The 72,089-nt window shown below is 37.3% G+C and overlaps 1 protein-coding gene across 1 annotated transcript; it reads left to right on the top strand.

Moving 5' to 3' along the window:
- The first annotated feature begins 11,599 nt into the window (after positions 1–11,599).
- Positions 11,600–68,865, top strand: GPR139 (G protein-coupled receptor 139). Its single transcript, XM_074280938.1, has 2 exons — positions 11,600–11,801; positions 64,486–68,865. Exons 1-2 carry the CDS (start codon positions 11,681–11,683, stop codon positions 65,418–65,420), a joined length of 1,056 nt encoding a protein of 351 aa, XP_074137039.1. The 5' UTR covers positions 11,600–11,680; the 3' UTR covers positions 65,421–68,865.
- The last annotated feature ends 3,224 nt before the right edge of the window (positions 68,866–72,089 follow it).

The following is a 72,089-nucleotide window of genomic DNA, read 5'->3' as shown; positions in this document are numbered from 1 at the left end:
TATTTAGGGGGGAAATTATAATAGTATTCAAGAATTAAAGGACTATGACCTGAAAGAAGGATTCCACTTGTTTGTCCTAGTCCTAGAGGAAAGAACTAGGAATAAACAGTTGTAAAAAGTAAATATTTTAATTCCATATAAGGAAGAACTTCCTAATATTTAGAATTTTCCACATGGACTGGGTGGTTTTCAGATGTAATAGATTCCACAACACTGGACATATTAAAATAGAATCTGGATGAAATTTTCTTTAAAGAGGATCCCTGTTTAATTTCAGGGTAACTTCTGAGGTATCCACTAATTCTGAGACTTTCTGTGTAATCCATGGCCTGAGAAGGACCCTGTTCTAATAATGGCTCAAACAAAAGCTCAAGAAGAGTAAGATCATTCTTGGGGAGATCCAGATGTCAAAGAAATAATCAAGTTGTTGTTGTTGTTTTATATTCTCTGACTCATTGTGGTCCTATCCTAAATTCCAGAGAAAACTTTCTTGTATAGAATTTAGATTTGTTCAGTTGTTTTCACATGTCCAATGGAGTTTCCTTAGCAAAGATACTAGCGTGGTTTCCCATTTACTTCTCCAGCTCATTTTATAAATGAGGAAACTGAGACTAAACTAAGTGAATTGCTAAGGGTCACTCATCTAGTAAATGTGTGAGACCAAATCTGAACTCAGAAAAGTGGGTTTTCTTGACTCTAGAGCTAGCAGTCTATATATTGGTCACCTAGATGCCTTTAGGTTGGCTCATGTCTAAAATCTCTGCAAAAAGAATTAGCAGCATTCTTTCTTTAAAAAAAAAAAAGTGACCCAATGTATAAAATAGTAGATATCAGATAGAGGATAACTATTTATTTCCTCTTTCACAAAGGAAATGCTTACAACACAAAAGACTTACAATACAAAAGTGCACATTGACAAATACTTAGTTTGTGAAATAGCAAACCTCTATATTCTCCTGGGAAGAAAGGAAATTTTTCCCAGGGGACTATGGAATTGCTAAACAAATTTCATTTTCTTGCTATTTTTTCTGTCCAAGCAACAAATCCAGATCTTGTTCTTCTAGCTAGTAAAAACTTAGCTTTTCTTAATTTTTTCAATTGCAGAAGGGTCCTATTAATGACCATCTCCTCTAGAAATGCTTGTAGTTGTGAGGTTATTTCCAGATCTAGAAATGTGTCTCTCAGAGCAGCAATCTACTAACTTGGACTCAGATAAATATACACAAATGTATTTGAGAATTACTCTCAGGCTCATTTAAGCAAGTTTTTGCTTTCTTTCATAGACAATCTTAACTAGTTCTGAAGACAGAGAAGGGGGAAAATTCTGCTCCCTTTCCTTTCAGGAAGTCTAAGGGGAGCTGGCAGAGCCTCCAGAAACACTCTCAAAAGAGAAAGGTAGAGACTTTGTTCTTTCCTCTGAAAGCAGCTCTTCCTGATTCATTCATCCCCCAATCAGCCAACCCCAAACACAGAGCTATAATACAAAAGGAATGAGAAACTACTGATAATGTACCCTTTTTGGCAAAGGGGTCAGAATCTGTGGGGGTCACATGTGACTTCCTTCTGGAAAGGAGTAGGATAGATCACCAATCCCCACACAAGCTCCATGGAACTGTCCCCCCCTACAAGTGATTCTGTGGAGACATTTGACAACAGTTTCGACCATTCTTATTGTTCTTTAAAAAGTTGTCACAGTCTCAACAAATAAGAAACACCTAATTTTTCCAGAATATGAGTGAGCATCAGGTTTAGGAAAACACATACTGATTGTGAATTCCTCATTTAAATTCTCAGTACCTGTAAGCAAACTCTAAAAATCTAAATTTCACAAGAGTAGCTGATGAACTTTGGTGGAAGTAGTTCCTCACTGGGAATTCTCTACAATAATTAAATCCGTCTACATCCCCAAAAATGTTTTCAAAGACTCAAATTAGTAAATTTTAGAAAGGAAACTTCCCACAATTGATTAAGATATATCTGAATAGAATTTTTTTGTGTACAAGCATGTTCTGTATTTGAAAAACATGAATTAATTCATTATGCTAATTGAATAAGCATCCAGTAAAACATACATAGTACTTATTAAGTGCTAAGTACTTGCCAGGCCTTGGGGAATAGACAACAATAGATTAGTCTGCCCCCAAAGAGCTTATATTCTGTTGGAGAAGAATATTGTGAGCATAGCTAAGTAATTTTTTTTAATTCCCTAAGTACAAAATAATTTCAGGACTATCCCCTAAGGATAATAAAAACTGAGTATACCCTTTGATCCACAATAACACTACTAGATCGCTATTCCAAGGAGACCATAAAAAAGCAGAAGGAGCTACATGTGCAAAAATATTTATAGTAGTTTTTTGGTGGTGGTAAAGAATTGGAAATTAAGGGAATGCATATCAACTGAGGAATGGCTGATCAAGTTATAGTATATGAATTAAATGGCATACTATTGTGTTATAAGAAATAGATTTCAGAAAAACTTGAAAAGACTTACATGAAGTTATATGGAGTGAAATGAGCAGAAAAAAGATGTCGAGCACAGTAACAGCAACACTGTGTGATGATCAACTATGACTGCTTTAGCTCTTCTCAGAAATACAATGAACCAAGACAATTCCAAAGCCTGGTTTTGAAAAATGCTATCCACATCCAGAAAAAGAACTGGTGAAGTTTGAATGCAGATTAAAAATACTTTTTTCACTTTCTTTATGTTGTGTGTGTGTTTTCCCTTCTGCAAACTGTAATTGTTTTGCAAAGTATTTCTTCTTTCACAATGTGAGTTAGGACGAAGGAAAATACAAAGTAACTTCAGGGAAAGGGACATTAGTAACCCAGGGGAAGGGAGGATTATGAAAGAATCAGAGAATGCGTTTACTTTTTACAAAGATGATAAACTTTTAAAACAGAAAGAAAAGTAAACAAAAGCCCCATGTCTGGAAGAAAAGGTTTCAGATTTCTAAGAGGACTCCAAGGGGTGAAAAGAAATACAGAAATATCTCAATAAATGCTTAGTCTGGAGGAAGGAAGTGTAACAGCATGACATCCATCCTGATCCTCCTTGTGCTCAATCAGGCCATAACCTCAATCCTAGAGTCCTGGTGCATGCTCCACATGGCAACTACCTCTGCCTTTGCTCCAATGATGGCTGCCTCCGCCTGCAATTTGTTTTAGTTGCATGGGATTTCTAAGCCTCCCCTTCTAAAATTCTATGTATCTTCTGTGTCTTGTTCGAAGTTCCCCGGGCTCTTATCTGGCTTCTGAATATTGCTCCCCTATTTGACTGCACTGAGTCTCTGGAGGCTCCATCACTTGCAACATCAGGTCAGCTACAATACTACTATGTTCTTTTGAGAAGGCACAAGGACCTTCAGAATAGCAGGAGCCTCCCTTACGAGCTAAGTTCTAAAGCCTATCATCTCCTAAACAGGAGAGGAGGGAGCAGTCATTCCAGCAAGCCTTTCCTTTCTACAACTTTCCATGGTCCAGGTAGGATTCTTCTCCCAAAAGATCTCTCACCCTAACTTGGTGACTATCTAATCAGTCGGTAATCATTTATTACTGTATGAAAGACATTATTCTAAGCAAAAACAATCAAAAGAAAAAGGCACACACAATCTAAAGGGAAAATAACAAGCAAACAAATATGTACCATTAAGCTATATACAGGATAAATAAAAAAAAAATTAAGAGAGGAAAGACATTAGAATTAAGAAGAATGGAGAAGGCTTTCTATAAAAGATGGGATTTTTGTTGAGACTTGAAAGAAGTCAGAGAAGGAAATGGGCAGAGATGGGGAGGGAGTATTCCAAGCATAGGGGATAGTCAGTGAAAGTGTCCAGTGTCACTGGACCAAAGATCACATATTGAAGACAAATCTGGAAAGATAGGAGCAGGTTAGGTTAGAAAGGGCTTTGAATGTCAAATATATCCTAGAGACAGTAGGAAGTCACTGATATCATTGCATAAGGTTTGAGATAACCATACTTTAGGAAAATCTCTTCAAACTCCACCAGTTCTTTTTCTGGAAGATGGATTGCACAGGGAGAGAGACTTGAGGCAGGCTGACCCATCAGCAAGCAGATTATTGCAGTGATTAAGACATGAGATGATGAAGAGTTGCACCAGTGTCAGAGAAAGAAAGAAGAATATACCACGGATATTACAAAGGTGAAATCCAAAGATTTCAGCAATAGCTTAGATGGGGAGATAGGGAAAGGAAGAAGTGAGAGATAATGAGGAATACAGAATGATTTCTAGATTACAAACTAGAGGGACTGGGAGATGGTAATGTCTTCTACAGCAATGAGAACAATGTGGGAAAGAGGGAAAGGGTTAGGGAGAAAGTACACTTTCCAAATACTCCTCTTTGTTGGGTAGTCCATAGTAATCAATAATCACCCAATAATCACCAAACAGCTCTGGGGTTTTATGTCGCCTAGTTTTATTTTATCTTTTTTTAAATTCTAAGTTTCACCTGATGGTCCATGCAAATAAGTGAGTTGGGGGAAATGGAATAGAGTCAATCCATGCCCTGGGGGACAAGTTCATTTTCTCCAGGTTATTCAGCTATTTTTACTGGTCTTTTCAAATAGAAACAATCCAATCAACACCTCATATCCTTCCCAGTGAACAAAAAAGCCTCCTTTTTATATCATTTACAACAAAATGATACATTCAAATTTGAAAGGGAGCTCACCTTGCAAATGAAGTTTAAGGGATGCATCTTTGATCTTTGCATCTCATTATTTCTATTTCTTGCCAGTGTCTGAAAGGGACAGTTTTTTATACACATACACATAGTATACACGTATGCATACATGTGTGCATATATATACACATATGTATTGTGTGTCTATATAATCTTGTTGTATTTTAACATGCCTACAAAGGAAACCAGGACGTGCAGTAGAGAAGCACCTGTGTTCATTAGTTCAAATCCAGCCTCAGACAGTTACTAACTGTATGACCTTGGCCAAGTCACAACCCTATTTGCCTCAGTTTCCTCATCTGTGACATGAACTGGAGAAGGAAATGGCCAAACCATTTCAGTATCTTTGCCAAGAAAACCTCAAATAGGGTCATAAAGAGTCAGGCATGACTAAATGAATGAACAACAAAAATGTATATCTATGTATATATTGTTTATGTCTGTGATGTGTATAAATACATTATAATATAGATTTTTCTCTCTGTATACATATATATGCATGTGTGAATATATACACACATATATATGTACATGTATAATTTGCTAAAACACTATTGCTGATTTGCTGTGTACCTTCTCTAACTCATGCCCCGAGGCTCTGATGATTGATAGAACTCACTACATCTCAGTGACCTCAGATTCCCAACCAGACCATCTACTTCCATACTCACAAAGCCTTTCCACCTCTTGGACTGAGAACAGAAATCAAATCAGTCTTTTAAATTACTTCATTAAATACCATATTGCTGAACTCAATAATCTAACAACTTTACCTTACCCTTCCCTATCTATCCTTCATTCCCTTACCTGTGTTGCTTCCCCCATTAGAATGTAAGCTCCTTAAGATCAGAGACTATGCCGTTAGGATTTGTGTTCACAACACTTATTATTCCTAGCACAGAGTAAGGATTTAATATGTTGTTTTTTTGTTTTTTGTGGGTTTTCCCCAAAAATCGTTGTCTTTATCTTTTCACAGAGAATACTTTATTTATTTATCTTATATCCTTATACTATATATGTGTGTGTTTATGTCTGCATGTGTCTGTATATGTATACACACACACACACACACACACACACACACACACACACACGGATGCTTATTTCTCCTTTAGCCCTCCTAGTAACTTTTGGAAACTGGGCTTTGAGATGGAAACCCCTTGTTCATCTGAGTGGACTAATTCTACCCCAGTACTTTAGTGCCATCCCCAGGAAGGCAACATTCAAACCCAGACACTCAGAATATGACAAGACTTGTCAACCAAGCCAGCTCCTCTCTACCCCTGGACCAAGCACATTGGTACACATTGTGCTTCCCTGCTAAATTTGCCTTATCTATGCATTGATGAGTCATGTTTTTCTGTGTATTTCTATGTTTTATCCCTGCAGGGAGGATTCTAATAAGTACCTTTCCTTTTACAGTCCTTAATACTACATTTCTCCCTTTTGGCCACATTTCAGTAACTTTTAAAGAAAATTGAACTTTTTTGTCAGTTGAGCACAAAAGTTAAAAATATAAGAAAACCCAAAAGATAGGCAGAATGTTCTCATGGGTGACTGGCTGCAAACAGTATCTTAAACCATCATCTCAAATTCTGTTGTGTCACTATATTGTTCATTGCTCAGATACAATACATTCAGAATTGTACGGAACATGTGAGAGAAATGGGTCCTTCCCCCAGGTACTTAGATTGCAAGCAAAATTGACAAGAGCTATCTAGCATTAGGATGGAAGCAAATAGAGCACAGAGCTTAGAGTCAGGAAGACTCAGATTCCTGAATTCAAATCTCTTATTTAACACTGAAAAAGGACCTATACCCAAAGTTAAATTATTTTAGTGAATGAATTCATTAAACTTAGTGAATTTAGTAAATTAATTTAGTGAATTAATTTAGTGAATGAAAAATATTTAGTGAATTTAGTGTATGTTGTGTTTGCGTGAGTGTGTCAGCTCCACATTAACCAGGCTAACAAGAAGTAGAAAAATCCACTAATGACCATCTTTCATTTGAGATTTCCTCCCCTTTTCAAGAACCCACTGGTATGCTATAAAAGGTAGCCACAGAGAGATGCCAGGCTACCCAGGTCCTTGGAATCAGTCTGAATACCCATGTAACCCCTACAGGGAAGGATTCATCCCTAGTACTGGCATCTGAAAGAGAGGAGTAGAATGAGAGGGGCAAAACAAGAACAAGAGAGAAAAGGAAAATATTCCCAGCCTTGATGCGAGAATTTAAGAGAAGAGGCAGTGATACTCAGCTTCATTCAGACCTGAACAGAGGTCTACAGCTCATATGCCCTGGGCAGCTCCAAAGGTTTAAAAAAAAAAAAAAAAAAAAAGATCATCACAGGGAATCCTGTATCTCCAAGAGCAACTTGCTCTCCTGTCTTCGCTTGTCATCTGAGTCATGTGCATTGTGAAGGTCCAGAGGGAAATGGGATTATCAGAGCAGAAGATAGGTTATTGATCTATAGAAAAGGGGCAGGGAGAGATTTTTACTGACAAAGAGCTCAAGCCTGTTCATTTTTTTTTCTTGAATTGAATAAAGTCTATCCTATACCTAATGTCATTATTAGCTTGAGTGCTTATCCAAGATCTAAAGGACTTTGCTGGGAGAGATATGTCAGATTCTAACATTTCCAAGAAAAATTCTGTGTGTTGAGCAAAACTGCAAAGGTGAGCCCAATCTATTATTCCAGGGTCCAAGCCAATAGGCATAAGGCTTGTACATGGACTGCCTTACTATAAATAAGTTCAATTTCCAATTAGAATATAGTAGAAAGTTTTGGTGTTTTGTGCAAGTTCTCCATAGAACTAATCAAATTCTATTTCACCCATACTTAGCATTTCTTCTGTTCCCTTGGAACAATCTAGCTTTTACCCAATGAGCTCTGTAGTAAATTTTAATCTTTTCTACTTTTTCATTAAAAGAAACAGCTAGGTGGCTAGTGGATAGAAAATTAGATTCACATACTCTCAGACTATTGCTAACTATATGATTCTTACCAAATCACTTTACTTCTGTCTGCCTCAGTTTCCTCTTCTATAAAATATATATAGTAATAGCACTTACCTCCCAGGATTGTTATGAGGATAAAATGAAGGCAAATTATTGACCTCTAGAAGAACATTTTTATTTAAAATTCATTTCTTTTAAAATGAGATAATATTTATAAAGTACTTTGCAAACCTTAAAGCAGTAAATAAATACTAGCTATTCCCATTATTATAAGGAATGGGAAAACACAGAGTGAAACTACATCTCCAGAAAACTTTGTCTAATAGCCTGGTATCATGGAAACATAACCTGGTTTTCTGTTTGATGAGTATCCCCTCTCCTCACCTGGCAGAATGATAATGGGGAGAAATAATTTTCTGAGATAGGTTATTTCTGAAGCCCTGAATATTGTTGTTCCATCATTTCAACTATATTCTTCACTTCATAACCCCTATTTGATGTTTTCTTGGAAAAGATATCAAAGTGGTTTATCATTTTCTTTTCCAACTCATTTTACAGAAGAAGAACCTGAGGTAAACAGGGTTAAGTGATTTGCCCAGGATCACACAGCTAATAAGTGCTTGAGGCCAGATTTAAAATCAGGATAAGTCTTCTTGACTTCAGGATGGGCAATCTAACCACTGTGTCACTTAGCTGCCCAACTCTGGACACAACATGTATTAATCCAGAATTCTATGAATACACCTAAGAATCTTTTAGAAAATAGTTACTATAAGTTATTCTAGGTTAAAGCTATAAAAATAGACTAATAAATGTAATCAACAAACCAGCTATGCTGTTGTTTGAGGATACTGATAAAGCCATGGCCCTTTGTCCTGTACTTGTCCTACTTAATCAAAACCAAACAGAAGCTTATGCAGGATAAAAAAAATTAGTAATTGCAGTGTCAGTTAAAAGCTAATGTGGAAAATAAAAACTTTAAATATAAAGCTTTAACTATAAAAGTTATTTAGGTAACTATAGTTATAGAAATGAGTTGTTGTTGCTGCTGTTGTGCCCAAACAAATAAAAAGTAAGTTCTGATAGCCTTCTTTTTAAGATGTGACATGCAAATTTGTTCATGACTCTACAATCATAGCCACTGATTCTGGAAACAGAGGATGCAAGTTCAGAATCCACTAATTTCCAGTGTGACTGTGGGTTTATTTTTACCTCCCGGGACCTCAGTTTTCTCAGGCTTACCCTTTCAGCTCTACAATCATAAACCTATGATCCTGAGATCTTAAGGACCAGATACTCTCTGCTTTGGACTGAAGTCCAGCTCCAAAGGGATATGACAATGATTGTGAAGGAATATGGAAGGCTAAGATGATCATATCCCAGATACTTCCTGGAAGTTTTTCCTCCCATTCAGCTAACCATGCTCCTTGGACTCAATTTATTACTGAGTACAGTAAAGACAGAAGAGCCAGTCTTTGAGAAATTTGCTTAATGAGATAAAATCTTTATTTCCTGGAGGTCTTTCCTCCCATTCAGCCAACCATTCACCATACCACTAGGTACAGCAGGGCAGGAAAGCCAGAAATAAAAGACTGATGTTGAAATACACTAGGCTAGATGATTTTTATTGTATTTCCTACCATCTAATATAATGAGATTCTGTGATGAATGAAAGAGGGAGGGCTGAACAGGTACCAATGATGTACTTTATTTCATTAAAGAAGTGTTTTCCCTCCATCTAAATCTTACTGCAGATGAGTAAAATATCTGAATTCTTTGCCACAGACTCTGCACCCAACAGTCTTGGTGCAGCAGCAATCTCAGCAGGAACCGTGAGCCTGAATAGAAAGATTCAATCCAAAAGAGGATCAAATCCAAAGAAGACTAAGACACAGAAAAGGGATGGGAGCAATTGGAAAATATATTTTTTTCATTATAAAGTTTAAGAAGAAAAGATATTTAGTAGTAAAAGTTTTGCAGATTGCTCAAATCAATCACCATGAGCCAAATAGAAATTAAATCAATGTTAAGGATGAAAAAAACCCAAGATCTGACAGAGGGAAACAATTTGCCCAAAATCATTCATTCAAGTCTCGATTGCAGAAGTAGGACTTACACTTGGGTTTTCCTGATTCCTGGTGCAGTTCTTTTTCTACTAAACTAGATTGCCTCCTTTTCCTGGAGGAATTGTACAATTTCACTGAATCTATAACTCGCATTTAACTGGTAATTTATAATTTAAAAGAAACTTACATGATCTCACTCAATTTTTATTAAAACCTTGTGAAATGGCATTATTGTCCATATTTTGCAGATGAGCAAACTGAGGCTCAGAAAGAAACTTCCCCAGTGTCTGACATATAGATAGCAAAAATTGGAGACGGGATTCAAATCCAGCTCTTCTGTTTCTAAATCTAATGCTCTGTCTATATAACTCCAAGATAAGCCATTTTCATCTTGATATCTATCCATCTATTAATTAATTTCAACCTCATCAAGGACAGCCCTCCCCAAGAGTACCCTCCATCCTGGACTGTCTCATATTCCACTGGAGCTGACTCTGGTGCTAATCTGATAAATTTCAAATATTTTTAGGACCAGCCTTTCCATGGACGACTAAAGTAGTGACTCAAATTGTAAGACTTAGGCCGTGAAACAAGCCAGGAGGAGCAGGGAGAGGGCAGTCTGTGGGGTTGAACTCTGTAGATGGCCACCTGCTCCACTTACAAGTAGGGCCAACACTGAACTATTGTCTCAACCCCAAGCCACTTTAAGCTTTCTCCTTTTATGCTCTGGAGCTCAGAGATAGGGTTCTTACCTGTACTTTCTGATGTACAGTAACAGAAGCAGTTCCAACAAGATATCTTATTTTCTCTCTGTATGTGTCTCTCTGTGTCTCTCTTTGTCTCTCTGTCTCTCTTTCCCCCTCCCCTCTCCCCATCCCTAAGGTAACAGTTCAATGCTCCAAAAGCTTATTTCTTTTCCCAAATCAGGCAGACTCAGTGTCTCTGGTCCAGTCCTATAGGGAAGGCTCCCGGAGGTGGATGTATTGAGGGGAATAAGCAATAGCTCGGCATTCATTATCTCCTAAGTCTCCTAGAAGGTTTCCTATTAACCTTTTGGCCCCTTCCTGCTCCCCTACCCGCAGGCAGCCTCTGCTATGGTTTTGTCCTTGCCAAGTGTGGATCAAAGCCTGAGGAAGTGGCAGCATCTCCTGGATAGCTTTAGGCCTAGTCTGGATGGGAAGAGGGGAAAGAATGGAGGGGGGAGGAGATTAGCCAGTCTGGATGCACAATGGACTGGGGAAAGAAGGGGGAAGAGGAAGGCAAATTGAGGACACGAGGTGTACAGCTCACACTGCCACCTGAGCCTATGCTGGAAATTACAGGTCATGTCCACATCCAGCCCCTGGGGGGGGGGGGGGGGCGAGGGGCACCTTGTCCTTACACTCAGCCCTCCTCCTCCGCCGTGGCCCATCCCCCCCCTTGTCAACTCCAGCCGGCTGCTCTTTGAGTGAAATAGCTCCCCCATTCTTCTCCGGACGGGCTGGGGCTAGGAAGACACATTTCGGAATCTCTCCCCAAGTGCCTCCTCCACCAGCACTGCCAGCTCCCAAAGCAGGAGTAGCACGGTTTTGGAGAGGAGAGGAATAACAGGGATACTCAGCCTTCTCCTTTACTGTGCCCCCCAGGCCCCGCAGCGATCCTGTGCCCCTGGGGACACTTGGGGAGTAGGATAGGAGCAGGAGGATCCAGTGGGGACTCCAGAGCGCAGCAGGTGCTGCCGGGCGGGTGAGGGAGGCACGGGGCGGGGGGGGGAAGGAGCGGGGACTCGCTGGAGAGGGGCGGGGGTAGGGGGTAGAAGGAGGACCTGCGGGGAAGGAGGCGCTGAAGAGCCACAGCCGCCGCCGCCGCCGCCGCTGCACTGGCTGCTCGGAGGCTGGAAGCCGGAGCCCGGCTGGGAGGCGGCTAGGACGCGCTCCCCGGCGCCCGGGAGCCCTCCCCAGATCCCATGGAGCACACACACTTCCACCTCGCCAACAGCTCGCTCCTCTCACACCACCGCTATGCCTGCGGCTTGGGTTTCCTGCCGGTGGTCTACTACAGCCTGCTGCTCTGCCTTGGCTTGCCAGGTAAGGGGCGTGAGCGGGTGTGTCTGTGTGTGAGATGGGAGACGAGGTAAGTCTGTCTGTCCGTCTGTGCCGGCGTCTGCGTGCCTGTGTTTGGCTCCCCGAGGGGACTGTCAAGGGAGACGGGAGAGGGCTGCGGGGCCAGGAGACAACCGAGTCCCGCCCCTCCCCTCCATCCCGAGCTCTCACCAACCCCCCATCCCACCCAGCCCCGCTGACCCTAGCAAAAAGTTTATGCCCAAAGGGCGACGCAGGGATTTCCGTTGGGAAAGAAAGTTGATACCCGAGAAGCACCTGGGATGTGCCTGCAGCTGGAGCTCTGCTCTCAGCGCATAGTAGACCGCGGCTTTGGCAAAGGGCAAGGGAGAGATGCAAAGGTGTCCGACCCCCCGTCCTCCGCCTCCTTCCAGTCCAGGTTGGGGTAGTCAGTTTCCTGCGCCCCCTGGTTGCCCCCCCAACCCCCGAGAGGCTGTTCTGACTTGACCCCAAGATCAAGTCCGAGATCAAGAAGGAGGCACTACTGATCTTGCGCTCTGAGGAGAGAAAGAGAGCTAGGATGGAGAAGCGCGCTTTCTCTCTATCCGTCCCTTTGTAATCCACAACCACTGTCCCCCAGGGAGTGGGGGGTCTGAAGAATAGCTGAGGAGGGGGCTGGGAACGGGGGGGAGGGGATGGATCCCTGGGATCCGTGCCTTAGAAATGGTGATGAGAGAGCGCGGGCGCGCGCGCACACACACACACACACACACACACACACACACACACACACACACCACGACAGCCTCCCGGATGACAGTCTCCTTGAGCACCGTCCTTGCCCCGTAGCTTCGCTTTTCTTTCTAATCTCCTGTTCTAGGAGGCGACGCTGCGCAGATAATTCTTTTGCCCCAAACCTTTCCATCTTCTAAAGTAGAGCTGAAATTCGTACGGAATACCTGAAGGGATGAAAGGAGTGTGGGGTGTCTTTCTTGTGTTTGGATCCGTTATGTGAGAGTCCGCTGCACTTTGGACGCCTCCTTTGAGAGATTCCTCTCACGAACCTCAAAAATCAGGGATTTCAGAATCTCTCCCCATCGTCCCCTTCTTCACATACACATACACACTTTAGCCACAGATCAATACTTTACAACCGGGGGGGAGGGAAAGGGGGGGGAGAGAGAGAGAGAGAGAGAGAGAGAGAGAGAGAGAGAGAGAGAGAGAGAGAGAGAGAGAGAGAGAGAGAGAGAGAGAGAGAGAGAGAGAGAGAGAGAGAGAGAGAGAGAGAGATTCCGAACGGAGAGTATGTAAAGCTACGAAACCCAGCTACCCTGGATAGAATGTAAACTCCTTGGGGATAGGAACAATTCTAGTTCGGACTTTGTATCCCCAACTCCTAACATAATATCCGGCACACCGCAGATGCTTAATAAATGCTTGTTGATTGTTAATTGATTGATTCTTGAGATTACTCTCCATTTAAACAGCACCCGAAGTCTCCATCAGTCACCACTATTATTTGTTTTTGTCTAGTTTCCTTTTGTTCCACTAAAATGGGTAGCCATTTAAAAAAATATTCATTTCCAAAGGTCTTCATTTTCTCCAATCTAAATGAAACCCCACAACATGGTTATTAAGAAATAAACACTCCTCCTGCCTTAGAAGAAAAAAAAAAAGGCAAATTATTGCCTGACCGGACACATGAGAACATATATTGAAATTATCACACTTGTTCAGCAGACAGATATTTTTTTCTCCTGGGCTTTCCTTGTTACTTCCTGGTGCACCCTTTGATGACTGAGTTCTCCAGGGGTAATAGATGCCAGAGGGAAAACAGAAAACTCTAATCCCCTGTTTCTTCACAAAGTATATATTGTCAGGACAGAGTAATAGTCTACTAGCCTTAGGATTTTCTCCCTCAGGATGGTAGGCTAGCCTTGATCACCTTTCCCCCCACCTTTCTCCTCTAGCTACATCATCTCTAGAGGCTGAAGGGGCAGAATGTCATCCCAAGGTGATGGCGCCAAAATGGGGACTAGGTGAAAGAATGCTGGACAGCTCAGACCTTCAGAGTCTGAATCTGTTGTCAATTACTGAAGCTTCAAAATCAAGGACTTGCTCAGACAGAAATAGGAGGTAAGGGGACCATGAAGTGAGAGCATTGCTTCCCCTCCAAATGGGAATCAGCCTAGTGCAGAGTCTGAAAGAAATCAGATAAAAGAATGAGTAAAAATGAGGCATTTGGAAGAAAAGAAAAATTTGATATCTTCCCCTTCTCTTTTACATCTTATTTTGTAGAGTGATTGATATGTGGGCAGGGGAACTCTGAAGATATCTACTCCAGTCTGGCTATGTAAAGCAAAGTAGAGGAAAGTAGATATAACCAGATGGAAAAGGGGGTGGGCAAAGGGAATGGGGACAGGGCACGTGCAAATCTCATGGTCCAATGATTTTTGAAAATTGCTTGCAAGGCTGGTTCAAGGGTCATGTCTCCGTCTAAGAGAGAAAGTAGTTGGTTTTAGTTGTTTTTTTTTTTGGGGGGGGGGTTGCACTGGCTACAATTTTTAAAGCCACAAGGATACACAAGCAATATACATGGGCACTGGAGTTAACGGAAAAGGCAGGTGGTTATTAGAAGCTGAGTGAGGAATCTAACTCCACCCATCAGCCAGGGAAGCGCTTATAGAGGCAGAGGCAGAGGCAGAGAAAAAGTACTTAGCTCAGCATATTACTCCTATTACTGAGAGTTTCACTGTAATGCCCTTCCTCCCCCCAATTAGAGAACTCTCATTATTCCGCAGTTGACAGGAACACACAGTTAAGCTGGGTGTGAAGTAACAGACCACAGGGTTTGATGATATTGTTGAAAACTGAGATTTTAATTGAATTACTGTTCCCAGCAGTGGGCTCACCCAAAGTGTTCCAAATTAGCATTGCACGGTGGGTAGGAAATGTTTATGGGAATTTGGAGTTGAATGTGGAGTGAGCATGAGCTATGCCACAGGGGAGGGTAAGCAGGATGGTAATTGGAAAGAAAGGGCAGTTCTCTCCCAAAACTGTCCAACATCCTAAAACAAGGCAGGAAGGGACACATAGTTGAAAAATGTCTTGATATAATACATAGGATACTGGGCTTGTCAGGAAGACTACTTGTGTGACCCTGAGCAACCCTGTATGACATCTTCATTGTGCCTCAGTTTACACATCTGTAAAATGAAGAGTTCGGACTTAATGGCCTTTAAAATTTTCTTTGCCTAGAAAACTCTATGGACAATATTGTCGTGCTGTTGTCCATAGAGTCATTAACAATGGGACTCACTTGAATGACTCAATAACAACAACAAAGATTCCCTGGGCTCTATGATACCAGCCATATGGTCATAAGATTTAAAGTTGGAAGAAACCTTAGAAGTCAGCTAGTCTAACTCCCTTACTTTACACACAAAGCAATTGAGGCTCAGAGTGACTTATCCAAACTCACACAAATAGCAGATAGCAGAGTCAGGATGTGAACCTTTTCAACAATGGCAAGTTGCTTCTGATGTCATAACCACCTTGCTAACAAGAAATCTTACAAACTAATCCAACTCCTTTAGACTGACTTCATGGGAGAACATCTTTCTATTCTGCCAACTGGTCCACACTGGAGTTCTACATATATTTCTTCTCCTCTTTCCAGCTTTTTTAGATAATTTTAAGTTGTCAATCTATACCAAATAGAGGGGAAGTCATCATGAATTGGCTACATAGGTGAAGCCTGAAAAAGAAAGGAAAAAATGGATGAAGGGAAGTGAAAAAAGTATGTTAAATTAGAGAAAAGGAAAGGAAGACTCCCAATAAAGAAGGGACAGCAAGAAATTAGGCTGACATTATTTTTTTTATTTTAAATTAAATATTTATATTGAAATAAAATAAAATTTAAAATTTAAATAAATTAAACTCTCCACGGAGATAGAAGCAACCATTTATTGTTTTATTAGTTGTTTTTACACAAATTGTAATTGTGAAACTCACGATGGGGCCACAATCAGTATTTATGGGCAATGGAGTTATTTAATAATAAAAGGTAGGGGCTGGTAGGAGGTATTAGAAGACATAACCTTGTATGCTTAAAGACATATGTAAGTTTTGGCCAGTAGAAACCAATTGAAAAGGTTTTCAAGTATGGAGCTGAGGAATGGGATATTTCTAGGATCAAAGGTTGAGAGCTCCAAGACACACCCCACTGATTTGTGACTTGTTCAAGGTCACTAAGATAGTAATCATCCAAAGCTAGATTTGAACCCAACTCCTCTGAGAGTTAGCATTCTTTATATTGTACTAGGAAGTTTGCAAAGTATTTTATATATGTTGGTTCACCTGAGCCTCAAAACAATCCTGGGAGGAAGGTACCACAGATATTATCTCCATTTTACAGGTAAGTCAACTAAGATAAGGAAGAAAGGAAGGAAGGAAGGAAGGAAGGAAGGAAGGAAGGAAGGAAGGAAGGAAGGAAGGAAGGAAGGAAGGAAGGAAGGAAGGAAGGAAGGAAGGAAGGAAGGAAGGAAAAAAGGAAGGAAAAAAGGAAGGAAAAAAGGAAGGAAGGAAGGAAGGAAGGAAAAAAGGAAGGAAGGAAGGAAGGAAGGAAGGAAGGAAGGAAGGAAGGAAGGAAAGGAGAGAAGAAAGGGAAGGCGGGAGGGAGGGAAGAAAGAAGGAAGATGGAGAGAAGGAAAGAAGGGAAGGAGGAGAAAGGAAGGTAGGAGAAGGAAAAAGAAAAGAGAGAAAGGAGGGAAGAAAGGAGGAAAGGAAGGAAGAAAGGGAAGGGAGAGGGAAAGAAGGAAGAGAAGAATGGAAAGAATGGAATTATTAAATGCCTACTATGCTCCAAGCACTGTGCTAAGCATTACAAATTTTAACTCACTTGGTCTTTGCAAAGAAGTGGGAGGTGGGTATCATTATTATCTCTACTTTACTTGAGTCAGAAAGAGGTTAAATGATTTGCCTGTGCTCAATACCACTAATAAGAGTTTGCAGCCAGATTTGAACTCTGTTTTTTCTGTCTTGAGGCCCAGCATGCTATCCACTAAACCACCAAATCCCATGACCACAGAGCTTATAAATATCAGAGATAATACTTGATCTCAGGTCTTTCCAGTTTCAAATCCAGAAAACCAGACACAATGTAGATGTCATCCAAAGGCTAGTATAGCTACATTCAAAGAGATTCAACATAAGATTCTTTGGGTCAAATTAGCATTCGAAGCCCTTCCATTTCCACAGTTGCTGAGGAACTATGATTTCTACCTATATAGAGAAGAAAACATAGAACCTTGAATAGCTAAAACATTTATAAAAAAATACCTAATTTATCCTCTGACATTTTTCACTAAAACCAGATCCTTGTCTTATTTGGATACTTGTTTATTTGGACACTTTATTGAACTGCATGCAAATATCATATGCCAAAACTCTATATCCACTGTTTGCTGCTTCAACTTGTAAAGCTGTTTTTGGTCTCATATCACGAATAGATTCTACTAATAGCAAGAACCTCCCTTCAACAGGGTTTGCAACATACCTCCTTATAAAGCTGTCTTACAGGTGAGTTGTGTAGGAGACAGAACATTGGGCACCTGGTGCCTAGTCATAGCCCTGACGCTGTATTTATGTGAGTGAACTTGGCTAAATTACTTTACCTCCCTGAGCACGGAAGTGTAAAATGAGAAAATCAGATTATAGAGGCAGCATAGCAAAGTAGAAAGAGGCTCTGGAGTCAAAGAATTTGGCCTTGGGTCCAAATCCCATCTGTGACACTTAGTACTTTTGTAAATTTGAGCAAATCACTTCCCTTTGCTCAGCCTCTGTTTCCTTATTTTGAAGATGAGGTTGGACTACACAGCTTCTGAAGTCTTTTTCTACCTCTATAACTGTGATCCTATGATGATCTTTGGATTGTTTTCAGCATTGATATCTAATAATCTTATGCTTTGTTTCAATTGCCTTTTATATTGAGCTGTTGCAGACCCTATTCTAGCAATATTCCAAATATTAGGGAAATGGCACATGAGCTTACTGTTCCTCAACCTCAGATAGTTGTATCTGCTTCAGCAAAACATTTGGAAATACTCAAATGTTGTTTAACCTCAGATAAAATTACAAAATGCATCTGCAGATTAAAACTGGTAAATCTGATCTCTAAACTGATAGGCCATTAGTAAAGAAAGAAAGGTAGCAGCTACTCTTCCACTTTGGCATATTCCTTCCCATATTGCCTTGGAAATAGGGGGAGCAGGGAGTTTAATATTAGCATTGCCAATTGTCCTATACCCTAAAATATAGATGATGTTGATACAGAAGACACTATAGAGAATATCCCAAAATACCAATAGGTTAAAAATGGCTGGTATGTCCAAATGACGAATTAAATTGAGCCAAGTTCATGGGGATAGGGGTGGGAAAATTAAAAAATAAAAAAAAATCTGAAATATGTGTCTAAGAAAGAAATATAAATTATAGTTCTGATTCAGTGAACTGGAATATCCAGGAAATCTTAAATACCATGAAAGATCTTAGGGTAAGCTTTGACTGGACTATGTCTCAGATATGAGTTTGCAAAGTGTTTAGATTGGGACATAGCAGGGGTGGGGAGGCAGGGAAGAGTCGTTTTGCTTCTCAGTAAGATCATGAAATAATAGAACTGTAATGAATATTTTAGGTTATCTATTTCAATGCTTTCATTTTCCATAGAATGAAACTGAGGGGATGTGACATATAGGCAGCAAAACCATGACTAAAACCCAATTCCCATTCCTAATTTTACAGCTAAGATTTATATCTAGGATCCCAACATACGCCCATAATGTTCCTTCTTTTTCTCATCACTGCCACCATTTTGATCCTCTAGAAGGCTTGTTCTATATTAGAGATTCTTAACCGTTGTTTGCATGTTTCATGGACCCTTTGGCAGTCTGTGAAACCTATATACCTCCTTCTCAGTGTAATTGTTGCCTAAATAATTAATGGAAATGCTAAATTTCAGTTAAAAGCTACTGAAAACAATTTTACTCATCCAAATTCTTAGGCCCTCTGAAAAATAGCTATTGATTTATTTATTTATTATTTTAGCAAGGATACTTCTTTGTGTCAATACAAATAAATGTAGGAAGGGCTAGGAACTATACTTTTAAGTAGGCCAAGGTAGAAGTGGAATGGGGGTTGGAGGTACTTGGTAAAAAGTACTAAGTTTTTAAAGAGAAAATAATGGTGTATTTAGAATTACCTATAAGTTTCACTTTTCTAGAAAGTAATTCATAGTTTTTTTTTTTCTATCAAGAACAGGGTCCATCATGAATTTAGTGTTTTTAAAAATCACAAAGCCATTGAATTTTACAAATGGAAGAAACGTTAATGTAGTCTGACACTCCCCATTTACATGTTTCAAACAAAGAACCTCAAAAATGTAAAGTGACTTGCCTGAAATCATCCATCAAAGCCAGATATCCTGACTCTAAAATTTTTAAAAGATGGAAGAAAGAATGAGTTATTAATAATATAGTTAATATTTATATAGTACTTTAATGTTTACAAGGAGATATATGAATATGTTTGTATATATATACATATATATATGATATATACTTATATATCTACAGATGATAGAGAGATATAAAATCTGATCCACAATAACTTTAGGTAGTAGATGATACTATTATTATCCCCATTTTATAGGAGGGAACTGAAGCAGATGGAGATTTGAGTGTTTTTCCCAGGGTCATCTTAGGCAGGATCTTCCAATTCTTCTTTAACGCCAAATCCAGCACTTTAACTGTTATATCAACCAAATGCCATATTTACCATAGTAATTTAGAGCTGAAGAGGACCTTAGTGATTATGTCCATCTCATTTTACAGATGATGCAATATAGGTCAAGTGATTTACCCAACTAGATAATGGCAGAGTTAGGACTAGACATGAGGTCTCTCACTCCAAGTCCAGTGCTTTATCAACTGCAATACATTTTAATTTTAAATTTTTTAATTACCTTGCTCCTACCCACTGGAGTCTCAATATGCTTGATATATTATAGGCCAGTAGAATGGGAGAAACATCTGGCCCTGACCTTTATGGACATAAACCAAATTAATCCCTAGTTTGGAGGGAGGAGACAGGCTGAAGCTCTGAAGCAAGAAGACCTAAATATCAGGGGTTAACTTTTCTTCTGGTTTGCCAAAGTGTTGTTTATTGGCAGGGTCAGGAGAATAACTTATTGCTAAATCCATTTCTTTTCAATCTAATCTAATGTGAAAGGCAAGTTATCAGTTAAATTGTTTTGAACAGAGGGAATCACACACATACATCACATCACAGCACAGCACAGTCTAGAGATGGCTAATGGCTAGATTCCAGTTGTTACTATGCACTCTTTTGCCTTATTAGCACAACTCCATGGAAAGAAATTCAAGAAACATCACCTGCCCTAATAAAAAAGATGAATAGCATCCCTCGAAGGTGTTAAAATAGGGCAGTAGTTGAAAAAAAACACAAGTAAAATGTATTGGGTGATACAGGGAATAGACTTTGGCACACAAATAATGAAGAATTTAGTCCCTGATTTGCTTATTATAAAAAGACATTATTTATTAACCTAGTTGACCTTTATCATACCTGTGTACTTGCCAAGACACATCTGGAGGGAGGGGGAGGATGCTCCCATCCATCACTCTAATCTTCATTTCTTTAAACATATTCGTCAAGCAATGAGATTAATCTGATAAACATACCTAAGTACACGTGTCCATAGTTGAGTGTTGATTCTTTCTAAATGGTCCCATTGGAAAGGGAATGGACCTTTTCCAACAACGACACCATTGTTTTAAATCCCTCTCTGGGAATTACCTTCAGAACAAATCAACCAGTTACAAAAGTAAATGAGTCTATTTGTAATAAAGTCTAATTACTTTGGTCAAACTTGTTAAGAGAGAGAGAGAGAGAGAGAGAGAGAGAGAGAGAGAGAGAGAGAGAGAGAGAGAGAGAGAGAGAAGAGAGAGACAGAGAAACAGAGACAGAGAGACCGACCAGATCTGGCTTAACCATTTAAAATATTCATTACATTTGGCCCTCAATAAATTGAGATTGTTTCTCAAAGTCACCAACAGAGGACGAAGAACTTGTCATCATCAAGGACATTTACAATTAGATAACATATACAATCAAACACAATAATATATAAAAAGTATTTTCAACATATGCAAAATATTGTTGCTATTAGTAATGATGACAATAAGTTTAAAAAATATAATATAACAGAGTCTGAAGGAAATTTCCACTGGGAAACTCAGAACGTTTTGGATGTAATGAAAATAGCATAGGAGACCTGCTTTCCAATTCTAGCTCTGGTATTAACTGACTACATGACCTTGGGTAAGTAATTTAAATGGCAAAAGTCTCAGTTTCTTTATTTGTATAACAACAAGGTTTCTTAGATGTTCTCTATAGTCTCTTAGCTCTAAAAATCAAGAACTCTGTGTGTGTTTATTTTAAAAACCAGTAACAATTCCCATTTTAGAAATAGTTCCATTTTAGAAAACAACAGTAACATTACTATATCACCAAACCTCATATATTATGCACAGAAGCACTCCCATCACACCCCCCATCTTTCCACAGCATTTCACCCTCTCCTCTTTCTCCCTCCCATCTTTGCCCTCCAGGCAAAAGGTTGGCAAAAGGAAATGAGAGAATCCAGGATGTCCTCCTACCAAGGACTCCTTTTTGATGGGGAAGTTAGAAGGCAATATTTTAGGGGACATTAGGAGAAAGCCTGGGGCAAAAAGAAAATTCTCATCCTGGTACTATCAGTGGATGGCTCCCGCTGATGACCGAGCTGTCATTTTTTTCAGTCTAGGCAACTGAAAAAAGGGCTGAGCCTCCCTGCAATATCACTGCACAGTGAAGGAAGATGAGAAATGTCACCTTCATGGCCATTATTTGATAAATGAAAGGCATTTAGTCTGGTCAGCTTGACTGAGAAAATGGACCACAGCAACATTACAATACCAGTGACCCTTGGCAGTCTATAAAGGAGATAGAAAGTTATATCCTCATGGCTATAGAACAGAGGGATATAATTAGGAGAGAGACCCGGAGAAGAAACTTAATATCATATCAAGGGAGTCAAGGGTGCTATATTCCTTCATCAGAATTTCCTTACCACTCTAATATTTTATAGATCTATTCAGAACAGAGCTCAAGATTCTGCATAACTGTTGGCCAAGTGAGGAGCTTGCCAGCAGAGGACTAGAGAAGAGAAGTATGAGTAAAATTGTTATCACAAGAGCATCATTTATGGTCTGAAAGCTTGATTCTCTCATAATTCAATAGATGCCATTTTCTAAATACATAGTTGTGATTGTCTACAATATACCTAACTTGTTACTGCCTGAAGGCAGGAAGCTAGACTAGGTTCATTCTGTCTGAATTCTTTGCTTAGTGAAAATTGGATGGAAATCCTTTCAAAATATAAGAGAAACATTTTCACATTTCCCCAAATTTGATCAGAATTTTTTAAAGACAGTACCACTCATCACTTCCATCCTGAACAAAGCAATCAGTTATAAAAATAAAGGAGTCTATTTGTAATTCAGTCTAATTACTTTGGTCAAACTTGTTTAAAAAAATAGACTAGATCTGGCTTAACCATTTAACTTACTCGTTACATATGGCCCTCAATAAATTTCGATTATTTCCCAAAGTCACCAACAAAGAATGAGGAACTTATGATCAAGGGCATTCATAATTAGATAACATATACAATCAAATGCAATAATATATAAAAAGCCATTTTTCAAAGACAGTACCATTCTTCACTCCTAAAAATGAACTTAAATCTTCAGAACAAATCAACCAGCTACAAAAATAAATAAGTCTGTTTGGAATAAAGTTTAATTACTTTGGTCAAACATTAAAAAAAATGCAAAACAGACAAGATCTGAATTAACCATCTAACTTTTTCTCTACATTTGACCTTCAATAATATAGTGGACAGAGTACTGACCTCAGGATCAGTAAAATGTGGATTTAAATATTGTCCTTAATACAAACTTACTGTGTGACTGGGCATTTAATTTCTCAGTGACCCAGGCAACTTTTTAAACAGTTAACAGTTGCTAGAGGGAATTCTTCAATAAGAATTCTCTATAATATATCAATAATATATAAGGTCCAGTCTAAAATGAACCTTAAAACCCCATAGTTATCAGTCTCAGGATTGTCATGAAAACAGGGAGAAATGTATATAAAAAGTTTTGTAAAACTTGAATCAATATATATCAATTATTATAATTTGCACTGTTTCATTTTTGTCCCACCAACTTCCTTCCATCTGCCCCAGTACCTTTTTTTCAGTTATAATAGTGGGATTTTAAGGGTTTGTTGCATAAAGCAAAAAATTACCTGCTCTATTATTGCAGGAAGGGAAAAGTAGGATTCTTACTCCCTCTCCTTTGGCTCCCACCATTGATGAATAAGTGTTTTTGATCATCTTTAGATGCTCCCCTTTTCCTTTCATTGAATGTGTTCTACTCCTTAATTACTCCCATCCTGCCAGTGGTGGACAGGGTTGGGCTGAGGCAAGTATCTGTGAGCTTAGCAAGAGGGAACAAAGGGGAAAAGGATATATGACTACAATGCCCATTCTGCCCTCTCCCCTCAGAAATAATTTTACTATTTTCAACTTTCATTTTGGCTTGAAAGGAAAAAAGATTAGACTCCGGCTTGTTCTGCTTGGAAAATTATAAACTATGAAATCAGTTAGATTCTCTCTCATGATCTCCAGGTCCCTCAGTCACAATTACAACAGAAAGGAACCGTGCCTTTGTTCTTTTCTCTCTCACCAAATACCTTGCCTTGAACACATCTACTTGATTACTTCCTACTCACAAATTATGCAGCACGCAAACTAGGAGTTATGATCAGTCACTTTATCCAAACAAGCATCAGAAGTCATTAAACAAATTTGTAAATAGACTTTAAAGGCCAGGAAAACTTTGGATTTACCATCTGCCCTGTCAGACATGTGAGGTGGAGGATATAGAGGAGACACAAAAACTTTGCTGCTATCATTCTTTCCAGAGGAAAGTCCCCTCAATTGATCTATACACTCCACACTCCCCATTTTGAGGTAAGACTATTGCAACAGACCTCAGCTGAAGAAGTCATCAGGTGTACTGATCATCACCTCCCATTCTTCTCACACTTTGTTCACTTAAATCAGATTTTCCATTTACATTCCTCAAATACGTCTGAACTCCCTCAATTATCCCCGTGTCCCACTCTTCATCCAGCTTCTCCTAAAATTTCTCCTTCTGCTCAAGTGCTTCCTTAGCATGTACTTTCTCCATCCTGTATCCAGGTGCTGAAGACTTTTTTCTGACCACAGAAAATAAGCCTGCATTGCCCTATGATACAAGAAAGGAAGAACATTTTCTGATGGCTGTTTTGCCTCATTTCTTTTTCAATTAACAAATTATTTTCCTTCTTCTGACTATCTTCTCAGAGTAGTATTGGGGAGGTTGGGGGATGGGTTTGAAAAAAATCTTTATATCAAATATGCATATCCAAACAAAACAAATTCCTGCATTGGCCATGTCCCCCAAATGGGTGTCTTATTCTGCACCCTGAGTCCATCATTTCTCTGTGAGGGAGTAAGTAGTATACTTCACAACTGATCCTTTTATTCTGCACCAGGCCACAGAGAGGAGAAAAAAATTGGAGGTTATAGGAATAAGAGAAGATTTGGGGGTCTTAAAAGCCATTTGAATAGCACCTGATTTTTTCATCTTCCAAGAGGAAGTATAGATATTGTCATTCAAAATCTGCGTCTTGTTCCTAGAGGCCTGCCTCATTTCTTTGCTAATATCTCTACTGATACAGGCAGTCAAGCAACAAGCATTTATTAGCAATTACTACATGCCAGGAACTATGCTAAGCCATGGGAATATAAATACAAACAAAAAGAATGACAGTTCCTGCCCTCAAGGATAAAATGGCACACATAAAAGGGAACGAAAAGGAGAAAAGGGAAATAGAGAGAATACAACCATGAGAGGGAAAGGTATTGAAATTTATAGAATTAAAACATAGCTGAGGTGATGAAACACTGCCAGTGATCCCCCAAATGAAGAGCTGAAAGAAAGTCACCAATAAGAGAAGGGGGAGCAGCATAGTGGAGAGACTTTCCAGGTAAGACTTCAAAGGATGAAGTTCCAGAAGGAGAAGGCAGCTGAGTCATGTTATTAATATTCACAAAATCAGAAACCCAGGCAAGAAGCTCCTGCACCATAGTCATTTAAGTTTTGATTGCCTGGCCATTCGATAAGACAATTTCCTTCACTTCTGTGTAGTTCATTAAGCAGAGGAAGGAAAGCCAACTACTTCTCAAGAATGCTGTAAGGCAGATTCCTGCTTCAAATATGGATTGATTCAGATGACCTCTGGGGCTTTTCCAACTCCCAAGATTTTATGATTGGACCTTATTGGGCTACATTGGACCCTAAAATACATTGGAAAATACATTTAAAATAAATGACAGGAAGAGATCTCTATTTCAGAAGATTTGGGTTTTTCCTGCCTCTGTGCCACTATTTAGAAAGTCACTTTTCTCTAATCTTTAGCTTCTTATCTATAAAATAAAGTGAAAGGTTAGATTCAATAATATCTAAGTTTTCTTCTAGCACCAACAATCTATGATTGAATGATTAACATCTAGGCCATTATTAAATACAATAGAATTTAAAACACATAGATTATGGGAGGAAAGATAGACAGGAAGGAATAAAAATAATACTGTTCTTAAAAAGTCTATTTGCCTTCTTGTCATGAAGGTCAATATGAATATATTGAATTTCAGAATTGTAAAATGTCTGTATTGATGTATTTTTATATCACCAATAGTTTTCAAGATCTTTCTCCTTCCCCTTCCCAGAGAGCCATCTCATACAACAAAATATATTTTAAAGGAAAAAAAAGATGAAGAAGAAATAAGCATAATTAAAGAAGTCTGAAAATAGGTGCGATGTCCAACAATTGTGGACCATGTCTGCAAAGGGATGAGGTGGGAGTGCTTTCTCATATTTCTTCTTTCAACCATGTTTGTTCATTATAATTTTGCAACATTCACTTTTGATTTTGTTTGGGTGGTTATTATTTCTGTTTACATTGCTGTAGTCATTGTGTATATGATTTTCTTGGCTCTGTTTACTTCACAGTTTCAGGATAAGCCTTCATCCCACAGCCTTAAATCTCTCTAGATGAAGTAATCCTATATCAGGTTTCCTGCTCTATGAGTTAGAGTTTCAGATTAACATTCTGCAAGGAGACAGGAGATATTCAGATTGAGTGCCTCATTAATGAAACAGAAGCTTTGGAAAGTCTGATCACTACAAAGATGTGGGAATACATACATTTGTATCATATACCACAAATTCTATTATAAGAAACCATTCTCCACAGATTGTTAGAGTTTATCCCTAAAGAACTATATTGGTCTTACTCTTTGGTTAACTTCTCCAAGAGCAATCCAATAATGGTACCAGAATTTAAGATGGGATATCTCAGTAGGGCTTTTAAAATTTTTTTCCACTCATGACTTTTTGCCTGAAAAATTATTACATGGCCATAGATATATAGGTATATAAAATAGGTATACACATCAAGTATTTACTGATAATAAATCTTAATTTGAGATTCAGTTACAAGATTTCACTACCAGCAACAATCCACATTTTAAGAAGCTGGGGAATAAAGTGAGGTGAAGGACCAGGGCTATTCTGAGAAGGGAAGACTTTAAATTTCATTGCACCTCTTCAAAACAGGTGACAAATAGTCTCGATCAACAATCAAGTTTTCCAGGTTGATCCAATCAATCAACACTTATTAAGCACCTACTCTGTATTCGAGGCACTGTGCTAAACAACTCCAGGGAGCCATAAAGTATTTGTGAAGTGAACACTTTCAGGACCGGTCTGTGATTGTAGATGGAGAAAAAGACAAGCACTATTTTCAGTCCTTTATCACTATCCCAAGTTATGGATTGTAAGCTATCTCTTTTTCTGCCAGGGCTGACAAAGCAGGCATGTCTTGCTAAGTGCCTAAGATGGACCCTTTCCCTCATCTGTTCTCCTGAATAACATATAAATTTCCTAGAAAGACAAGACTTCTTCTTGTCTTGGGTCCCCATTGCTTTGCCAGCAATGACTGGAATTAATAGCTTCAGAATAACAACGGCAGTCGGGGACCCCAAAGGATGCAACTGGAATTGTAGATTTCCCATATCTGATCTGGACCTTTGGCTTTGCCCGCTAAAGGAAATGGAGAGAAGCAAACAGTGAAACGTAGATTCAAAGACAAATACACAGACTCGGAGGATCAAACATAGAGACACAAAGACACCTGCCTATCACCTTAAAGAAAGGCTTGAGTAAATCTATGCAGCCTTGCTAGGAAAGGCAGGGTACAGAAGGGCCAATGTGGGATGGGTAAAGTGAAAAGAGAGTGCGACCTGAGTGAGAGAAAAGGGATTTGAAGAATAAATGGGAATCAATCAGTAAACACACATTTATTAAGTGTCAGACACTGTTAGGAGCTGGAATACAAATAAAAGTCAAATAAAGTCCTTGTCCTCAGGAGTTTACAATCTAAAGAAGGAATACAAAAGGAAGCTGGAAAATGGGAAGGAGAAGAAGACCCATGGAGGAATGATGATGATGACCTTAAGTGTGAAACTGGAGAGAAAATAAGGGGCTGACTTGGATACCCTGCTTAAATAGAAGTCCAAAGAGTAATTCTCAGTTCTCTAATTCTAGGTGAAAAAGGAGGCAAGGAACCTCCTACTCATCTAGACCTGAAGAGGGAGCCCACAGGCTACATATACATAATATATGTATATATACACATAAATACCCCCCCACACACACACATATACAATTGTTATGGTGCCAAAAGGAAAGAAGAATCAGCATAGCAGGGAATCACATGCATTGAAAAGCATGCCCCTCCCTTTACAGGTAATATGTCTTGTGACTGGTAAAAGTACTGAGGACCCATGGTACCCACCAGAGGGAGGATCACTTGATGTCCTCAAGAAGAGAGTTGTTTTGATTATTGAGGGTTTTATGCATAAATCCTTTTGTGCTTTCTATTAGAGTAAATACAGCTTCTCCCTTACTTAATACCCTGTTGTTGCAGGGAAACTGAGGATTTATTTCCAGAGGGATACAAACCACGTTCTGTTGGTCTCAATAGAAACCCTGAGTGGAACAGAAGCTAAAGAGATTTTATGAAAGACACCTGGCCCCACCAAAGTTTGTACCAAAGTTTATAGTGTCAGGGGGTTGTGCTTCAATTCACACATGGATTGCACTGTGCTTACTAAAAAAAATCGTTTCCCTCTGAAGAAAAAATAGTGTTAATTAAATCACTTTGCTGTGATCTAGCATAGAGATGCTTAAGAGGAGATAATAAAGTCCTAAGCATGGCTTACTAGATAAGACGCTGTATTTGTAGTCTAAAGGTTCCAATCTCAACTTAGAACTATTCTACTTGTGTGACCCTGAACAAGTCCCTTATTCTTTACTTGCCAAATGAAGCTGTTTCTTTTTCTAAAACTTCATGCTGCCTCTCCTGAGTGTTTAGTCAATTAAATGTATTCCTTCAGCCAGGTGTCTTATGAATGCAGATAAATAACATTTTCCTCCCATGAATGCAGAGAGCCCAAGTTGGTTTCTGTGGCAGCAATAGGGCAGACTAAGCAAATTAGGGTCATAATCAGCAATCACTGACCAGCAGTCACTGAGGACTTCTTGTTGCTGTTTCCATTTGCAACAAGGCTTAAGTTTGCTGATGGAGAGGGAGTTGCCATGGCAAGAAATCTTGTCCCATGCTCAGGTTCTCGATCTGGGTGATTGAAATTTCTATGCCAAATATTAAGGTTAAATAAAGGGAAAGCTCAGTGCCACCTCTGAATCAAGCCAGTTTGTTTGTTTTTGTGGATGTCTGTGTTTGTGTCTCACAATCCTGCAGAAGTCAGTGCTACATGCGCGTCATTCCTTCTGTGCACGTACAGACTCAGAACACTCTCTCTGTCCTTGTAAATTGTGTTTTCCTTTAGTCTCAACAATCTCTGCCTTTATGGGTACTTTGATTGGCTATCTTGTCTCCTTTGATTGATGGCTCTCTTGTTGTCCCCATTTCCCTCTCCTGAAGTACATTATTTGATTATTTAAAATTGTTTTAAAGTAAGACCAGGTAAACAAATTTCCTCTTCTCTTCCTCCTTAACCTATAAAAGTGAAAGTGAAATTGAGTTCACTTGTTTTTAAAGTTCTAGGTCTGTAGTAACCTAGCATTTCCAATGGGGGTTGAAGGGGAGGAGGGATTCTTCCTAAAGCAAACCTAAATTTCCCATTCATTTCCATAGGTAGTCTAACTGAAGTCAAATGGTCAGTTTCACTGTGCACAGCAGCTTTCTAGAAAGCCTGCCTACTTATGTATTCAATTCCTTCTTGTGACTTAATAAGAGAGTATTAAATGACAAGTCATTTAACTTTTTTAAAAATACATTTAGCAATACTCTCTAAATTCCTGCTCCCTCCTTTTCCTTCTTTCCTTCCTTCCTTCCTTCCTTCTTTCCTTCCTTCCTTCTTTCCTTCTTCCTTCCTTCCTTCCTTCCTTCCTTCTTTCCTTCCTTCCTTCCTTCTTTCCTTCTTTCCTTCCTTCCTTCCTTCTTTCCTTCTTTCCTTCCTTCCTTCCTTCCTTCCTTACTTCCTTTCTTCTTTCTTTCCTTCCTTCCTTCCATTCCTCCTTCCATTCCTCTGACCTTCTCCTCCCTTCCCTTTCTTATTCCCCCTTTCTCTCTCCCTTTATCTATATCCTTCTCTGCCTTCCCTCCCCTCTATCCACATAGGGCATCATACCCTTATCTCCAAATGCTCTTAAAAGCTTTCTTTTTTCTTTTGGATCTCTAAATCCTCCCAAGATATCTTGGAGTTTATTGACTAAATTTCTTTCTTGAAGACAATGCCTTAAATCAAAACCACTCTGGTTCTCATCGATTGTCCAATAGATCCCAGGCCAAGACCCATTTGGTCATTTTTGGGTCCTGGTAGACTCAGACTGAATGTAAATAGCAATCATTCCTTCTCTGGCCAAAAACCCTGAGGGTCTCTTCTTCCCAGATTTATTTATTTTGATTATTTTTTACTAGGTGAAAGAAGAGATTCTTTGCTTCAGTTGCTACCTAGCTTTAATAATTGAATGGATAAAGCTTCAGTCAAGCTGACTCTTGTTGAAGACCTTAGCTTAGAAGGGCCAAGGTCTCCCATTGCATCCAGGGTCATCTCTTGGTCTGTCTCTGGCCACTGTACCCAGGTGGCTCTGGGGGGGAAAGTGAGGCAGGTGACCTTGCACAGCCCTCCCTCATTTAAATCCAATTAATTTGGCATCACTTCCCTGATGCCATGGTTCTCTTTGACAATGAAGAACAAACAATATAAGTTGCTGCACAGATGTCAATATATATTAGTAAAGGAAAACTCAGCAAATCAAAGTTCTGTCTTTCCCCCTTCCATTCAAAACTACAAAGCAGATCTGAGAGGGTGGAAAGATTAGGAAGAGAAGAACTAATATAAGAATTTATATCAGAGTTTCTCCAAATAATAAGTCCTGGAAATTTACTGAAATCTTCATAAATAGTTCATTGACTATTTATTATAACCTTAGGCAAGCTATATTACATGTCTCAGCCTCAGTTTCTCCATTTATTAAAAAAGGAGAATAATAAGACCTACCTCCCAAGGCTTTTGTAAGACTCACATGAGATAATCAATGTAAAATCCTTTGCAAATTTTAAAGTGCTATGTAAATGTTTCCTATTATTATTTGATTGTGAAGCTAAGGGTTAGAGATGGATAAAATGTTGGTTGATTGTTGTCTTTCATACTTGAAGAGGATCAAAATGACATCACTTTGTAGAGTCAAGTTACCGTGTGTCCCACGAGCTCAGACTGCTCTGCCACAGGTCAGACACAAGTAGTCCCTATGAACATTTGGGGTGGACTTTCTAACTTTGCTCTTCTTGAGTTTCTTCTGAACTAATTCAATTCTGCTTTGCTCATAGCATCTTTCTGATGAGGGCACGCCATGCTGGGTGGTAAAGGTTAGAGATGGTTAAAATGTTAGAAAGATATAATATTCCCAAATGAAAACAGAGCTTCTTTAAAATCACAGTAAAAGTCAGTGGTCATGGACACACCTTCAACAGTCACAGGTTCTGCCCCCAGACTTGCAACTTTGATTTATGTGTCTTCTTTGAACACTATAAGCCTCATGGATAGGATCTGCCTCCTTTTCCCAATGACAGTGATACATGAAGTGAAAGGGAAAATGTATTCTCTAACAGCTCTAAAAAATGAACACAACAAAAAATTTAGAGCTAATGTTGTTAGAAGCTGCTCTACTCCTCCCCTTCCTCATGATGCTTGCAGACTTTAGGATTGTTATTGCTTTTTTTTAAATTGCCAAATGCTAATAAACCATTTCCATAATAATTATGCCTCCTTGACCTGAATGTCATTCTGTTGTCTGCATTCACTGTATGAACAAAAACAATTTCTCCTACTGAAGAAAATTGCCACATTGCTGTCTCTGAATAACAGGGTTTGACTACTCTCTTCTTGGTATGCAAGTTGTGTGGAGGTGACATTGTCTGACCACTGATGTTGCAGTCATTTGACCCAAGTGGCTTTTCAGTTCTATATATTCTACGAGAACTCAAGTTATAATGTTGGAGAGAAATAAAAGATCCCTTGGCACTCACCTTTGGAGAGTTTGGGTGTTTATGTGATAAGAAATTTTCCGACAACATTTAACAGCTTCTTGGGGATTTTTTCCTCATCAATAAAAGGAGAATGATAAGGTACAGTGTGAAAGATGGTTCTCACTAATTCTCCTTATAACTATAGCCTCTGTGTTCTGAGAATAGGATGGAGAGAAGGCATTTTGTCATGGCAGTTAGAAATATACCACAAAGGAAGGAGGAAGGAAGGAAACAAACATTTTTGAAGCACTTACTATATTCCAGGCACTGTATAAAGCACTTTATAAATACTTTCTCACTTGATCTTCACAAAAACCCTAGAAGGTAAATACTATTATTTTATACTTGAGGACAGAATTGCCCTGTTTCACATAGCTAGAAAATGACTTGAGACTGGATTTGAACTCACATTTTCCTGACTCCTTGCTGTCTAGCAGAAAGGACACAAGAGAAGGGAAGGTTAAATAAAATGAAGGTCATTGCACTTCACTGACTATTATCAGAAAAACTCAGGATTCAAATCCTCCCTCTGATGCTTACTAATTGTATGTTCTTAGCAAGACACTTACATACTGGTCTCAATTTCCTTCTCAGGAAAATAAAAAAGGGAAAATTAAATAAATTGGTCTCTGAGGTCCCCTCCCTCCCTAGATTTTTGAAAGTATAACTATTTATCAGAATAATAGTATTATTAGTAAATATCAGTTTGTTTGGTATAGTGAAAAGTGACCTAGACTTGGAGTTAGAAGATCATAAGTCAAATTTTGATTTTGCCACTTAATGTGTGTTTGGAGCATGTGGTTTCATCTCTCCAAATCTTATCTTACCTGTGAAATAGGTAAATGCCTGACTCAGGATAATTATGAGAAAAGCATTTTATAAACTGGAAGGTATTATGGAAACCTGAGTTAGTATTGAGTAAATTACCACCAGCAGGCTTTCTATTTTCATTGAGAGCGCAGCAGGAAATAGGTTTAAACCACAGCAGGAGAGATTTAAGTTTGACATAAGGAAGAGTTTCCCAATTCTATGCAGTGAGAGACACCAGAATATTTCCCAAGGATAGTGGAGAGAATGTTTCTCTGGAGATTTTGAAAACTTTTTTCCTTCCAATTAAACAGCATTTATTTCATCTCTCTCCTATCGCCACTCCCTCCATTGAAAAAAGAAGACAAACAAAACTGTGGTGACAAATATACATAGTCCAGCAAAATAAATTCCCTCATTGACCACATCCAAGAGTATTTTTCTCATTCTGCACCCTAAATCCATCATCTCTGACAGGAAGAGAAGATCATGCTTCATCATCACTCCTCTGGAAGCATAGTCAGTTAGGTATCTCAGATTTTTCAAGTACTTTTTCTTTACAATTTGTTATTTGAAAAAAATGGATCTCCATGTTTCCTGCCCTGTCAATTAGTGGGTGTTCTCAAAAACCCCATGGAAGCCAGCAGAGTTGGGGATTAAGCTGGAATGAGCTACCACTGCCCACTGCTTCCACCAGTTGCAAGTCAGTCCAGGAGCAGACTACAACCAACACCTTTTTTAGAGAGAAGAATTATTCAGTGATTCTCCTAAGAGATGAGTGTGCTTCCAAGTGGGGCACATGAATACAAAAATCAGAGCAAGTTTTTTATCCCTTCCTTCAAGGTTTGGGTTGATCTAAATTACAATCTAAATTATAATTGGTCAGGTTTACAATCCGATATATGATTGGTTGGATTTATAATCTTCTTTATCTGTCCATTCCATATGTCAGAAAATGGCAGCTGCCTCCTTCCTAGGGATGTATCAATTAATATATATGGGGATTATTAAGCATGCATACTTGCATAAAGCTTGTGTCCTGTCATTGATTCTAGTCAGTTTGAGCTGGTTTAGGCCTGGGTCCCCTTCTCAGGAACCTTGTGATTTAGGCAGTTTCTTGGCTCACATGGTGATTGATTGGAGATATCTTAACAATATACTTTACCCTCCCCCCACATCCAGTTTTGCAATGTTTGTGGAAACCTAACTCTCAGCATTCCTTACAGTGGGGAAGAAGGAAAGGAAGGAAGAGAATTTTGAAATGAAAATAAAAAGAAACAAAATGGATAGATGAATGAATGGATGGATGATAGAATAATAAATGAATGGATAACTAAATGAGATGAATGAATGAATGAATGAATGCATTGATAAATGGGTAGATGAATAGATAAATCGATAGATTAAATAAATAGGTGAATAAATGGGTAGGTGAACAAATGGATAGATGAGTAAATAAACAGATAGATGAATGAATGGCTAAACAGATAAATCCATGTAGAAATTGATAGATCAATAGGTAGATAGAAAGATAGATGGATGAATATGAAGTTTTATTTCTTATCATTTAGACCAATCTTACCTTCAGGCAGGGAAGTAAATAACAACCTTTTCCTAACCTTACAATCCTCACTCTTGAGTTTCTTCCTATTTGTCCAATTTCTCTTTAGTCTTCTTTGCTGGATCTTCATCCATATCCTCCCCTAAAATATGGGTATCCCCCAGGGCTTTGTTCTGGTCTGTTTCTCATTCCTCATTCTCTTTCAGTGTTATTAGTTCCCATGGGTTCAATTATTATCTCTATACAAACAATTTTCATATCTACATAGCTGAATTATATATCCACATCAGTAGCTATCTATTAGATGTTTCCCACTGGATGTCCCATGGGTACCTCAAATTCATCATATTCAAAAACTTATGATCTTTCCACAAAAATCTATTTTTATTCCCAGTTTTCTTGTTTCTGTTGAAGGCACCATACCCCTGTACCATCATTCTATCATTCGCCGAGATTCATAGCCTCTGAATCATTTTTACTTTTATTTTGGCCCCTTCCTACTGTGGTCCACAAGTTTACCACTTTTTATCAACCCTATATTTATCACATATTTCATTTCTGTTTTGCAATAGCCTCCTAACTGGTCTCTTCTCTCCACATTATGTCCCAGCCTCTTATCAGGCATCTAGGGGGTACAGTACAGAACGTGTTAGATTTGGAATCAGGAAGACTTGAATTAAAAACCTATCTCAACCACTTACTACCTTTGTTATTCTGAGCAAGTAATCTGGATATAATCTCTCTCTTATCTTTGAAATGATGCAAATAATAACATCTATTTTATAGGATTCTTGTGAAGACCAAATGAGAAAGCACTAGTAAAGTGCTTTGCAAACCTTAAAATGCTATATAATTGCTAGCCATTTCTCCAGTGCCAAAGTGACTTTTTCCTGAAGCATAATTCTGGCCAGGTTAACTTCCCTTCTTAAGACCCTCCAGGTATGTTTCAATCTGGGAACCTTTAAGGTTTATTACATATCATTCCCCTTAATGGTTTAGCCAAACTGATCTTGGTTTTCCTTAGTCCTGATTTTATACCTTGGCTGTACCCCATAAATGGAATGCATTCTTTTAACATCTATGGCTCTCTTCCTTAAAATTCCAACTCAACAGTCTCCTCCGATAAAAGGCTTTTTTTGATCCTACCCAGCTACTAGGGCCTCCTTAAAATTAATTTTGCATTTACTTATATTTAAACATATTTTTCTCCCTGTAGAATGTCATAAGATCTATGATCTACTCCTAAAAGGGAGCTCAGAGGCCATCTAGTCCCAAGTCATTCCTTATCCAGATGAAGAAACTGAAACCAAGAGAAGCTAAATAATTTGCCTAAGGTCCCACAGATAGTAAGTGTCAGAGGCAAAATTTGAATCTATCTTTATAGATAGTGTTCTTTCCACTACACCATGCTGGATTCCTAAGTTTATTATGGGCAGAAACTCTTTCCTTTTTGTCTTTGTCTCTCTGGCAGGTACCACGGTGCTTGGCACAGAGTAGGTGCTTAATTGTGCTTGTGGACTTGTTGGTTGCTAAGAACATTAATTTATCTTTACACAATTTTTAAAAATTGGTCACCCAAATATCTTGGAGTTGGATGGATCTCAAACTACTATTTTAGAGAAGAGAGAAGTTAGACCCATAAAGAACGAGTGATTTGTCCAAGATCACAAATAGTAAATGGCCCTGCATATTCAAATTTGTCATCTAATTTCTCCAATGTTTTTTCCATAATTCAGAACATTCAATTATCAAAATCCTTATGGAATTTGATATACTACCAACCTGTAACATCTACACACAAATACACAAACATGCCAAGAATTATCACCAAAACAAAGCAGGTGGAGCTGTTCTTTCCTTCTAGAATATTTCCTACAACAAGGTTGCATTTTACTTTTATCACTTCTTTACCTGTTCAAAGATGACTTTGTTATCTACTTTATCTTGATGTTTTACTTTGATATTTTGAGAGATTTACAATGATAAGATCTGGTTTCAAATTCTAGCTTTGCTACTTGTGGCTACTTGAACTTAATCATGTAATCTCTCCAAGGCCCAGTTTCCTCATATATAAAATGAAGGGATTGGGCTAATATACCTTCTAGATTTAAATCTGTGATTCTATGATCTCATAGATTTGTGATCTCTGTCTCTCTGTCTCTGTCTGTCTCTGTCTTTTTGTCTGTCTGTCTCTGTCTCTGTCTCTTTCTCTCTGTCTCTATATTTTTCTGTCTCTCTGTGTCACTGTCTTTTTCTGTGCCTCTGTCTCTATATCTCTGTATCTCAATCTATCTCTTTTCTTCTCCGTGTCTCTTTCTCTGTCTCTTTCTCTCTATCTCTGTGTCTCTCTGTCTCTGTCTCTGTCTTTCTCTACTTCTATATAGACCCCACCTCCTCTTGATTCTTCATCCTTTGCTAATTTGTCAGTATCTTTCCCTATAACCACCATAAAAACCTACCCAACATGCTAGAAACCTTCTTCTGGATCTCTTAATTATTTACTAATTAATTAACTAAACTAATTGGTTACTAATGTAGTATCCACTCAGTCAGTCTAGCTTTGGTCCCTATTCTATTGATTGGCCAGTAAATCAATAAGTTAGGAAGCATCTATCATGTGCCCACATTATGCTGGGTTCTTGAAGGAAGGAAACATTTATTAAATTCCTAGTGTATATCAAATAGTGTGCTAAGCATTTTACAAATATTATCTCATTTGATTCTCATAAGTATGTTAAGAGGTAGGTGATATTATTGTAACACTCATCTTATAGTTGAGGAAACTGAGGAAGATAGAGACTGTGCCTTGCTCAGGTCACAGAGCTTACTAGTAAACCTTTGTAGACCAGATTCATCTTCCTGACAGGTAATTAATTACCTGTTACCAGGGATACAAATAAAAAATACAAAAATACCTTCTCATAGGGAGCTTAAATTCTATTAGAGAAGACATGTAGGTATATAAATATGTGAAAAATTAAGATAAGGTAGTCAGAATATTGTTAAGGAGAGAGAGTACTAACAACTGGATGATGGAGAAAAATTTCATATAGAAGGTGATGTTTTAGCAGTGACTCAAAAGAAGTAAGATGTTTCGTGTGGTGAAGCTTGGAGGCCATGCATTCCCAAGCTTTGGGGATGGCCAGTGCAAAAAATGGAAATCCAATGCTGTGTGTAAGAAACAAAAGAAAGATCACTCATGGCTCTCTTCTACAATGAGATGATTCAAAGCAGTCCCCATTGTTTAGTGATGAAGAGAATCATCTACACCTAGAGAGAGGACTGTGGGAACTGAGTATGGACCACAACATTGCATTCTCACTCTCTCTGTTGATGTTTGGTGCATTTTGTTTTCTTTCCCAGTTTTTTTTCCCTTCTTGATCCAATTTTTCTTATGCAGCAAGATAATTATATAAATATGTATACATATATTGAATTTAACATACATTTTATTGGACTATCTGCCATCTGGGGAGGGGGTGGGGGAAAGAAGGGAAAAGTTGGTACAGAAGGTTTTGCAAGGGTCAATGTTAAAAAATTGCCCATGCATATTTTTGTACATAAAAAGCTTTAATTAAAAAAAAATGAAAGGTCACTTTAGTTGGATCAAAACATCTAAGAAGAGAAATAAAAAATAGTAAAGCTCCAGAAATAGTTTCAGTTTAGATTATAGAGAGCTTTAAAAGCCAAACAGAAGAGTTTATATTAGAGGCCATAAGGAACCACTGGAGTAAGAGCATTATTGAGTTATTGAATGTTATTGAGTAAAAGAGTGATGTGGTCACATTTGCATTTCAAGAAGATAACTTTGGGAGCTGTACTGGGAATGGATTTTAATTGATATAGACTTAAAACATGGAGACCAATTAGGAGGTCATTGTAATAATTTAAGAAAAAGGCAATATGTGCCTAAATTAGGATGGTGGTTATATAAATGGAGAGAAGATACATGGGAGAAATGCAAGAAGCCATTACATAGAAATTAAAGATTAGAAGGGAAAGATTGAGAGGCCAATATGTTTGAGAAGAAGAGAGAGATGGGATCAAGTGTACATGTAGAGGGATTAGCTTTGACAAGAAGGGCTACTTCATTATAGTGAATGAAGGAAAGACAAGAGCATGGGTAATAATGCTGAAAGGCTAAGAGAAGAGGGAGCTCATGGCCAATGGCCTTAATCTTTAAAGTAAACTTAAGAGGTGAAGTCCTCACTTGAGAAAGTTTAGGGAGAGGAAAATATAGAAGATTTGAGTTAAGAAAAGAATGTCTGGAATAGCCTCTAAAAAGAGTGAGAGAGAGTCTCAAGAAAGAACAAAAAGACTGACTCACTTCAATAAATTCCCTTAAATGTTTATTTCAATCAACAAAAATCTATTTTCTTTCTTTCTCATCTTCCCTATTTAAGAGAAAAAGAAAACCCTTGTTAAAATATGCATAATCAAAAAAAATAAATTCCCAAATAGAAACTATGTCTAGGAGATGAGAGGTACATTTCATCTTCATTTCTTGATTAATCTTTAAGTTGATCAAAGTTTTAAAATATTTTTATTAAAACATTTTAAAGTTTTTAAATTTTCTGTATTATAATTATTGTCTAAATTATTTTCCTAACTCTACTCATTCTTTTCAAGTTTAATATGTATAATATATACAATATTGTATATATTTGCATTTAATATATACTTGTAAATGTATAATATATATTATATATGTATTTGTATTTAATATATACTTATATATATATGTAAAATTGACGAGTTAGTATGTGCATATGTGTATATACACACACATACATTTATAGACAAATTCAATGGACTACCTGTCCAATCGTATGTCATAGTCTCCATTTTTTCCCAAATAGTTTTTTATATCTGAGAAAAAAATACAAAAATTGAAATACACTTGAATCAAAATATTGAAGCATGTAGCAAACAGTGATTGGTCATGAGACATGAAACTGATTCTAGCCACTCCTACCTTATTCTAAATATAACCTAGAAAAGATGAGCCTTAGAAGACATTGGAAGGACATGATATTATCTTCAGCTATTTGAACGATTTCATAGAGAAGAGAAAGATAATTTAAATATGTTGTTCCAGAGGACAGAACTAAGACCAGTAGGTGCAACTGATGGAGAAAATAATGTTAGTTCAAAATAAGAAAGAATTTTCTAGCTGTTTAAAAATGAAAATGGCACCTTATTATGTAATACGTTTACCATAACTGTTTGCTAGTAAATATTTGCTGATAAATATTAATAAGTATTACTGCATGAAATAAAAAGTATACTAGAAACATTTTTTAAGTTTATTCTGCATTATTAACACTTTTTAAAGTCCCAGACAATCAAGAAAAAAATAAACCAAGTTCAAGTATGTAGTTTGCCAATTTCCAAGGTATAAATGCTCACACTAAAAATTTAACAATCAGCTCTACCATCTAGCTTGAACTGGCTCCAGTACACCACTGACCATTATTAAATTTGTTCATATGAAGTCAAGGTGAATATCCATCAGGTGTGTTGAATACCTGGAATATCCTCTCCTCCACTATCTCAATTAGTTGAAAATCTTTCTTTTAAGACTCAATTCAAGTGTCACTCACTTGTGAAGTCTTCCTTAAAACCTTGAATCAAAAATGCATTCTAATGCATTCATCACATTCCATCTGCTATCATTTTACGTGGTATTTTTTGTTTCTTTCTTACTATAAAGTCCACAAAGGCGGGATCTTATTGCTGGTCCAGTACCTAGCATAGTGCTTTGCAAAGTTTTAATAATAAATCATTGAAATGAATAGACACTTAAGAATATGAATTGAATTAATTCCTACATTGAGAACTGAACTATTTCTTCCCTTCCATCTCTAAAATATGAATAAATTACCTCATTTTCCAGCTATGCCAGAGATTAGAGAATTTACTAACACCCTGAATGCTACATTCAAGTTATTACAAACTATTTGGTTCATCATCAACTTACATTCATAGTTCTGAGTTTCCATTTTCCTCTCTCTGAATACCAGAAATTAATCATATGGTCTCAAATTGATTAGTGAAAAAGACAATTTAGTTAACATATAGTATGAGGTAAGTAACATGGAATACAATAGAGGCATATCTTTTTCACCACTCAGATCCCCAAGTACACCATGTTTCCTAGAGAGGGGGTGGTACTGTAGCTATAAGTCCACATGATCACTCTTCTCTGAGCCATTTCTTGATTGAGCTTTTCAAGCAAGGGGCCATTAAAAATGATTTGTCCATTAAATAAATGCTAAAGTCTTAATGCCTAGGAATCCGTTTTCTCATGGCACTAGACAGGGAAGTTCCAGGGTCCTGCATATAAACTGGGGGATTTGAGGGAGGAGCCTCCCAAAATAAAAACAAAACAAAACAAAAAAACAAAACCTTGATCTAAACATCTAAATTGGTACAAAATGGGGAAAGATCTAGAAGTTTGGAAGTCAATCACATTTGACTCTAACATTGACCCTTGATAGGAAATAGCTCTGTGAATAGCAAAGAGTAGGACATGGTCTAGACTAATTATTTGCTGCTTCATCTATTTTTCCTCTTTCTTCTGAATCTTCCTACTTCTTTTCTCTTGTGAGATAAGGTCTAGTCTCTCACTTCAAATATTCCAGTCCAGCTTGGGTTTGTGCTGGGATAACATCATCACCTGCTGCTCTTCACATATATTTGCGGGAAATGAAATACACCCCCCCCAAGAAATATGTCAGTCCCTTATACTGATTTAATTTGATTTGCCTTTTAGTTGCTTTTAAGTTGGATGGATTGAAGAGAATGCCCTAGTGAAACACAACTGGGAGAAAGTTTGATATAAAAATCAGTAGCTTATTCTTGAACTCCAAATCCCTCCTAAGCAGATTCTACTTAAAGGAAAGCAAAAATGTTCCTTGAAGGTAGTGTCTATGAATGAAATAACTTCAATATTAGAGGGTCACTTGGTGTCACTCTTAAAACAATCATAAAACTGAAATCCCATTTGTTCTTGAGGAAGAAAGACATGATTGAAATTCAGTGTTGTACTGGATATATTTTATATGCAAAACTGTTAAACTATTTGCCCTGCAGCTAAAAATACCTGCCTTTGGCATCCACTGTTGAAGAGCCAGATGGAAGAGTACTTAGTGGAAGATATTTAATCAACTAGCTAATACCAGATAGAAGCTGCAATTAGCCTCTGACATCTACCCTGAACTCCAGATGAAGAGCATCTGATGCTTTTGGCTTTCTATTGGTCACCAACTACCCAGTCACCACCACCTAGGGTCCAAGAAAACGGAAGAACAAATGAACCTCTTCTCCCCCAAGGCAGTTGCCAGATGGTGTGTTTGACAATAAGTAGAATTGGCAAAGCTTTTGCATATGGAAAGAAAGAAACAGAAGTGCTTTGAATTAAAGTTACATGTAAGAAGAAGTCTTCAATAGTGATGGTCACTAGACATTGGAACTGGTAGTAGAAGGAGATCTCAATTTAATTTCTGGGATCGAAAGGTGAATTCCCAAGGAGTTGAGTTTTTTTCTCCTCTTTGCTTATTTTGTTGTTTATTTTATTGGTGATAAAGATTCAGATGATATATCCTGTGGACAAGATGGAGAGATATGGGCTTGATTCTAGTACACCGTTGGATAGAAGCAAAAACTGTCTGAATTAATGGAGTCAAAAAGTAGTCATTAATGGTTTGTTGTCAACATGGAAAAAGGCCTTGAGTCTTATGCTGTTCAACAATTTCATAAATTATTTCAATGGCATCATAAAAGGTATAGATGATAAATTTGCAAAAGGTATGAACCTGGGAAGAAGCTAACACAGTGGAAAAAACAGTAAAGATCCAATTAGGTTTCAACAGATGAAAATTATGGACCAAATCCAACAAATAAAAATATGAAAGGAAAAAATATAAAGACTTACCTATGAATTCTAAAAAGCAGCATAAAAATTATTGGATGAAGTGGCAGGAAGGAGAATAGTTAAGACAATACCTTTCTCTGTACAAGATCTAGGGGTTGAGATAAAATGTTAGTTTAATATAATCAGTTGATCGTTGTTTGCCTCAGTTTCCTCAACTGCAAAATGGGGATAATACTTATATCTACCTTCCAGGGTTATTGTGAAAATTAAACAAAATAATATTTGTAAAGTGATTATCTAGGACAATGCTTGGCACATCAGTCACTATATACATGTTAACTATTATTGTTGCTGTTATTATTATTTTAGTCAATTATTATTATTATTCCCAAAAAATGTTGCCTATCCTAACCTGAATCAAAAGACATAGTAACTAGAATAAGGGAAGTGACCATTCTACTCTGCCTTATCAGACATAGTCTAAAATATCATGTATATCTCTGGAAGGCACGTTTTAGACAGCAATAAGCTGTATTGTGTCCATTACAAGAATGCTGAGAGGCCTACAGAGAACAAACCATAAAAGGAACAGTTGAACAAAGTAGGGATGCTTTGCCAAGGAAAAAAGAGAATTATCTTCATTCAAGTTTTTTAATGCAATCATGATAGAGAGAGTAATATTTTTCTGCTTGGCTCTCTGAGGACAGAACTAAAAGCAATAAGTAAAAATTACAGAGAAATATTCAAGTTTAATATCAAGAAAAACTTCTTTGCAATGAGAACTAAACAAAAAAGACTCTCTCAATGGCATGATATCTCTAGTACTGTAGGTCCTCAAGAAAAGTCTGGATGACCATTTGTTAGGGATATTGTAGAAGAGATTCCTGCTTAGGGATAGATAAAACAAGATGATCTCTGAAATCCTTTCCAATTTTCTGGTGAGATTTTGTGAAACTTTTGTGAGATTCTAGTGAAGGTCATCCTGACCTTCCCCTTTTTGTTCTCTTACCTAATTTTTTATCTGTCCAAATGACCTTTAGTTAATGTTCACATAGAGGGAAGAGCAATAAGCATTTGTGAATTGTGTTTTTATTTATACTACTATTCCCAAGGCTAATTATTTAAGCAAGGACTCCTGCCTTGCTCAAAGCCATTAAAATGTGAAAGGCTCCCAAGTGTGAAATTCTAACAAATTTGTGATTTCCAAGCATATTCTTATTTACTAAGGATCATAATTAAGAAAGGCCTGAGTAAAGAAAAATTATCCTCTTACATAGAAATTTTAATAGAAACACAGTATATAAATTTGAGAATTCTGATGTCCTAAGTGAGGAAATAATTTCAGAGATAGTACAGATAATCTTATCCCAGAATATCAAGTCTATCTCCATGACATTATGAGAGAAAATATATGTTCCTTAAATGAAAGAAAAGAATTCATATTATTTTAAATTAATCTTATTTTAAAAATCACCTTTCTAAATAAATATCTGGCTGACTGTAATGCCATATTCCTCTAGTCCTTGCTTCTGAGGAATCTGAGGATCATTTGATTTCAGAAATTCTAAGCCGATTGGGCTGCTTAAGTGAATTGGGACAGGTTGTATCATGAGTGGTTACTGTTCTTCCAGCCTAGGTGAAATAGGGAAGGAAGGGAGGAAGGAAGGAAAGAAGGAAGGAAGGAAGGAAGGAAGGAAGGAAGGAAGGAAGGAAGGAAGGAAGGAAGGAAGGAAGGAAGGAAGGAAGGAAGGAAGGAAGGAAGGAAGGAAGGAAGGAAGAAAAGAAGGAAGGAAGGAAGGAAGGAAGGAAGGAAGGAAGGAAGGAAGGAAGGAAGGAAGGAAGGAAGGAAGAAAAGAAGGAAGGAAGGAAGGAAGGAAGGAAGGAAGGAAGGAAGGAAGGAAGGAAGGAAGGAAGAAAAGAAGGAAGGAAGGAAGAAAAGAAGGAAGGAAGGAAGGAAGGAAAGAAGGAAGGGAGGGAAAGAAGCAAGGAAGGAGGGAGGGAAATAAGGAAGGAAAGAGGGAAGAAAGGAGGGAAGGGAGGAGAAAGGAAGGAAGGAAGGAAGAAGGGAAATAAGGAAGGAAAGAGTGAAGAAAGGAGGGAGGGAAGGAAGGAAGGGAGGGAGGAAGGGAGGGATGGAGGGAGGGGTGGAGGGAGGGAGGGAGGAAGGAAGGAAGGAAGGAAGGAAGGAAGGAAGGAAGGAAGGAAGGAAAGAAGGAAGGAAGGAAGGAAGGAGGGAGGGAAATAAGGAAGGAAAGAGGGAAGAAAGGAGGGAAGGGAGGAGAAAGGAAGGAAGGAAGGAAGAAGGGAAATAAGGAAGGAAAGAGTGAAGAAAGGAGGGAGGGAAGGAAGGAAGGGAGGGAGGAAGGGAGGGATGGAGGGAGGGGTGGAGGGAGGGAGGGAGGAAGGAAGGAAGGAAGGAAGGAAGGAAGGAAGGAAGGAAGGAAGGAAGGAAGGAAGGAAAGAAGGAAGGAAGGAAGGAAGGAAGGAGGGAGGGAAATAAGGAAGGAAAGAGGGAAGAAAGGAGGGAAGGGAGGAAAAAGGAAGGAAGGAAGAAAGAAGGGAAATAAGGAAGGAAAGAGGGAAGAAAGGAGGGAAGCAAGGAAGGAAGGAAGGAAGGAAGGAAGGAAGGAAGGAAGGAAGGAAGGAAGGAAGGAAGGAGAGAAAGAAGGAGGGAAGGAAGGAGGGAAGGAAGGAGGGAAAGAAGGAGGGAAGGGAGGGAGGGAAGGAGGGAGGAAGGAAGAGAGGGAGGAAAAGAGGGAAGGAAAGGAGGGAGGCAGGAAAGAAAGAAGAGAAGAATGAAGGGGGGATGGAGGGAAGGAGATAGGGAGGCAGAAAGGGAAGGAAGGAGTAAGGAAGGAAAGAAAGGAAGGGAGGAAAGATGGGAGGAAAGGATAGAGGAAAAAGGAGGGAGGGAAGGAAAGAAAAATGAAGAGATGAAGTAAACATCTAACCTCAAGGAAACAAAACTTAAAGCTTGTATATATGAGTTTGTGGTTGTTCACTAGTGTTCAGCTTCTAAAGTCCATACTCCCTGACCTTAGGCCACAATAGTTCCAGATAACCAACAGATGTGACTCCTTTCCTGTCATATCCTCAAAGGCAAGAGGACTGGGTTCAGGTTCTACTTCTACCACTTACTGGCAATGTGACCCAGATAAATAACAAGCCTCTCAATGCTCCAGGCAAGTCTTTAAAGTATAAATTGCAGACAAGATGCCAATCCAAAGAGAGAATTTCCTCATCTAGGAGTTCCCTATACCAATTAAATCTCAGATCTGGTCCTTATCCCTATAATATGCAAGCTCCTTGTGCTTTTAAAATTATATAGCCTGATTTATAACATAAACGCTAGAGAAAGTGGCTTGGAGAGCACATTTTTCTTGATCACTTTGTATAGGCTCAGAGAAATTAATTCTTGATGATAATGATGATGATGGTGATGACAACGACGATGACTACATGGGTCCTCTGATCAGTCCTATTAGTACTTTCATTGCCTGGACCTAGCAGTTGCTGTGGTACTGAAAGAATTGAACCACCAAAGAAGATGCCAGCTGGCAGCCAGCAGATCTGATGTCACTATAGAGAGGTCAATTGATTGGCTTGGCTGACTCCAACACTGAAGGGCTAGTGCTGACTCACTTTCCTGGCAATTCTGAGTCAGACTTCCACTGGCTGTTGGCCACGTTGGTTACAACTCTTTGGCAAGGGGATGACTTTTGGGGTCTCAGTAAGTACCAGCCAGGCCCAGTTGTCAGTCATGTTCAGCTCTAAGGAGAAAGGGAGGAAAAGACTAAAAATCAACCAGTCATGGATCAAATTGGTTCAACATGGAACCCTATAGAATATAAATAGATAAAGAAGAGAAAGACATAGACAGTGCTCACTATCTATATGATGCTTAGGGAGCTGCATTCATCTAAGGCATAGGAATAAAAGAAAAGCAAGGAAAACTAAAGGAAAGGTCAACTGCAGGAGCCACGATTGCTCTGAGTGTAAATAGTAGTGGATTTAGATTCATGAAACAATAAGGAATACAGTGGAAGGACTGCTGGATTTGAATTCCAACTCTGATATTTGCTTCCTGACTTAGGGCAGTTAATTTAACATCCCTGGGACTTAGCTGTTTCTTCTTTAAAATGAGAGGTTAATCTTGGTGAGGGGTTTTTAACCTTCTTTGTGTCATGGACCCCCTTTGTAGTCTGGGTAAAACTAGGGATGTCTTCTAAAGGCAATATGTACAAAATAAAATACATAGGATTACAATGGAAGCTCATTATGCTGAAATACAGTTAGTCAATAAGTTAAAAAGCATTTATTAAATGCTTATTAAGTGCTAAGCCTGGAATCAACTAATCACAAAGGTATTTCCTGTGTGAGAAAGTTAGGAGTAGAGGGAACTTTGAGGAAGAAACGGACGCTGGGAGATAACAAAAAAGTCATTTATTAAAGTTTTCAAAATATTTTTTAAATTCACAGACTTCAGGTTAAGAACTTCCAGGATCATTTCCAGCTCTAAATCTATGGCCTTATCCTATGCTCCAAAAGATGATTTTTTAAAATGTCCTTCAAGACTTATATAGTATACCATAACAGCCTTATCTCCATTACACAAAGAACAATAGAAAAGTATTAAGCTCCAGCTGGAGGGATTTAGGTTCACTGTAAGGAAGAGCTGCTGGCAGTGATGCATGATTGGCACCTGAGTAGGAGGTAGCAGGAAGCTGGGTCATCTTCCTTCCAAGAGGTGCTCATCCACCTGGGTACATTAAGTGAAATTAAGGCCAGAGGCCAAGAACGGACTAAATTCAAAATAATGCAACACATATTTATTATACTGATTGTGGGAAAAAGTATTATTGATTAGAGTAAGTATTGAACTTGGAGTCAAAAGGACTGCATTCAATTTGCTCAACTTGACAACAGCCACATAAACAGTAAGTATTAGAGTCAGGATCTGAACACAATTCTCCTAGATCTAAATCCTACAACTCCAGGATTTATCTGCTTTCAAGTCCCAGTTAAGCTTCTTACAGGGTCACCTTGAACAAGTTCACTTTTTGCCTCTCCAAGACTTAATTTCCTCATCTAATTTGCAAGAAATTATTTCCAAGGTCCCTTCCAGTTCTAACATTCTGTGATTCTGCTAGGTGCTAGGAAAAATACAAAAAAGGATGGAATTGTCCTTAGTCCTTTTCCATGACCCAAACAGCTAGAGTCCTGATCCTGGAGTTTGGAAGACCTGAATTCAAATTCAGCCTCCAACATTTACTATCTATGTGATCTTGAGCAAGTCAATTAACCTGTCTGCCACTGTTTCCCCAAATGTAAAATGATACACATAATAGTATCTATCACCTGGGGTTGTTGTGAGGATCAAATGAGAAAATTGTGAAGTACTTAGCACAATATCTGGTACACACTAGGTCAGTCCACCTACAAAGTTCTCTTGTAGTTTCAGGACCATGTATGTATAGGGTGGCTGTATTCCAGGATTCCAGTCTCTAGCCTTAATTCCCTATGGAGTCCTTGAGAACATATACCCTAAATAATCCATCTAAATGAGGCAATCTTAAAAGAAGCTACATTCAAAAGCCCCTGTCCTAGGACTTGGAGATGCAGGACACTGGGAAACACAAAACCATGTGGCAGCAGCTGATGTTGGAAGCAGGTGGTCAGATAGCTGCATTTAGTGAATGAATACCTCCCATCTTTTTTTTTCTCACAACCTGTACAGTGAATGCTGCTTCCTATAGAATATACACAGGTAGAGTGCTCCATCGGAGGTCCTTAATAAAGGGCTTCAGGTTTCTATCCCTGATCCAGATGAGGGACACAAGGTGATCTCTCTTATGCCAGAGCTCATCAGCCCTTCTTTCCTCCCCTTTCCTAAGACTCATTTCCAATGCAGCAGATGGATTTGGGAAGCACACAGTTCAAGAAAACTGTTAATCATCACATATGATAGGTAAAAGTTTTTTAGTTTAAAGGTTTACAAATTTGTTCACAAATTATCTCATTTCATCTATATAATAGTCAGAGCTTTATAAATGTTAAGCATTATTATTCCTATTTTGTAGCCCAAAATATTTAAATAACTGAATCATGCTGCTAAAAATTGTCTAAGGCAGTATTTTAACCCAGTTCTTCCAAACTCCTGGCCAGCATGCTATTCCCTATATCCACTATATTAGCATACTGGCTCTTTCAACCCTTTGCTCCATTTCTATGGTTATATAAATACTGCCCCAAAGATGTGGATTCAGGAGAACACATTGTGAAATACTCAGTGAGATCAGCCATGAATTATAAAAAGATGGCACTTTCTATGCAGCTACCTGGAAAGAATTATGGCATCACTATAAGATGCAGGGCTTGTGTGATGATATCTAACACTGTCCAAGGATGAGAGTTGATTTTCCATCCAGATCACTAAAGAGTGGGTATAATTAATACTGATTGATCCTAGAAAGTAGGAGGTCAGAAATAAAGGGTGGTGATAGCTTGAAAGGGTAGAATTGAGAAAATGTTTTTTAATGTAAGGGAGACTTGAATATTAGTAAGAGGGAAAGAAAGTCCAATATATAGGAAAGGATTAAATACTACAGAAATTAATAGATAGAAAAATGTCTCAAAAGAAATAGGAGAGGGTGAAGTCAAAAGCACTGGGGAAGGGCATGGAGGAGGACCACATCATCTTTGGAAACTAGTGGGAAGGAAGTAAAAGTAGATGAGGACTTGAATAAGGATTCTTAACTGTTTTTTGTGTCATGAATTCCTTTTGCAACCTGATGAAGTCTAATGTATACAAAAGAAATCAAGGATATTGAAATATAAGGTATCAATTTTTTTTTAAAGTTCATAAACCCTAGATTAAGAACTCCTGACACTGAAGGCTTTCGAAGCATGGAAAGAGATAAAATAAGCTCTGAATTTCAATACAGTGGTCATTGGCTGAAAGAAATGAATTAGAAGCTTAAGAAAAGTGGAAAAGATTGACAGTTACTATAGAGAATATGAAAGGAAGTTCATAAGAAGGAATAAAATGATTGCCATGCAGTGATGAGGGTTCAGTCAAAATCAGCTAGCATGAGTTTTTAGTGGAAGTTTTATTTAAATTTAATGCATTCCTTTAGCAAACTCTCACTTAGGACTAAAAAAGGGAAAATATAGAGTAGTTGTAACCCAGGCTAAGAATAAGGAGAGAAAAACCAAGGAATTTTAGGGTAGATTGGAAGTTTATTGTTGAAATGACTTAAAAAGTCAAGAAATGGAAAGAAGCAAAACCAGACAGAATAAGGCTAATGGATTGAGAGAAGGGAACAGGATTAAGAACCAATAGTTTAACACCATAGCAGAGATATTTAAAGTCTGAGATTTGAAGATGAAACAGATTTAGATAATTGACTGGCTAAGGTAGGATGGAGATGGAGATAAGGGAAATGAAGAAGTGTGATTTCCCCCCAAAATTCCCTTTCTAACCAGAGAATATTTGAATCCTAAAACAAAATGGTCAGCTTCTTTTTAAAATCTTATTTTAAATTATTTTCACTGCTTTACATCATCTTCTTCTCCAAATATATTGCTCCCAGTTCTTTTACTTGTCAAGCCATCTCTTGCAACAACAACAAAAAAATTAAGAATGAGAAAGAAAAAACAGTTCCGCAAAATCAACTGATGGTGACGAAGTCTGGCAATATATTCAATAGTCCACATCCATAGTCCCCCCCCACCTCTACAAAGAGAAGAGGAGTGTAATTCTCAAGTATTTTAGCTAAATTTGATCATTAAAATTATACAACATTCTATTTGATCTTTTTTCTGTTCTTTTCACTGACATTGTTGTAGTCAAAATATATAGTTTTCCTTGTACTTCACTCTACATCAGTTGGATATCTTAGTATGAGTCTCTGAATTCTTCATAGTTGTTATTTCTTAGTTTGAAGTGATATAGAACGGATTTTTGAAAGCTATGTAATTGAGCACCTGGTCTCTAGATAGGACTCTTATGGTTGATTTCTACTGTACTTAAGAAACCTTTCCAGGGCTTGGAATATAATAGTTTTCTGTTTCCTTTTATTTGTTTTCGTCCAACAGCCACTGTGACTATCAGAAAGTACATTTCTACTTGCAATCTAAATGTTTCTTATCATAATTTAGCCCATTTCTTCCTTTATTGTTGTTCAGTTGTATCAGCCCCTTAGTGACCCCATTTGGGGTATTCTTGGCAAAGATACTGGAATGATTTGTTGTTTTTTTTTTCCCAGAAAATTAATTTTGTCAGATTAAAGGTTAAGTAGCATGCCCAGGATTACATATCTAGGAAGTATCTGAGGCTTGATTTCAATTCAGGTCTTCCTAACTACTCACTGAGTTACCAACTGCTCTTCTGCTGGGTATTGTGCAAAGCACTACAGAAGAAAAAGGGAACAAGTATTTATATAGCTCCTAATATGTGCCAACCACTGTTGTCAAGTACTTTTTTCCCTGATGCAGTTGGGGTTAAGTGACTTGCCCAGGGTCACACAGCTAGGCCAAATTTGAACTCAGGTCCTCCTGACTTCAGGGCTGGTGCTCTATATCCACTGAGCGACCTAGCTGCCCCCAAGTACTTTTCACAAATACTTCATTTGATCCTCACAATAATCCTTTGAGATAGGTGCTACTATTATCCCTATTTTACAGTTTAAGAAACTGAGGCAAATAGTGATTAAGTGACATGCCACAGCTTATAAGTATATAAGTTTAAAATAATGTTAGCTAGTATTATCATTAGGAAACCTAGGTGGCACAGTGAATAAAATGACATATCTGGAGTTCAAATGTGGCCTCAGACATTTACTATGTGGCTTTGGGGTAGTCATTTAACCTTATTTGCTTGAATTTCATTCTAGAAAAGAAAAAAAATGGTAAATCACTACAGTACCTTTACCAAAAAACAAAACAAAACAAAACAAAAACAAAAACACAGTCCCTTTTACAAAAAACAAAAAACAAACCCCAAATGGGATCACAAAGAGTCAGCTGAAAACAACTGAAGAGCAACAAGAAAGTATTATTATCATCTTATTTGATTGCTTGAACAATTCAACTTACCTACTCATTCATTATATGAACACACAGACACAAACACAAATACACTTATAACTAATAAATACAGCCTTTTACTTCCAAGGGAAAAAATGCTGTTCTGGAAAATGAAGCTGATATGGCATTTTGGAAGTTGAAAGTTTTAACAAATGTCATGGAAAATATGACTCCACTCTTTTTTTTTCAAAAGGCTCATGCACACACATTATTTCTATCTCCTTCAGGTTTTCTCTTCATACAATCCCTAGACATTTTCTAACTGTTTTTTATTTGCTTTAGGGCAAGGAGGTGGTGGGAAAGGGAGAACATCTGTACAAAGGAAATGAAATGTTCAATATTTAAAGAGTTCACTTCACAAGAGAGGCAATTATTACAAACTTAGGGAAATGTCAAATATAAATACCTAGCAATTTAGTTTGTCAGTAGAATGGGGGTACATTGCTAAAGCAATTAATTAAAATGGGTTAGAATATTTTTTTTAAAAGGTCTTAATATATAGAAATTTCAGCTCAACACACCAAACCAAACCTGACTGTGGTTCAACAGAAACTGATAATGATAGCAAAAAATGTACTCCCCTTAATTTACTTTGCTTTGAGGAACCTATGAGATTTTTATTCATATTTTCTTATTCATCTTTGGTACCTTCCTTAGATGTAAGTGGAGGAGACAGAATTTGGTTAACAACTTATAAATGGTCCTTAAGATGCTTTGTCAACTTTAAAATGGCAGCTAGGTGGTGCAGTACCATGAAGACCTGGGTTCAAATGTGAGCATAGACACTAGCTGTGTGACCCTAAGCAAATCACTTAACACTTTTTGCCTCAGTTTCTTCATCTATAAAATGAGCAGGAAACCAGTGTCTGTGACAAAAAACCCAAATGGAGTCAACAAAGGTCAGACATGACTAAGATGACTCAACAACAACAGCAAATCTTAAAAGATGATATTTCTGTCATATAAATGCTGCTATTGTTGCAATCTCCATTCCAATAAAAGTGGCCCATTAGATTTTTCATGCCACTCCATCTTCCAGCCCTTTGCCTTTGTACAAGGGGAAAATTACTTTTGGAATATTCTCCCTTCTCACCTCTGCAATTAAGAAAATTCAAGAAACTAAAGCATCCAAAAGGAAGTTAAGGGCAGGTTGGGGAATAAGGCCTTCTAGCTAGTTTGTTTTCCATTTAATGGTTACATTTCATCCTATGACTTAAACTTTATATAAGCTATCTAAAATGTAGAATGTAATATGCTATGGATAAAAACCATGCTTTTTACATGGTAACATGTAACAAATGGAAGTGAGACCTCCTTCCTTTTTTTGAAAAGGGACTCTGAGTATGCAATGTCATATATACATATTCTCAGATGTACTCACTATCAGTCACTGTTTAACTGTTTTTCTTTTGTTCCAAAGTAGAGGGCCATTGGATATGTGTGTGTAGTGAGGTAGGGAGGAAAGGGAATATCTTAAAATGTAATAATAATAGTTTTTATATAGAATTTATATATCACTTTAATATTTATGAAGTATAACTATTTCTCATCATATTTCCCTGATCATAATATGATGTCATGTAATAATAAAAGCTATAAATAAATCTTTTTTCAATGAGAGAAAATAAATGATGGTGGAAGGGAACAGGAATATCAAACTTAGTTTAATTGACAAGGCATTCCAATCCTACTACTGGGAAGGGAACAGTTCCTATGTATGCAGCATTCATCTGACCCCATTTAGAGTATTACATTCAGTTCTAGGAACCATGGTTTAAGAAAGATATTGATAAGGTAGAGAGTGCCCAAGAGAGAGCAACCAAAATGATGAAAGGTCTATGTCATGTGAAGACTGGTTAAAGAAATTGGGAATGTTTAGCCTAAAGTCAAGAAGACTTGGGGAGTATTAGCTGTCTTCCAGTATTTGAAAGGCTATAATGGGGAGAAGGAATTAGGTATTCCATTTGCCCATAGAGGGCAGAACCTGGAACAATAGATGGAAGTTGAAAAGTAAATTTTGGCTCATGTCAGGAGTCTTTCCTATTAATTAGAGTTATCCAGAAGTAGAATGGTCTACCTAGAGAGGTAGTAGTTTCTTCTTCTTTAGAGTCTTCAAGCAGAAGCTCTCATCAAGTTTCCTTTCATATATAGATTGGACTATATGGCCTGACCAAATTTTAGAATTAGGTGACTAACATCCATGTTATAGACCGAATGGGAAATTATATTTCAACATCATAATTTGATTGGTACTATAACCAACCTGTGTAATAGCAGGCTAAGTTATTGCGGGCTTTGTCTACACTGATTGGCTAACCCAGTGGATTCCTTCATCTGCTCAGATGGAGGCTAGATTTCATACCCCTAGGCAGCTATCAAAGCAACGTGTGCAACATGTGCTGCTAATGTTGAAACAACATAACTCCTAACAAGATACATACTGCCTGTTCATGCGAGGACATCCTGAAACTCTGATTCCAAGAAGCTGAGTATTCTGAGATTCTGGACCAGTCAGCTCTTTTTCAGGTACCCTTTATGTCTTTGCCAAATATGATGCCCAATGATGCATAACTGCAGGGCCTTCATCTCAAGTCAATAGCCCATGTGAATGATATCATTACCTTCAGGCTCATAAAGAAGCATGGTTGCTAGTAGAGGTAACCTTTTGAGGCATACAGTGTGTATCATTTCCCAAAGCCAATCTCACTCTTTAATTAAAGATCTCTGGTGATTTGGAAAGACAAGGGAAAGCCCTTATAATTCTCTGTCTTCCTTTCTTTTGAACACTACATAGGTAGTCACATACACCTGCACATACCCGCCACAATCCTAACTAAATCACTGCTCAATATTCTGTATCTGCCTCCTCTCCCCCCCCCCAACATTTTCCTTAGTTCCTCCCTTATACTATCTTTTTTATCTCTGCCATTAGTGTCGAATTGTTCAGTCTTCAGTACAAAGCCTGGAGCCTTTGAAGGAGAAACTCGATTAATCTTGAATATAAATAATAAACCTCATTACCAGGTTGGCCACTGGGTAATGAAAATTTTCAGGTTGAGCAACTCTTAGAAACCATCTATTTAGTAGTGGAAGAGTTGCAATCTGTGTTGGTAGAGGGAGCATTAACCCCAATGAAATTAGCATCTTTGAAGTATAAATAATAAAGGATAGCTCATGAAAAATTATAAGAGATAGGAGTTCCTTATGCTGTCTAGTTCCTAAAACTCAGACACAGAGAGAAGAAGGGAGGCGTAGATCCTCATGGAAAGTACAGAATTAAGATGATAGGATCAAAGACCCAGCATGGCCAGGAATGAACAGGTTATCTAGTATAATTTCTCCATCGTGTAGATAATTTAATAAATTCTTCGTTCATATCAGGACGTGAGGTGTTCCAGTTTATACAGTTTATACAAAGTTTATGCAGCTTCTACAAAGATGGTATCTTCAGGTCTTGTAACTCCAATCTCTCTACTCTTTCCACAGGCACCATGCTGCCTCCATCACAGGTCAGTGTATGGATCTTGGCCATTTATCTAGTTAGCTTCCTTCCAAAATAGCACTTTTCAGCTTCAGAATATAAATGAATTCTTTTCTAACATCTTTGTTAATGATTTAGAGCAGGGCTTCTAACGTAGAGATCACAGACTTCCAAAGGGATCCATGGATACATTTCAAGGAACCTGTGAACTTGTATGGGGAAAACTTATTTGTTTCCATTAATTTGGAAGTGAAATTTAACATTTTCTTCAATTACAAATTTTAAAAACTGTCATTTGAGAAGAAAAGATTTTATCAGGCTACTAAAGGCCCCCAAACCCACAAAATATTAAGGACCCCTGATTAAGAGCAATATATTTTACCCCATTTTATGGGGTTTGGGGAAATTTCTTGCAAATTTAAATTATAGGACAGGATAACTCAGACAGGATTGGTCAAAATAATATACTAAAAACCACTTCAATGGCAAGGGTTTAACTGAGGGTTGTTAGGATCCAGGTCTCTCATCTCTTTGATATAGTGGAGGGGTGTCCTGGCCTGTCACACAGGACACTGGGGTTTTATTCCTCAATGAGAAGGTCTTTTATCCTCATTTTGAAGCTGTTATGTGATGCAGTAGATAGTTAGAATGCTGTACTTGGAATCAAGAAAATGTGTTTGAATTCTGCCTCAGACACTAGATGTGTGAATTTGTGCAAAGTAATTTAATTTACTTCAGACTCAATTTCCTTTTCTCTGAAATGGAAATAATAATAGTATTTACCTTACAGAATTGTTGTGGGGATCAAATATGTGAACATATATATATATATATATATATATATATATATATATATATATATATATATATATAAAACATACTTTGTAAAACTTAAAACAATGTATGAAGACTGGCTATTATTAATTATTGTTATTATAGCCAGCATATTTATAGCATATAGATGCTATGTAGACAAAGATTTAAATGCACTTTGTAAACCTTAAAGTGCTACATAAATTCTGGCTTCTATTATGTACTATATAAATGAGGCTTTTATTAATCATTAATATCTGTCAATATTAAAAATTAATATTTGTTTTTATTAATAATTAATAATAACAGCATTTATATAGCACATAATAGTAGATAACATTTATATTGTGTTTTAAGGTTTACAAAATACTTTATTAAAAAAAACTTGTTGACTAATATAAATGATTTATCCACCTCAGGATGATCATAGGGTTTCTTTAGTCCAAAGAATTCTGTTCTAAGGGTAGGTATCAACCAAAGACTACAAGGAATCTTTTTTTATTTTTCTTTATATCCTCAGACCATAGTATAGTTCCTGGCACATAGAAGGTGCTTAATAAATGATGCTGACTCACTAAGGATCATGGAATGGTAAATTTAGAACTGGAAGGGGAAAGAGACCTTTGACATCATCAACTCAACACCCTCAACTTACCAATGAAATAACTGAAACCCATAAATATTAAACAACAGATAGCAAGAGCCAAGACCTGAATCAGTGCTCTGATCTATAGTTTTCTTTCCACTACACCATTTGCTTGCTCAATAAAAGGTCACAAGAAGTCTAAGAGATTTGTGGCAGCAATAAATCAATCAACACTAGTCTTAACTCCACAATAGTCTATTTGGATTTCCTTTGGTATTTTGATCACATTGACCTCAGAATGCTTGGTTTTATATTGTCTCTAATCCTTTGCAGCTATTTTTGAACCCTTGTGCCTTCAAACTATTGAGTTTGGTCTTCTCCATTCCTTGTCACTACTATTATGATGATGATTTTGTCACAGCATCTGTAGCTAAGTCCTTTCTATTATTCCATTTAACAGCAGGAGAGAGAGGGTAGAAAAGAAAAGAAAATAGATTAAGTATTAGAGGTCCATTGCATGATACAAAAAGGAGCAAGACTACTCTAAATGCCAAATAACATTGCTTCCTATTTCTGAGTCAACAAGGAAGGATGGTTTCCTTGAACTTCAAAAATCCAAGAATTTTGAAGAGATGAAACACTCTTGCAAATCATTTCCAAAAGTTCTTTAGCTGAAATTCATGAACTTGTTTTTAAAATAATGTTTAATTTAATAGAAATTAATAGAATGTTGAAAAATTACTCATGCATATGTTTTATAAATAAAATGCTTTAATAAAAATAAAAATAAAATTTAAAATCCGTGATCTAGTCCAACTATACATAGTATATAAGTTCCTCAATCAATCAATATTTATTAAGTGCCTACTATATTATAGGCCCTGTGTTAAGTGCACTCTGTTAAGTGTTAATCACTACTATATGCCCAGAATCTTATGCCTGGAATCAAGTAGGTATATAACAAATATTTATTGAATTGAATTAAATTTGTAGGTAAAGAAAAAAAGTTCAGAGATGTAAAATGACTTGCCAACATACATATAACTTGTCCAAGATCTTACATCACCAAACTATATTTCTCCATTCATAACTCCAAAGGCAAAATTTATTCAAGGCCCAAAAATTGTACAGCAAGCCCTCTTCACTATGTCACACTATTGCTCTATCTTTTTACAAAAGCTGAATCAGCATGACCTGCCTCCAGTATGGTTTTTTTTTTTTTTATCATACTAGGAAATCTGGAACCGAGGAAACTTTGGGAAAGATGGATGGAAGAGTAATGGAAGGGGTAGGGGGAAACTAGCTCTATGGGACAACTCCAAGAGAAAGGAAAAAAGGTTTTGTTTCTTCTAGTTATGACACAATATTTTTTCCATAGTTGGAGAAGACTGAGAACATCTGTTGTGTGAAAATGTTGCTGTTCTTAGTCCTTGCCAAATTCAAAATATGGATCCTGGGTGCTAGATCAACTTGGCAGAAGAGAAGAAATTCCTCAAATACTCCCTGAGGACTGAACTCTGCATAATGATGAATTGCACTGAGGGTCAACTCCTAAGGAAGTCAACCTCAGTTAATAAGCATTTATTAAGTGCTTTCTCTGAGCTAGGAATTGTACCTCAAGTACTAAGCACTTGAGATACAGATAAAAGCAAAATGGTCACTGTAAGAAAATGACATTCTAAATGAGGAGACAACATGCAGCTTACTAATTATATACAAGGTACGTTCAGAATAGATGGAAGACAATATCACAGAGGAAGACATTAGCTTCCAAAAGAGAAGGGGGAATGGAAAAAGCTACCTGGAAAAGGTAAGACTTGAGTTGGATCTTGAAGAAAGCCAGAAAAGTCAAGCCTTGGAAATGAGGGAATGGATCATTCTAGACATGAGGAGGAGTCAGGACAAGGGAAGTTATCTTGTTGAAATAGGTCCTCTTGTAATCACTGATTTTTAAGACATCTACAACTATCCTATCCAGGAAGTAAACTCCTTCAATGCAAAGACCATGTATTTAATTTCTTTTTGAATCTTTACCACTCCAGTCCCCAAATCCCCCATCTACAATGGACAGTACAGAGATATGAATGCAGTTGTTATTTAATAAATGTTTTTGGTAAGTGAAATATATTTATTATTTGGGATCAGAAAACAAATTCAAATTCCAACTTTGTCACTTTAATCCCAGGAATGATGCTTAACTTCTCTATGATGCAGTTTTCTCTGCTGAAAAAAAAGAGGGAACTGACCTCTCAGATTCATTTCTAAATCAAAGAACCTATATTCCTAAACCACCCACTTACATTGCCCTAGAATCCATCATCATATATACCCCCATTCACGTTCAACTAATATTCTTTCATATCCTTAGTTTGGTATTCCTTTTCTCATCATCTACTCAGTCAAGCAAACCCTGTGCCTCCACCTCAGCTCAAACCATGAGCTCTCTCCAAACACAAGGACCTGGTTCCTAATGATGGGGGCGATAGCCCCTGTAAGATTCCTTGTCTGATCTACAACTTCCTTTGGGACTGACCTTTGATTTACAAGATCTGGTCAAAACCACCCTTTTGTGTTCCATGGGGAGAGATCAGTATCTGAGCCAGTTTGGGCTGTACCCAGCCCCCACCGGATCTGAGCTGGCTTGGGTTTTCAGCCCCATTCTTTTCAGCCCCTATCTTTTCCATATGCATGTATATTTGGTTTTATAGGAAAGCTTGGAATTTCATTCTGTGAGCCAGAATGGTCGAATATATAGGATATTCAACTTGGAGTCAGGAAGGTTGATGCTTAAGTCCCCCTTTCTTAACTGTGTAACTCAGGACAAATTATTCAATGTATTTAGGCTTTAGTTTCCTCATTTGTAGAAGGAAAGTGTTGGACTTGCTGACTTCCCCTTCTGGTTCTCAATCTATAATATTAGGAGCAAAGACATTGATTTTAAGCTTTTAAAGCCAACCGGCAATTAACAATCTAAGGGGAGCAAGAAGACATGCATAAAGATGAAGAACATGGGAGGTAGGCAACAATGCAAGATGACTAAGTGATAGATTTAAAAAATCTGACTGATAGACTAAAGAAATATCATGTGTATACATGTGCATATGAGTATGTGTCTCTAAAGCCACAATAGCCCCATTCTAATGATCTGCTCAGATAGCCCAACCCCCACCTGGTGGGTTCTGGCTATAGAGGAATCAACCTGGGCTCCACCCAGATGCCTGTTCAAGCAGATAAAAAAGCCAAGTTGGAATCACCCCTTGGTGGAGAGTTGAAACATGCCAGGCAACTATGCTTTGCATCAGAAACTCTCTATCCCGCCGCTTGGGAGCTTCTCTATCTAATGCCTTTTACTAACCAGACTTTAACCTTGCTTCCAAACCCTGCGATAAATCTCTTTTTATCAATCTAGGTTTTGGGGCCTGTAAATTCATTTACAGGGGACTCTCGGCAACGCTAGACCTGATTTAACTTTGTATCCTTGCGCCGAATCCTAAGGGGTGCAGGGGAGCTCCATTTGATTCCCATACCCCAATCCTGCCACTAGACCTCAATTAATCCTAATTTTTATGAGGAATAAACCTCATCATTAGGTATTTACCTCATCATCTACATACACCACTACATCAGTTCTATTGATGAAACCCCATCTAATTAATATAAATTGGCATCTTGGATTCAACTTAAAAGTCTTAAGGAAATGCCAGAGCATTGAGAGATTAAATGAAATTTCCCTAGGTTACACAACCAGCATGTAGAGAAGTAGAACTTGAACCTAGATTTTTTTGACTTAAGAGATCAGCTTTCTAAGTACTACCCCCTTATTGTCTCTCATTATAAAATGTTTGCCTAAAACACGATTTTCTTTAATTCCCCCAAAATCAATTTTACATACATTTTTAGAGATATTGCATAAAGCATAGGACCTTCAGAATTAAAAGATACTCCTTGAACATCCCTATTGTAGTGGCAAGCTCTGCAATAGTAATAATAGCTATTAAAGTTTGTAAAGTTCTTTACAAATATAATAGTAATAATAGTCAATGTTTATATAGGATCTACTATGTATCAGTTATTGTACTAAGCACTTCATTTGATTTGATCCTTACAACAATCCTACAAGGTAAGTGCAATTATTATCCCCGTTTCACAGATGAGAAAAAAGAGGTTAAATTATTTGCCCAGGTTCACAGTTATTAAGCGTCTGAGACTTGAATTCATGTCTTCCTATCTCCAGGCTCAGTTCTCTGAATGTTCTACCACCCAGCTGCAAGCATTGGGGAAGATTTGGCTCAAGAGGTAGATGTGCCCCCACTCAAACTTTAGGATTTCAACTGATTTAAAATTGCCTCATGTCTCAGACCCTAAAAGATTTAGCAGTCTAATGAAGGAATGCTGTTTTTATTTAAATGTTGGACAAATGCCAGATTAACATTAATTTTACTCAACTTATTTTCATGGTCTTGAAGGCAGCAAGTTTTTGCAGCAGCACTGTTCCCACGCACACTGTGAACTCAAACCCCTGAATTATCCCTAATCATGTGGGTAAACTTCTATCAGCTCTGATGAAAGCTGTTGGTAATTTGATTGCCAACTTATTCTGCATGCAAGTAGTATACAAAGCTTTTAGTGATTTTAATGATCAAGGCGAATCAGAGAGGGACCGAAGTAAGAGCCCAGAGCCAGTCAGCCTGTAATGTGATTTGGGCACTTAACTCTCCACCACTTCAAAACAATTTTCCATAGCATTTTGAGATAGGGAGGAAGAGAAAGAATAGACCTCTCAAAACCAATTGTGAAACAGCCCTTTAGCATGAGCCTGAACTAGTGTGGTTACATTGTGGAGACACACTGGCTAAATATCTTCTCACTTTGTTCTAAGAAGACTGTTCTATATGGAGATTTCACTAAGTGGTCCCCTGGGTCTTCAAAAGGTAAATTTATCCTTACCGAAATCAAAAGAGCTTGTCTTACATATCCAAACATAAAGGTTTGCAAAACAATTTACAAATATTTTCTCCTTTTGACCTTACAAAAACCACATTTTACATATAAGGAAACCGAGGGAACTTTTTAGCCACAGAAAATCAATGCTGTTACAGGAATCCAAAGCTTGGGGAGGTTTATACAATCTCTATGCTACATGAGTTGAAGGATTATTTTTAATCTAAGTAATCTAAATGTATTTATCATTTTGCCCTGGGTTACTAGCTCTTTGCACCCATCCACTTCATCTTTTTGGACTTGTAACATGAGCCCCAAGTCACAACTGTACAACTCACAAGTTTTGCCTTTCGGCTAACTCATGGAAAGATCACATTATGAGTATGGAATCTGTAGCAGGAAGACCAGAATCCAAATGTGTCCTCAGACACTTAGTTGTGCGACCCTGGATTACAGTGACAGAACCTCTACCAGCCTCATTTTCCTCCTCTGTAAAATAGAGTTCTTGGAAATATAAAAGGAAAAAATATTTGTAAAGTACTTTACCAACCTTAAAGCCCATATAAATGCTGACTAGTAGTAGTAATAATAATGATTGATAGGTAACCATTGTATAGCACTTGAGAAAGGAGAGTAAAAGGAACACACAAATATAGCAAGAAGAAAAAGGTGAATAGAATTTGATATTGCTAATCACTGAAAAAAATACAAACACTGAGAAAGGAGTAAGGGAAAATGAATATCACTCATTGGAAAAAGACAAAGGAAAGTTGAGCAAAAAACAGCTTAGTGTAAAAATACATCATATTCAATAAGAAAAACATGTCAAAATGGAAGACAGGCTACAAGGAAGGATAATGGGGAGAAAATAGTCAACAAGCAAAACCATCTCCATGATACTGAAAGGGATTGGAAATAAGAAAAACAAACAAACAAACAAACAAAAACCATGAAGGACTAGAATCTGTTAGAAATACATTCAACACTGAAAATCGGATATTGAGGAAAAATTTTTAAAGAAGAAATTTAGGGAATCATCTTAACCCAACAGCCCCACTCCTCTTCAGGAAGAGGGAATGCTGAGCATAGAAGTGGGAGAAGCTCTATACTGGTTAGTTTGGCTCAGTCCCTGTCTTCAGAGAATGGATAGGTCTGTTTCCTTCCAGGTTACAATCTTTCTGATAAGTTGCATTATTATGTTTCTCCTTAAATATGTATAAACATGTCCCTCCTCCCTCATCATTCATTCCCTGTTCAAAAATGGTGAAAAACTCTTGCTATGGGGTGTGTTGTTTAATATTCAAGTAGCCTATTAAACTGGTGCAATAGTGATTTGGTCTAGTCAGGTCATTGACCCCAACTACTTTGGGCTGGCTCAGCTATTATCTTAAGTTTATGGTTTTCTCAAAACCACAGGATTTTCTGATTGGCTGAGTCCACCTGTGCCTTCCTAGCTCCCTAATTCTTTGTTTGCACTGGGCTTCTGTTGATGACTTAATTGTTCTGTGGAATCTTAATTTTTCTTAATCTCTTACATTCTGAAACCTCTTGGTCTGTGGTACCGACTATCCCACACTACCTCAAAGCTTGCAACACTCTGTGGAAACCCAACTTTTTAGCATTTCTTACAAATCTAAGGGACTACCCTTTATTTATGGATTGGTGAGGCAAATTTTGATATATGAATACAATTAGATAATACTGAACCTTAAGAAATGACAATAATGACAGTTGTAAAACATTTTATGAGGTATGACCTGATGCAGGGAGAAATAAGCAAAAGCAGAACAATTTAAATAAGGATAATAACATTATAAAAATAAATAACTTTGAAAGATATTAGAACTTCCTTCAATGTAATAACCAACCATGTCTCCAGAAGAACTGCAATGAAACATGTTATCCATCTGCAGAGAGAATTGATGATGAGTTTAAGATTCAAAAAGTAACATACATTTTTGGATATGGCCACCATGTGGATTCTTTTTTGTTTAATTAGATTTACTCATTCCAAAGATTTGTTGTTTTTTCATCCATAAAGGAGAGGAGGATGTGTGCAATGATAATGCTCAAAAAGTGGGCTACTGAAACATTTTTGAATGTACAGGAAAGAAGGAAATATAACAAATAGAAAAAATTGAAAGTAAAATGGAATTATTATAGTTTTTAAGATAGCCAGACAAAAATGGAGATTCATGCTTTAATATGCAATCCTTTTTTGGTATTATGCTAGATATATGGAAGTATACTTTTTTTGGCGTGTATGTTCAAAATTCTAAAAAAAAATAAAAACAATTATAATTTTCAAGGTTGGTACTGTAATGCTGGAGAAACTGAGGCAAGATAGAGATTAGAGAGTTTTTTAATATTTTATTAATTGGAGAGTTTAATTGACTGGGCAGGACTCTCGTCTCAAAGTATCCAGTAATGAATGGGGGAATGATAAACACTTTTATAGCTCTTCAGACAAAGGAAAGGAAAAAGAGCGGGAAAATTAGAAGCCTTTTCAGGATGGGGGGGAAGTTGTAAATTTTTACTAAAAGCCAGAGTCAAGTTGTTTGAATAACAGAAGTAAAGATGTCAGTGAAGTATCCGAGATAGTCTTATCTTTTGGAATATTTTAGAGGGGCAGTGTCATAAATTCTTAGGGGCAGAAGGAGCTAGGAGCCAGAAAGTCTGATCTGCTCCTCTTCTCCCATTGACAATTTATAACCTTAGAGAAAGTGATCCTCAGTCTTAATGAACCAGGGGGGGTTTTACGACTTAGGGGACTGAGGCAGGACAGTTAAGGAAACTGAGATAGAACAATTCATGGAAACTCAGTCAGGACAATAAGGGAAACTAGTGCAGGGAAACTGAGGTAGAACAGCTCAAGGAGACTGTGGCATAACAGTACCAGGAAAAAAATATGAAAAAGTACTTCTCTTTTTTATTGGTGGTAAGGTAAGGGATGAAGAAAAAAGAGCCTATGAGTGATAGACTCTAGATATAAAGTCAAAATTGTTTGATATCTTGGTTAATTTTGCAGATTATTATTATTATTAGTTCCCTACTCTCTTTTTTTTTTCTTTATTGTAAGAGGTAGTTTCCTGGAAATGGGGAGAAAAATGAAATATGTTGGCAAATGTAGGAAGTATAAAAATAAAGTAGATCAATAAAAATCTCCAAAAGAAGATATCATTTATCCAACTTTCTCATTTCAAAGATTAGAAAGATAAATTTACCCACACTTATTCAGAGAGCTAGTGACTAAAGAAATGGATACAAAAGGATGAAGTAGAATTTGAAAACAAACCTGAAAATCATGTTTCTTAGAATCCTAAGTCTAAAATCTCCAATCAGGAATCAATCAAAAAAATCAATAAACATTTATTAAGCATCTCCTATGTATCGTATATTCTTCTAAGTGATAGGAATATAAAAAGAGACAAAAGATTTTCCCTGTCCTCAAGAGGCTTGAGGTCTAATGGGGGAGGGAAATCTCAAGAGTTCATTTAGTCAATCTCCATGTCACCTACCAGGACCAATTTAAATTACTGTTGTCTATAAAGTAGTAAAACGTATACAACCATTTAAAAAGAATTTGAGCCTTTGTCTCTACTTTGTTGTGATTGCCATTGCATAAACCCATGAGATGTGGGCTTGGGGATTGATGTTAACCAAAAAGTCATGTGTGCTTCTTAACAAAATTAATTTCTCTTTTCTCTGCAGCCAACATCCTAACTGTGATTATCCTGTCCCAGCTAGTGGCCCGGAGACAGAAGTCATCCTATAACTATCTCTTAGCCCTTGCTGCTGCTGACATCATGGTCCTCTTCTTCATTGTGTTCGTAGATTTTTTGCTGGAAGATTTTATCTTAAACAAACAGATGCCTCATGTCCCAGACAAAATCATAGAAGTTCTGGAATTTTCTTCTATCCACACTTCCATTTGGATTACTGTCCCATTAACTATTGACAGATATATTGCAGTCTGCCATCCACTCAAATACCACACTGTCTCCTATCCGGCTCGCACTCGAAAAGTCATCGTAAGTGTTTACATTACCTGCTTTCTGACGAGCATCCCGTATTACTGGTGGCCCAATATATGGATTGAAGACTATATCAGCACTTCCATGCACCATGTCCTCATCTGGGTTCACTGCTTCACCGTGTACCTGGTGCCCTGCTCCATTTTTTTCATCTTGAATTCTATCATTGTATACAAACTTAGGCGAAAAAGTAATTTCAGACTCCGTGGCTACTCCACAGGAAAAACCACAGCTATCCTGTTCACCATCACCTCCATTTTTGCCACACTTTGGGCACCCAGAATCATAATGATCCTATATCACCTTTATGTATCACCTATCCACAATAGCTGGTTGGTGCATATTATATCAGACATTGCCAACATGCTGGCCCTGTTGAACACTGCAATCAACTTCTTCCTCTATTGTTTTATCAGCAAGCGATTCCGTACCATGGCAGCTGGAACACTCAAAGCTTTCTTTAAGTGTCAAAAGCAGCCTGTCCAGTTCTATACCAATCATAACTTCTCAATAACCAGTAGTCCCTGGATTTCACCAGCCAATTCCCACTGTATCAAAATGCTGGTTTATCAATATGATAAAAATGGGAAGCCTATAAAAGTATCCCCATGATCAGGGAGCTATTTCCACTTCTGCTCCATTTAGTGGGGCTCTAAGATCTTCACATTATACTTGCTGAAACTTCTCTTCTCAAGAGTAGCAATCAGCTTCCATGTCTCCATAGCCTGAAAGACTATCAAACTGTTAGAATGAATGCATATTAGGCTGGTAGAAAAGGAAGTGAAGCATGATTATTTTTGGCGAGTCATGTTAAGAGCAAAAGTCCCTGCCAATTTGGTACCTCTAGGGAGGGCAGGAGTACTCTGCTCTTGGGTCAGTAGGGACCAATGACATAAAAAAATTGTACATGGTCATGTTTCAGCACTCTATGTGGTCACTGGGAATAACTCATTTTTAACACACCCAAGACCCAGTAGTGCTTAATTGATACTTACATTCTTTATTCAAAGAGCTTAGGTTATCTCTTCATCATGCTATTCCTAGCTCCTAAGATTGAATGTTCCTGCATTTTGTAAGATGTTGTTTGCATTTTGCGCACTTACTAAAAAGAGGTTTTTTGACTTAACATATCCCCACTCATCAGTTGCTGGTGCTAAAGATGACACTTTGGGAAACAGAAGCATCTTTACCTGTCCTTCCCACTCCTGATAGGCTCTCTTGGAAAATGCTCTGGAATGAAAAACTTTCTGTTTATATATCCTGGGCAGCCAAGAAGCATCCCTACAAACTAATCTTATATATAGGTGTTTTTTAAATATTATCCAAGACAAAGGATCTTCTAAAAAGTAAAAGAAAAAAGGAAGATTTTTGAGCCTAAAACAGCAGCAACAGCAGCAAATTATTGCTTAGTTTTCACTAGATTTTCCAGAGGCCCATGAGTTTGGGGAATTATATATAGACACATTACTCTAATGGGTTTTTTCATCTAAAAGACTTGTCATGGTGTTTTTTTTTTTTTATCTTCAAAAATCCTAAATAAACCTTTTAAGTATAGAATTCCAAGCTTAATCTTTATGGAAGCTATGTAGCAATGAAAATGAGGTCCATAGTTCTTCTTGTACAGATATTCTCTGATTTGTTTTTGTTTTGTTTTGTTTTTTGAGGTGAGATAAAAATGGGCCAAACATTTTTGGCTCAATTATGAGAGTCCTCCAAGTTTTAGACAAGGACAAAATCAATCCTCCCTGACAATTCATATGTACAATCAGCTTTCCCAAATTGTAAACCAAAGTGAACATAACAGGGAAGCACACCTACATTACTATATTTGGACTCCCAATGTGTAGTAGGCTTAGTTCTGGTTTAATGCTGAACTGTTAAAATGATGATAATCTATTTCCATCCATATTTCCAATAAGCACAAATTCTTGTGTGCTCATGAATCAAGTTTTTCATGTGATATCCTGTAAACATATACCTATACATTCGTATACACATATATATCTAGTTGATTTGAGTTCTCCATTTCAAGGAAAGAAATCCATTCAAGAAATCTCTTTTTCAATAGCTCACCACACTCTGACTAAAGTTATAGGACTGAAAGTTATCTTGTTTTAGGAGGACTTCAAGTGGATACTTCCAAAATGACTCTGAAAATTCAAAATGGGATGCTTTTGTGATAACTCTTGTTTCTTTGAGAATCTAGTAAGGGTCTCAATAGAACAAATTATCTTAATGATCTGTTTTAATTCAATTTAGGTCCCAAAGTAGAGGATATTGTGTATTCATTTGAACAGGATTTGCAATAAATGAATGGGAAAAGATCACTCCATTGTAGTTAGTCACAACTCCCCTATACTGCCCAAATTCCAGGGAGTGGTTTTATTTTACTATTTCAGTCTTTGTGATCCTACCTGTTCCCTATTAACCCCTTAAATGAGTGCTTTCTTGTGGATTATATTTACCAAAGTGTATCGACACATAGGTCTATTTATTTTTTAAATGTTTAGTGACAAGGAATGCTAGTTTTATGTGAATGAGTTCAAGTGCAATATCTATAAAGATTAAGTGATTCATGTTTGTGAATGTATTTCTCATGGAAGATAATATTTATATGAATCCCATTGTTCTATATTAATCATATATAAACTTGAATGTTAGGTTTGGGTTCTTTTTAAAGATTGAGCATAAAGAATGTTATCTATCCATGTGCTCCAATTTATTATATTTTAATAGAGATTCTACTGACTAGTAGTGTCACTGATTTTACTTTGGATTAGGTTTTATATTTCTATAAATAATATTTAAAGAGATATGATTTTTGAAGTCATTCCATTGAGTTCTTACTCTTCTGGTTAGAATTCACATGAATGTCTTTGTGTGTCTCTTGAACAATTTTGTTCTGTGTCTCATATGTATCTCTTGAACAATTTTGCTTCAGAGAAATTGAGGGCTTTAACTTATTAATAATGATAAAAACAAACAAATAAGGATAATAAATACTTTGAAGACTTTTATTTCAGGCCAGTTTGGGAACAAAGCCTTGACTCAAGAAATCTACTATGTAGGAGCCTCTATCGGTGGTTTTAAAGCTGTGGTTTAACTTTTAATCTGTGAGGCTCCTTGGAAAGACTACTAATGAGCCAAACTCTTGCTATATGATTTGGACTTCCTGTTGGGAATACAATGAAGTTAAGTGAGCACATACTGTATTTTCACTGAACCACTTGAGAACCAGAATGGAAAAGCAAGGAGGAAAGAGAAGATGATGAAGAAAAATCAATTTACAGGAGGACTGAATGCCTATGTCAGTAAAATGTGTTTGGAAAAAAAGTGACGTTATACTTAGTGTTGAGAGGACAGTTGGGAATGCCTGAAGTATTAAGTAAGTTAAATTGAATTTTGAGTATTCCAGGTCTAAGAATGAAAAGTTTATTTAAATTGTAAATGTTCATATTTTCTTAAGTAGATACTATATTGTGTTTGGCAAACTTGTTTGTATGAATAATAAATTCGGATCTGGTGCAAACTTTGTTTTTCATGTTTGTGGCTATTGAGGGTATTTAGATAAGCCAATGAAAAACTAAAATGATAAACCTGACTTACACATTTTACCTATTCAATGCAACAGATATCCATTATTAATTTACTACATCCAAGGTACCGTACAAGGTGCACTTAGCACAATGCCTGACAGATAATAGTGATTAATAAATACTTACCAACTGACTGGGAATACAAAGACAAAACTGAGAAATCATAGAGAAGGTCTTATGTAGTGATAAGAGAACTGAATTCAAATTTAGAGGACCTAGGGTCAAACCCAGCTCTACCATTTGTTATGAGTTTGACATTGGAAAAGTCTTTTAGCTTCAGTTTTCCCTTCTATGAAATAAGGAGTTTGATTATGGACTTCCATAATCCCTTCCACTTCCAGATCTATGATCTACAATAATTTCCTACCTATATACATTTCAGCAAATAAAAAGAAATTAAAATAGGAAGACAACCCTGTCTCATTTTATACATTTCACTAGTTATAGGAAGGAAGCATGAATTTCATCTACTCTGTGACCAAAAGATATAGATATAGATATCCCTTTCAGATAGATTTGAAGGAAAGGGCACCAATCTACCTGCACACATAGAAAATAAAATACTTAGAAAATAAAACCAGGCAACTCTGTTACTGAAAAATCCATTATTTATCAACAATCTCTCTGTATATGTAAAGTCATACATTAATATAACCATTATGATACAACAATGCATAATAATCAGAATGATGAAAGACAGAATGATATAGTAGAAGTAACTTTGTACTTCAAATCCTCATCCTACTACTTATTTCCCATGTGACTTTGGCAATCTTCCCTTCTCTGTGGCCTTGATTTTTTGTTTGTAAAATAACAGAGGTAATAACATTAGGTAATTTTACCCTTATAGTTTTAAGTCACATAATAATCCTGAAGCTTTGCAAAAATCTGCATCAAAAAAGATAGAATTATGTTCATTGTAATAATAGTCTCAGTGTTTAATGTATTTTGTGAACTTTAAGTCCTTCAATTATAGTTGACACATGTATGATACATAGGATCACTTTCTATTAACCACAATACTGGATGAACTAGGAAGCCCCATTACCTGACTTGCTAAAGAATAGAACATTGATTATTTTCAGAAATTCTGGCTGTTTATCCTCCAGACTCCACATTACTTCACTCAAATGGCCACTCATACTGACAATACTGACAATTACACATCTAGTCTCAATCTATTTCTACATCAACTCTTGAGAAATAAAAATTACAATGCAAATATGTTGAAGAAAATTACTGAAAGGCTATATTATAACTTCAAAGTAATGCTTATGAGTTTGGATTTAGCCTTCTAATTTTCCTACCAACTCAGGAAGGCAGAATAAAAAGCAGTTTATGGAAGCCAAACTGTTAAATAATAATCCTTTTATTAGTGCACTCAGCTAAATGTGATGGTTCAGGCATTATGGCAGTGTGCAATTAATCGCTTGCATTTGCCAGACACAACAAGGTGGTTAAGAGGTTTGTGTCTACTGGGATAAATAGACATTGTGATTTTCCTGGGTTTATTGGGAGAATGTGTCATTGTCATGCCAGGAAAAAGAGACAAAAGAAATTCTATGATTAAAAGGAGGAAAATAAAGCTGCAGGGGAAACAAACTCATCATCAACATTCTACGATTAAAGTCACCATGTCAACAGAATATTATTATCTACTAAGTGGTCATTGAATATTCTATTACCACTGAATATAAGACATGAGAAAATAGGCTTAAATTATAACATCTAGGGATCAAAGTTAGATATATTTTATTCTTTGAATCATGATTTCAGAAGTATAGATATTCTCTTCATTTGTAAAGATCCTATTTTGGAAGATGGACAATTCCTTTATCAACAGAGCCAGAACTGGCATGAACAAGATAAATGGGCATTATTCTGTGAATGCTTTAAGTCAAAATTTGAAGAAGAAAAGACACCTTGAACATGTTGGGGTTTGAGATCACAGTATATCCCATAAGTGAGGCAATTCAAGATCCATGTTGGGTAGTAGAGGCCTCTACTGAAGAATTAAGCAGGGTTGGTCCAGAGAGGAACCCAACCTTTAAGAACCCATGGTTACTGCTGTACTTCAATGGGGTGTCAGAATGGGACACTGGTGAAGAATAGCTATAATAAAGAAAAAGTTCAACATTGAGTTTCAGTAAATATTTAAATTAATTCCCATGGGAAATCATGGTATTTCCTTCTTTTGAGATTTTTTTAATGATGTGGGTTCTTATCTCAGTGGCATGAATCCTTTTTACTTCTATGTTAAGTCATATGAACTAAATAATATCTCAAATTCCCTTCCCTCATGGGTATTTACTTGTCCTAGACTAGGAATAATGGTACTTTTGATCATCAGGTCAGTACCTAGGATGTATCAATAATGTTTGATATTTAGAATTACCAAGTCCTCTAAGTGGTAGACCACAGGTTTTATTCTCATATGCCATGCATGATCCTATACTATCAAATGACTAAACATATCAGCTAAAAATCAATAAAAGCAGACAGAAGTTTAAGTGATTGTATCTAAAATGACACAAATCTAACTTTCAGAGCAATGATACCTAAAGAGCCCTTACAGTATTTTCCCTCTGCCTTTCAGTGTTGCTTTCTAGCAGTTGTCCAGCTAAAACCTTAAAATAGGTTTGACTTAATCCACTTTTGCTTCAGTTCTCCAGTGAATAGACTTCTGTCCATGGTTCTGAAATCATTTTAGATATTTTAGTTTCATTCTTTCATAATTATGACGTGTTTCAGGTAAAATCTGATGTTTGAAAATACATATACACATAAATGAATTAGGGAATTATTTATTTTTACAAAATGATTGCTGATTTTATAATACCTTTTTATAGTGAGATTCATTTTTAAAAAGTAAGCACTGCCAATGTACTTAAAATATCCAGCAAATTTAACCAACTTTTATTGAATTGAATTTATAGAATATTGATTTAATTTATTAAAATTTTATTTTGTAAAAAGAGGATTGGACTAAGAGTCAGGAGATCTTGGCTTTTGTCCTAGCTTTACTATTAAATAATTGTGCGGCCTTCAGGATATCACATCACAATCCATGCAATGGGGGATTTGGAGTCAGAGTATATAGAAAGCCTGGTTTGCCTTGAAATTCCATTAAAAGCTTTAAAATGCACTAAAGAGGCCTAGCATGGCAGCTGAGAAATGCTATTCTGAACTACAACATTCATGGTTATATGAAATTGGGAAGAAGAAAAACTAAATGAATAGGAAACCTGAATCAATAAAGTTTAGTATAAACAGAAGGAGGTGAAAAACTATTTTTGTTGGAATTTTTTTTACACTCTGGAGAATCATATGGAAGTTTCTATTAAGATCATTTACAAAAAGCAATACAGTATATATGGAAATTGATGGTACAGTGGTAAAAGTGCTGGAACTTGAGTAGAGGACCTGCATTTACATCCTAGCTCTGTGAGAGAGATATTTAGTCTCTCTGAATCTCAGTCTCATCATGTGTACAATGAAGCTGTGGGACAAGTAAAGTCCTTGTTAGCTTTAAAACTTCTCTGGTTCTATTTCTTCATCTGCAAGGTGAGAAGTTTGGACTAGATGATTTACATACCTTCCGATTCTAAAATTCTATCAAACTAAATGCAACTTATTTGTTGGGGAAAATGTCTGCACCATTAAAATAGTTTGATTTTAATCCAGA

Source organism: Sminthopsis crassicaudata, chromosome 1, assembly GCF_048593235.1.
Source record: "Sminthopsis crassicaudata isolate SCR6 chromosome 1, ASM4859323v1, whole genome shotgun sequence".
Lineage (NCBI taxonomy): Eukaryota > Metazoa > Chordata > Mammalia > Dasyuromorphia > Dasyuridae > Sminthopsis > Sminthopsis crassicaudata.
This window is presented reverse-complemented; position numbering and strand designations above follow the sequence as displayed.

Coding starts and splice junctions, on each gene's coding strand:
- GPR139 (XM_074280938.1), top strand. CDS start 11,681: ATGGAGCACACACACTTCCACCTCGCCAACAGCTCGCTCCTCTCACAC. Junction 11,802..64,485: donor GCTCTGCCTTGGCTTGCCAG/GTAAGGGGCGTG, acceptor TTTTCTCTGCAG/CCAACATCCTAACTGTGATT.